General features: G+C 38.3%; 5 protein-coding genes across 6 annotated transcripts; 3 read left to right on the forward strand and 2 right to left on the reverse strand.

Moving 5' to 3' along the window:
* Positions 1-11,850: 11,850 nt before the first annotated feature.
* On the forward strand, positions 11,851-26,365 carry LOC141647738 (putative transmembrane GTPase FZO-like, chloroplastic). Of its 2 annotated transcripts, none has more exons than XM_074456047.1 (11): positions 11,851-12,500; positions 13,580-14,133; positions 14,235-14,303; positions 16,274-16,471; positions 19,840-19,971; positions 21,952-22,038; positions 22,499-22,936; positions 23,498-23,665; positions 23,916-24,146; positions 24,481-24,596; positions 25,901-26,365. In XM_074456047.1, the coding sequence occupies exons 1-11, from the start codon at positions 12,023-12,025 to the stop codon at positions 26,181-26,183; spliced, it is 2,754 nt and encodes a 917-aa protein (XP_074312148.1). In that variant the 5' UTR covers positions 11,851-12,022; the 3' UTR covers positions 26,184-26,365. The 2 variants fall into 2 exon arrangements, with proteins under 2 accessions (XP_074312148.1, XP_074312147.1); XM_074456046.1 differs by having other exon boundaries at positions 11,854-12,500; positions 22,466-22,936.
* Positions 26,366-30,090: 3,725 nt separating this feature from the next.
* Positions 30,091-30,763, reverse strand: LOC141649243 (uncharacterized). Its single transcript, XM_074457938.1, has 2 exons — positions 30,666-30,763; positions 30,091-30,523 (listed from the first exon to the last, which is right to left on the reverse strand). The coding sequence occupies exons 1-2, from the start codon at positions 30,761-30,763 to the stop codon at positions 30,091-30,093; spliced, it is 531 nt and encodes a 176-aa protein (XP_074314039.1).
* Positions 30,764-34,950: 4,187 nt separating this feature from the next.
* Positions 34,951-35,787, forward strand: LOC141649244 (protein FAR1-RELATED SEQUENCE 5-like). Its single transcript, XM_074457939.1, has one exon. The coding sequence runs from the start codon at positions 34,951-34,953 to the stop codon at positions 35,785-35,787; it is 837 nt and encodes a 278-aa protein (XP_074314040.1).
* A 3,147-nt stretch (positions 35,788-38,934) lies between these two features.
* LOC141649245 (uncharacterized) lies at positions 38,935-39,570 on the forward strand. Its single transcript, XM_074457940.1, has one exon. It carries the CDS (start codon positions 38,935-38,937, stop codon positions 39,568-39,570), a length of 636 nt encoding a protein of 211 aa, XP_074314041.1.
* Positions 39,571-53,539: 13,969 nt separating this feature from the next.
* On the reverse strand, positions 53,540-54,400 carry LOC141649246 (protein FANTASTIC FOUR 4). Its single transcript, XM_074457941.1, has one exon. It carries the CDS (start codon positions 54,398-54,400, stop codon positions 53,540-53,542), a length of 861 nt encoding a protein of 286 aa, XP_074314042.1.
* Between the last annotated feature and the right edge of the window lie 17,689 nt (positions 54,401-72,089).

Consider the following 72,089-nt stretch of genomic DNA (forward strand, 5'->3'; position numbering starts at 1 on the left):
GATGCCCTGCACCGACAAGTACACCGAGGAATTTACCCGCCGGACACCGAAGTTGCATTTCATTGGGTTGAGCTTCATCTTGTATTTCCTTAGTGAACAAAATGTTTCGTGTAAATCGGCCGGTGCTCATTTGTCGGACTTGCTTTTCACAATAGCATCGTCGACGTAAGCCTCAATGTTTCGCCCTTTTTGATTTTGGAACACTTTGTCCACCAGTCTTGATACGTTGCGCGGCGTTTTTCAAACCAAACGGCATCATTTTGTACATGTATGTGCCGTTAGCGGTGATGAATGCGCATTTAGGCATGTCCTCCTCAGCCATGAATACCTGGTGATACCCCGAGAAGGCGTCTAGCAGGCTCAGCATGGTGTAGCCTGCCGTGGCGTCGATTAAGCTATCTATTCGAGGCAAAGGATAACAATCTTTGGGGCATGCTTTATTAAGATTGGTAAAATCTACACACATTCTCCATGCTCCCGATGATTTCTTTACCATCACAACATTGGCTAGCCACTCAGGATAAGTGCAAGGCATAATAAAACCCGCCGTAAGTAGTTTATCTACCTCGGCCTTGATGGCCTCATCTTTCTCGACTGAGGAGTTCCTCATCCTCTGCTTGACAGGGCGAGCGGTGGGGAGTACGTTTAGTTTGTGAATAATCACTTCCCGGCTCACGCCTGGCATCTCGGCCGCCGAATAGGCGAAGACGTCCTTATTTTTCCTTAGCAGGTCCAGGAGTTCGGCCCTGAATTTTGGTTCCAGGTTGACACCGACGGTTACGGTGCGGCCTGGATCAATCTCTACCTCCTCTGTCTCTGCTCCTTCAACCATGCTGATGGTTCGGTCGTTCTCGGACCTGGGAGTGTGCTGTATCTGGAAGGATTTTAATTTTGAAGCGCCGGCTCTCACCCTCTCTAGATACCTTGTCGTCCTATAGTCTCGAGCCTTGTACTCTCCTTTGATCTGGTTGGTCAATAAGAGCGAATCTGTTTTTACCACGACATGCTCCGCCCCCGGCGGTTCGCTAGCCCGACTCGGTTATCACCGCCTCGTACTTGGATTCGTTGTTTGAGGTCAAGGAGGTAAGCTTCAAGGCGTGCTCAAACACGTCTCCGTTCGGGCTAAAAATAACGATGCTGGCTTTCGAGCTATCCGTCGTGGAAGGGCCGTTAGTGTGTATTTCCCATACGCCGGGATCCTTCTCGTTCTTCGAGACGAGTTTATGTGCTTCCCCCCGGTCCGAGACGTATATCAATGTCAGGGCCCGGATGGATATCACAGCGTCGATTTTGCTCAAAGTGACCCGACCTATGAGAACGTTGTAGCGGACGTGCGTCGATGACTACGAATTCGGACATAACATTCTTGGTCGCACCTCCCCGCCGAACCTCACCGGCAACTGACCGACCCAGGGGGTACGGGCCAAGCCCCGGAAAAAGCCGTACAACGGGTTGGTGCGGGGGCTCAAATCTTCAACCCTCGGACCGAGGCCGAGAAAGCATTCTCTCGTACATAATGTTCGTGTAGGCGCCGTGTCAATCGGCACCTCTTCACCAAGTGGTTGGCTATGTCCGGTGGGATGTAAGTGGGTCGTTGTGAAGAGCGATGACTCCCTCGTAGTCCTCCCGCCCGATGGTCATATCGGGGATGTTGGGAGCGGGGGTGGCGGTGTTGGGCACAAAGTTGATGGCCTGATATGGTTCATTCGGGTGCCGTTTGTGCCCATGAGCGGACCCATCGTTCCCGTTACCCCTGATGACAACATGGATTACTCCTATCCGTTCAAAGACGGACTTGCTATTTGACCCGCCGGCATCCGGTTTTGGCCTCCCGCAACATATTTGCCGAGGCTCCCCTTCGGATCGTTCTTCAATGGCATTCTTGGATGTCAGCGGTCGTTGGTTAAGTGTCCGGTGTGGCCGTGGTACTCACGAAGATCGGCTCGTGTCACCGTCACTCCTCGGCCTAGGGGTCTTTCCCACTTCTGGCCCTCGTTCTTGCTCAAAGCGAAGACCTCGGCGGCCGATACGACTAGGGGGGTGTGATCATCGTACCGTTTTTTGTAGTACGTTCCCGAGCTCCCCCCGGCATCCGCCGAGTTCTGTTTCCTGGCAGACTTGTCCGACCGTGACCTATTATTCTCACGGCGTCTTTCGTCGGACCGTGATCCATTGTTGTCGCGGCGTCTTTCATCCGGGTTGTCCTCCCGGCAGCTCTTCTTTTCTGAGTGCTCGGCCTCGCTGGGGCCTACCCAGGTCTTGTGATAGTCCTCTACCTTGATGGCCTGGTCGGCCATCTTCCTGGCGGCATCCAAGCCCAGGCCTCCGCACTTGATGAGCTCATTTTTTAAGTCTCCCCTTGGGAGGCCCTTCATCGCCAAGGCCGCGGTTCGGGATTAATTTCTCGAATCTGCTGGACCTTTCCGTCGAACCTCTTCACATAGCTTCGTAGAGACTCGCCCCCCTCCTGCTTGATAGTTAGGAGGTCCGATGTCTACACGGCCCTCCTCTTATTGCAAGAGTACTGGGCTAGAAAGGCGTCCCTTAGGTCGGCGTAATAGTATACCGAGCCGTCGGGAAGCCCCTTGTACCAACTTTGAGCCATCCCATTTAGAGTTGTTGGGAAAACTCGGCACCAGACCTCATCGGGCTGCTCCCATACCGACATGTAAGACTCGAAAGCCTCGGCGTGGTCGGCTGGATCACTATCTCCTTTGTATGATAGAGGTGGCAACTTGAGCTTAGTTGGCACCTGGACTTCTAGGACGTAGGCGCTGAGGGGCTGTCTGACCACGTGTCGAACGACACGCGGCGATCGGCTTCTCGCATTCCTAATCCGGCTCCTCCCCTCGTAGCGGGAAGGACTCCTTCTTCGACTCGGACTTCTTCTCCAACTCGCCGAGTCGGACTCCCTCGGCTCCTTTGGGGTAAGCCTCGTTCGTGCTGCGGGGACGCTGTCCTCCCATGAGTAAGGGAAGGACTTAGGTCTACCACGCCCACTTTGGGCTCCCTCGGCGACTTGACTGGGTCAGCTTCTCCTAGTGCTCCGTTCAAATTTCTCGGAGTCACATTTTGGGCCCTGGTCTCCTGGACGGTTTCCGCCGCTCTTGTCGGCGTGACGGTGAGCAGCGGGCGATTACTAATTAGGTCCAGGAGCATTTTCGGTTTGCTACGTCAACCAACATGTCCCATGATGGTGACTGGTTGGTCGGGCGGCGGCGTGTCTGGTATTATTGGCATCCCGAACTCCGGTTGGATTACTCCGCCGGTGGAGGGCTGCACGACTCCAGAATTGTTGAAGGTATCATCTTGGTAGAGTGCGGTTTCGTCGGTCACGACTGCGTCTTGTTGTTTCGACATCTTCTTAGCTTTTTGGGTGGGTTTTTGTTGTTTTTTTTTTTTTTGTTTGGGAATGAATGTGACTAGCTTCTAGTAGCGATTCCCCACAGACGGCGCCAATTGTTCCGGGTGTAATTCCAGAGCAAGTATTGTTACCACCCGTAGCTTGTAGAATAATGTCTTGAGTTGAATCCTTCTTTCCTTAATTGTTCCTCTCGGCCTCTCCTGCAACAATGAACGAACTGAGGGCTTGGCTTTGTGCCAAGCGTACTCACTCCGACGCTCAAGTCAGTAAACTTAAGGGATAAGTTGTTACTTGGCTGAATGTATATTGTAGAGAGATAAGGAAGATAATACCAGATGAATAGTGTTTCTTAGGTTAAGTTGTGGATCCCTTCCTCAATGAAGGTTGAGGAGTATTTATAGACTTTCACCTTTTGTCACGTAGTGGCCAAGTGGCCAAGTGGCTAGCAGGTGGAAAGACTGATCTACCCCTCGGCCGAGGGACCTATGACAGGCCGGCGGGCCCTGTTGACTCACCGCCGAGGGGTCTTGGATATGAGTACGCGGGTATGTGTCCCGGCTGGCAGGTTTCCATGCCGAGACCCAGGCTGACAGGCCGATGGGCTGCATCGGCTAGGCTGCCTAAGTCGTTGACTTGCTGTGGATATCTTTGACCTTGCTCAACATCTTGACTTGGTCAGCGGTGCAGAATATGCCCCATCAATTTCAAAGGACCTAAATCCTTCATATGAAAACAGTTCCCCAAATACTCCTTGAATTTTGCAACAGCGGAAGAATCGTTACCAGCAATGACCAACTCGTCCACATAAATAAGGATAAAAAGACGGACTTCGCCTTGCGAGTAAGAAAATAAGGAATAATCTGAGTAAGACTGTTTAAAACCATAAACCTTAAGGGCGGAAGTAAGCTTAGCAAACCAACACCGCGGAGCTTGCTTTAGACCATATAAAGATTTTTTGAGACGACATACCTTGCCTTCTTTACCGCGACTGAAACCCGGAGGAAGGCGCATAAAAACTTCTTCGTTAAGATCACCGTGGAGGAAAGCATTATGGACATCCATTTGGTGTAACTCCCAATTTTTAATTGCAGCAACAGCGAGAAAAGCACGTATTGTACCCATCTTTACAATCGGAGCAAAAGTTTCTCCGTAGTCAAGCCCTTCGACTTGGTGGTTCCCGAATACCACAAGACGGGCTTTGAGGCGTTCAACAGTACCATCCGACTTGAATTTTATTTTGTACACCCACCTACACCCAAGGGCTTTTTTATCAGGCGGAAGAGTGATCAATTCCCATATCTCATTGCGCTCAAGAGCATCGATCTCTTGTTGCATTGCAGTGCACCAACCAGGATCACGAATGGCATCAGTGAAAGATGGTGGTTCCGTTCCAGACATGATGGCTGCGAGAAAATCACGGTGTTTGGCAGAAAAAATATTGTAATTGACATAATTAGCAAGGGTGTAAGGTGTACCTGAGGAGGACGTTGGAGAGCTAGGTGTGCTTGAGGGAGCGGACGGACTGTGTGTAGTGTCGAGAACATAACCCGAGAGACGAGAATTAGGGAATTTCAAACGATGACCCTTACCCATTGCCGTATTGGACCCATTGACAGAAGGAGCCGAGGTCGCTGGTACGGCCTGATCAGCGACAGAGGAAGCATCAGGCTCTGTCTGGACAGTAGCGGCTGGTTGGGCCTGAGTCGTGGCAGAGGCAGAAGGGGAATCAGGCCCTGTATGGGCTGTAGCAGTGGGTATTGCGAGCTCATCACCGGAGCCATTAAATGGCTCATCAACAATTAGTGTTTCAGGCACAAGAGACGAAGGAGACGAAGGAGCTGTAGGATGCGGGGTAGCAAATGGAAAAATTGTTTCATGAAAAATAACATCACAGGAGACGAAAAAGGTCTCTGTTTCAAGATCGTAAAGTTTCCATCCTTTTTTGTTATGAGGATATCCAACAAAAACACTACGCCGACTTCGCTTTTCAAATTTGTCCCCATTAGTATGTTGATTATGAGCATAAGAAAGACAACCAAACACCCGTAAATTTTCATAAGACGGTGAAACCCCATAGAGGCATTCATATGGAGTCGAATTGTGAAGTAAAGGTTACGGTGTTCGGTTAATTAAATATACAGCTGCCAAGACACATTCACCCCAAAAAGTTATCGGTAAATCAGCTTGAAATCGAAGTGCTCGGGCTACATTAAGAATGTGACGGTGTTTACGCTCAACCCGCCCATTTTGTTGCGGAGTACCCACACAAGGTGTCTCAAATTTAATACCATTTTTGAAAAAATAGCCAGCCATAGCATGAAACTCGGTTCCATTATCGCTTCTCACATTTTTTATGGTTTTAGTAAATTGTGTTTGAACCATATGAATAAAGCTCATGAACATATCCGTAACCTCAGTTTTTTCAAGCAATAAATAGACCCATGTTGCACGGGAATAATCATCCACAATAGTTAAAAAATATTTTGCGCCACAAGAGGAAGCAACACGATAAGGTCCCCAAAGGTCGCAATGAATTAATTCAAATAAATCTAAAGCACGCTTATTGTTTGAAGTAAAACTATCACGATGTTGTTTGGCCATATGACAAGCATCACAAACAATGTCTTTATTGCAAATTAAATTACTAAAAGAGGGAATAGTCTTGACCACTTTATCTGACGGATGCCCAAGACGCCTATGCCAAAGGTCAAATTTCCCTTGTCCAGTCACCGTATGCACCGTCAATGGCCTCTCCCCCGCAAGAATCCAAAACAGTCCGTCCTTTAGTTCACCTGCTCCAATCGTCTTCCTCGAAGAAGGGTCCTGAATAAGACAAGTATGTTTAGTAAATTCAAAGGAGAAAATATTGGTAATTGTAAGTTGTGAAACTGATATCAAGTTGCACGTTAAAGCTGGAACATAAAGGACGTTGCGGAGTGTTAGAAAATCATTAATATAAACGGAACCCATTACGGAAGCCACAACTTGTTGACCATTCGGTAAACCAACTGTGCGACCCAGTATTTGGGTCTGGTTCTCCAAACACGACAAAGATCCAGTAACGTGATTAGAGGCACCTGTATCAATAATCCATTCAAACATACCACTTAATCTATCCGTATCCAGTAGCGAGTTGGCAGAGATGCTCGTGACTACTGCATTGGCACGAACAGAGGGGTCCGAGGCAGATTTAGAAGTGCTGCCCGAACTAGTCCCACCCGATGATCCACCAGAAGACGCAGCAGGTCCACGAGTTGCAGCAGAACGCGCCCTGTAAACACGGTACTCAGCAATAGTGTGAGGTCTATCACCCCACCATTCAGGAAAGCGACCTGTTTTAAAGAAGCATCTGGAGGCCTCATGACCTCGGGTTTCACAATAAGAGCAGAGAAATTTAAGTTTATCAGTCCGTTCTTTGTCACGGAGCGCTCTCCAATCAGTATTACCAGACGAAGTAGCAAAAATAGCAACATCAGTGGGATTGGGTTGAGTTTCAGCGCGCAAGCGTTCCTCTTGGAGAACGAGATTGTAAGCGCGGGTAAGGGAAGGCAAAGGGTCCAATTGAAATTGAGAGGATCGGATATTACCTTAAAGAGTGGGATCAAGTCCCATAAAAAATTGATGCAACCTTTCATTATCTTGTCGCTGGATTGCTTTTTCCTCGATTCCGCACTAGCATTTGCCACATCGACAAGCAAAGGGCGGTTCGTGTTTAACAATCGAATCCCACAGAGTCTTCAGTTTCCCAAAATAGGATGTTACATCCATGCCTTTCGCCTGTTTACAATTGTTCAATTGTGTTTTTAGCCCATGAATCATAGTGCCATCAATTACTGCATATTGTGCTTTGATATCGGACCACAAAACGGAAGCATCATCCGGGTAATCAATATTATCAAGCAAAGTTGGATCAATCATATTACGTATCCACTGAATAATCGTGCAATTAACGACTACCCAGTTTTCAAGATCGAACGCCGTCGTGGGTTTCTTAATTGTCCCATCGACGAATCCAAATTTTCGACGAGATTGAGAGAAAAAGTCATGGATCGTTGCCACGCGTCGTAATTATCACGGCGTAAAACAACGTTGGAGATTTTTGCCCCCGGAACATCATGTGAACCGAGATAATAGGGGCTAAGAGGATCGATTTTTGGAGAGTCATCGGAGCCAATTCCTCCGGTCATTGAACCGGAATTGATGATTTTCGTGGTGAAGATTGGAGGTTTAGGTTTTTTTTGTGAAACAGGAAATCTCGGATACCATATTAGGAGATATGAGGGGAATGAATGATTTATTAGGTTAGCCAAAATATGGCTTAAATAGTTTACAAAGCTAATAACAGGATACGTAAAACAAGGCTAGAATATTGCTAATTAGGAAATACAATTGCATAATAATAGGCTATAATATATAACTTCCTAATAAACTTTGAAAACTGAAATCAACGAGAGAAGCAAGGGTATGGAGCACTGTCATTTTGGCACAATTGTTGGCTGAATTGACTCTCTAATTCCCAACTTGTTCTATTTCCTTTTATTTGATTCCGACTTGACTTTGTTTTCCTACAAAATGTAATATAACAAAACAAGTACCTATTCTCGAATAATAACCACTTATTTGCAATTAGACTAATAAAACTAATTATTATAAATTAGTTAATAAAATGAGCTTTTTAATCAATTAAGCACGCAAAATCGAGTCGGAACAAGGTATAAATGCGGGGTAAAAAGCGACCAAAATACTACTCATCAAAAAGTCGTGTTCTATATTACAACTATTTCTAAAATAACGTTATAGGATAATAGTGCTTAATATTGTTTCTTATTCGTTCAATTATGTGAACACCAAAGAGCAATTAAGTACTTTCTTATTAGCGTAAGATAGTCGAGTATTTCACGATACTCAAGTGAGTTACAACTAGAGTTAGTTGTACGAGTGGGTTGATTATTTTGTAATCCGTAGAAAGGTACTAAAATAATTAATCGAGAACAGTGGACGTAGGTTTCGACTTGTGAAACAGAACCACTTCAAAACCTTTGTGTCTTTTGCGTTCTTTCTTTTCGTTTCAGTTCTTTAAATTACACGTGAAATCGAGTTAGTTGAATTTAATTAATAAATTCACGCTAACGATTGCATACAAACACGCTAGATACGGACAATCGAAAAAGTGGGCATATTTATTTATACTCAATTCACCCTCCCTCTTGAATATTTCGGATCGATAGACTCTTCACTTTTAATAAATGAAATCCTCTATTATTACCCTTTAATAACCCAAATCCCTAATTATAATTACCCAATTAACAACACCCACAAAACCCCCAAATACTAGGGTTTGAATAAGAATCAAATAGAAAAGGTGAAATCTTTACTTACAAAACAAGTTCAGCAAAGAGAGGTGAGGGAGGGTGCAAGGTCTTCAAATCTAGGTTCAATCTCCATGGAAAGAGGCTAAGGAAGGTTTAGAAAGATGCAGGTTTTAGAGAGAGAAGAAGAAAATGAAAGTGTTTGCTGAATTCTAAACCCGACTCTAAATTATAACGCCCGTTGAATCAGTTCACTCGGTCGAGTGGTCCGTACACCCGACCGAGTGCCCCCTACTCAGTTCACTAAAGCTCACACTCGGTCCACTAAGCTCACACTCGGTCTAGTACTCACCTCCCTACTCCCGATTAAGCCTCTCACTAAGCCTAAGGGTTCACTCACCATTCCCAAGGGTCCTTTAGAAGTCTTAGTATACCGGGTATTACAGGTAGCATCCTCTATCTTGATATGACCAATTAGCTCCTACAATTTCATATCTTTCTTCTTATGCCTCAAATGTTTCTTATACTCATCCCAACTAGGAGAAGACAACTTCTCAATAAAGGAATTAGCGTGCATATACTCGCACAACACCATCCCTTCACCAAGAATTTCAGAAATCAGATTCTCATATTCATGTATTTGATCCATAATCGATTTACCATCAACAATCTCAAATTTTAACCATCTAGCAACAGCATACTTCCCAGTATTAAAATCATCAGACCCATACTTAGTCTTTAAGGCATCTCAAATTTCCTTAGCGATCTTAGTTTTGCCATAAATATCAAATAGTATCCACCATATAGTGTAACATGACACCTCTAATAGACATATTGTCTTTTGCAGATTTATTATCAGATTTGATAGTTTCAGACGAACTAGACACCTCATTGGATTGCGGTTCTTGAAATATCACATAATCAATTTCATATTGCTAGAAGTAAAACATGATTTTTTCAGACCATCTCCTATAATTTTTCACATCTACAAGTTCCAACTTACTAAGGTCAGGAACAGCTGGCATAGTGAAGTGGGTAACGGGGTTGTTAGGACTTAGGAGTGGTGGTAGCAATTTGATGACTGGCATTAGAATTATCAGAATTTCCAGTTGGAGTTGTCATAGTTCAAAATCAAACGAAAAAAAAGAAATAATAACAAGATAAAAAAAATAAACTCGGATAACTGACTTAAATTGTAGGAAATATGAACTTATTTGACCAATTAAATTGAAACATCGTGTAAGAACACTGTCGTAAGTCAGTTAGACACTACATAGATGCTCATTGGTCACCGACTCTAGGGTTAACGCCTCCTTCCGCACTTTGCTGCACAACAAAAGACGAAAGTGAGAAATGGTCCAAATATAGAATAGAAGATAAGAGATGTACTTTGTAATTTTTGTGTGTTTTTGTGATAAAATAATGATGATGGACTAATTTATAGGAGCAAAGTAGTGTAACGGTAAAAAAAAGGAGACCAAAAAAGCAGCCGGTTTAATTGTCATAAACACGGCAATGAATTGTAATAAAATCGGAAATAAAGAGGAGATAATTATTGTGTAATATTCACAACGGCTAGTATCTGAGGCAAAATATTTGGACCAGCAGCAAAATCGGCCCGACGACGCACGCGTGGAGACTATAGTCTAGTTAACACTAGATAAAGCATTACCATATATAAGGTGATAACTCTCCCACTATTCTTCTAATGTGGGACAATATTACCAATATGGGTGGCAAAATCTGGTCCGGACCGGAATAAAAATCCTTGTTCGGTCTCCGGTGCAACATTTCTTAAGATTTCGGTTTCCGCTCCGGTCCTGGACCGGTTTGGACCGGAAAGACCTAAATTATTGTTTATTTTTTTTTCTTAAAAATATATTATAATCCGGTCCAACAGATCAGAATTTGAAAAAGTGGGCATATTATGGCTGAACCGAATTTTTTGTAATCCAATCTGTCCCGGTCTGAAATTTTTGTCAATTCAGGTTTCGATCGAAACCAATTCCAGTCTGATTAAGTTCCATTTGAACCGATACACAGCCCTAATTACCACACTTTTTTTGGAGAAACATCGAACTTTAATAACGGTCACCTTGCTGAATGCCGCAGGTAGGATGGATAACATACGAAGTAGAGCTGAGCATCGGCGGGCTTGGGCCGGACACGGGCCGGGCCTAACCTAAAAGATTTGCCCAGCGGGCCTATTTAGTGCTGCCCGTGTCCGTTATAGCGGGCCTGCTACTACCGCCCGTACCCGCCCAACAAATGTAGCGGGCCGGCTCGTGGGCCTGGTAACAAAAAAAAAGCTAAATCACACAACAAAATTTTCTACTGTATGTAGGAGTAAGGGATCAAGGGAATATGATCTTCAAAGTTTAATTCATTACAAATATAAGCGATTGTCCTAGTACAGCAATCATCCAAAAGACAGACTGAGATACATCAGGAGTTCGATAACATGTTTGACAAAGTTTTTGACACAAAAGAATAGCATGCTGCAAATTTCTTTAAGCTGGACTTGGCTACATAATGACATGTTTGTCCAAAATTGACATGTAGCTACATAAAGCTGGACTTGGCTAGTGGCTACATAATGAGATTAATAATAACAAACACTAACTAATTGACATGTAGCTAGATAAAGCTGGACTTGGCTACATAATGAGATAAATAGATGACGATGTTCCAAATTTTGCTATATCATTTGATTTTATAAATTTTTTTAGTGTGTATTAGGGTTTGGGAGAAGGGGACAAAGAGGATTTGGAGTTGTGGAGATGAAATGGTGAAACGGCTGATGAACTTAGGTTTAGGACTTTAGGTTTATGATTTTTGTGTTTCAACTTTTCTTTTGGGCTTTTTAGTTTTTATATTTGGGCTACATGTTAATTAGTTAGTGTTTGTTATTATTAATATTTTTTTTTTATAAAGTGGTATTATTAAAGGTAAAAAATATAAAATGTAAAATATTTTTTTTAGCGGGTCTAGCGGGCCGGCCCATGGGCTTTTTCGTTAGTCCATACCCGCCCATTAAATATAGCGGGCCTATTTTTTTGTTGTCAATTCTACCCGTTTTAAAACCTAAGGTTTTATATGCCACTGCTCGCTTAAATAGCGGGACCCATGGCCGCACATGCTCAGCTCTAATACGAAGCCTTTCCATTTATCAAAAACATTGTCGAAATGCACTCCCAAATAAATATTGTGCGATCCACTAGTGAAAATTAAAACCAGTAGTAGATAAGGGTGTCCTCAGTCCTCCCACTCTGTTGGCTTCCCACCCATTCACCTACTACCATCCATACCAACCTCATCCATCAGCCTTCTCCATTCCCTCTCTACCTCAATGGTACCACTCCACTCCCTCACCATTTCCCCTCCATCCACCCTCTCCTTCTCACCCCCACACCTTCCCATCCTCCCTTTCCCTCACCTTCACCCTCAATTCCACAAACCGTCACCCCGTCGTTTCACCCCCACCTCCCTCCAAAACGACGCGTTCGACTCCACCACCTCACAACCCCCCAGAACCCTGTTCCCAGGAGGTTACAAGCGCCCGGAGATCAGAGTCCCCAATATTGTACTACAACTCACCCCTGACGATGTCCTCCTCAATTCTGGCCCAGCCTTGGACTTTATCGACGCTGCCCTCGTCAAGTCGGTTGGAATTGTCGTCATTGGCGACGGCGGCGGGGGTGCCAAATTGTATGAGGCTGCTTGTTTGCTCAAGTCTCTAATTCGAGACCGGGCTTACTTGCTTGTTCTTGACCGTGTTGATATTGCTGCTGCTGTTAATGCTACTGGTGTCCTTTTATCTGATCAAGGTATTTCTTTCTTTCTCAATTGCGTATCATCAACTATGTTACTCCGTATTCCGTAACATTTGTTTATCATCACCTCCTTAATATTTCTGCCGCCAGTGAATCGACTAGAGGTACTGGTTTAGGTGACTACTACAGTACTAGTGCCTGCCAAGTGTACATGAGTTAATAGTTATGCTTCTTCAATTGTGAATTGTGATGTACCGATGCCAAACTCAACATTGTTGCTTTCATTACGAGAGCCAGAGAGGTTTGGTTTGTAACTACTATTAATTAATTGGACTCAGCTTAGCTGTGTTAGTCAGCCTGATATGAGATTAGTTGGGGCATACTCTAGGATGTGACAAGCGTGCTTTAACAAGCATCATGGGTGTGTGCATGATGATTGTTATTAACTCTCTCAGGCAGACCGTGTTGATATTACTGGAAGTTTCTACTGAGAGCAGCTTGTATGACTATCCTTTGCATAATGTGTTGAATAATTCCGGTAAAGAGTTTTTGTTGTATTGTCACTGCTCCCTACTTGGACGAAATTCAACATCAGCGCACATTCTAGTAATAAGGCAAAACACCTGAGCCTTCTCACCAAATGAAAATATTCGTTGTTTATGAAGTGAAAATTTCGGAGTATTATGCGGTGTGTTTGGATGGAGGGATTTGGAGGGAAAGGAAAGGGAGGGTATTTGGATAGCAAATAAGGGTGCAGGGAAATGGAGGGGGAGGGATTGGGAGGGATCCATTTTCCCTCCTTCAAGGCAAATTAAAATCTCTCCGCAATTGGAAAAATTTGGAGGGAAATTGTATCCAAATGTCCACTCCCCATTTCCCCTCCCTTTCCCTTCCCTCCTTCCCCCTCCCCTCCGTTTCCCTCCTATTTTGGTATCCAAACACACCCTTGTAGTTTTATTATCTTATGCAATATGTGGAAGTTCAAGTACTCTTTGCCAACTGTAGAATTTATCCTGCCATTGGAGACAACCAAAAAGTAATCTGCCTTTGCATGATTAATACGCTTTATCTAACATTTGTATTTCACCTTTTTATTTTCCACTATAAGGCTGATACTGCTTCTATACATATAGGTCTTCCTCCAATTGTGGCAAGGAATACCTTGATGGGTTCAAAATCTGAGTCAGTATACCTTCCCGTGATAGGGAAAATGGTGCAAACAGTTAATGCCGCAATCTTTGCTTGTGATTCTGAAGGTGCTGATTTCCTTATTTTTAGTTCTCCTGTGGAAGAACATACTGATATCTTGAGGGAGTCTATCAATCAAAAGATTGAGATCCCAGTCTTTTATCAAAGCTCATTTATTAAGAATGACGGATTCTTCAATGAAGTTCCGATGAAAATTATGCCTGGTGCAAGTGGTGTTGTCACTACATTGGAGGAACTTATGTCTAATGGTGATCTTCTTGGTAAGTTGGTATACAATATACCAGCAGTTAACAACAGAAGCCCCAAAGAAATCACAAACTTCAGTAAGATGAACCTGTTGAATACCACAAATGGTTTAGGTGGCAATTTAGGATTTGACAGTTCTGTCAAATTAGAGGATAGTGAAGCCCAATTCATAAAGAAGGAGAGACGTGTGTTAGTTGCAGCAGCTAATATTATAGAGAAGGCGGCACCACTGGTGATCATTTCTTGCTAACATTGTTTAAGTTGACTTAATACTTGCTCGAATTGCTTTTAGCTTTGGCCGCTACACCTGACCAATGACCATTTTTGATGTAGATGGAGGAAATTTCACTTCTCAATGATGCTATTTCTCAACTCGATGAGCCATTTCTGCTGGTCATAGTGGTAATTGTGTGCTGAACTTCAACAAAATTCTGATTCCAACGATAAGATTGGTATTAGCTCTGATTTTCAATGAAATTTTTTACTACCTGTTGGCACATTAATAAGATGATGTAGTTTTGGCACCTCTCCTCTCAATCAAATGTAGCCATAATGCACCTAGATATGTGGTGTTAAACTTTGGAATCTCAGGGTTTTCGGTTGAACATGTTTAATAAAACTGAGTATCTGGATTCTGGATTGTTATATAAACATTGCAGCAGTAGATGCGTCAAGCTAGATGTTCTATCTTGCTCACTTAGAATGGTAAAGCTATACCCATTTACGCTGGACAGAGACATGGGTATTCTAATATGCTCATCTTAGATGGCAAAGTTGGATAAAGATAGACTCATACGATCAATCAAGGGGTTTGAACTGAAAAATTGGAGGAGGATTTTTTGATGCTATTTCGTATTTTGCTATTTGTGTGTAACATTGGTAGATGGAGAACTCATCGCCATAAACTGAACCTGGAGAATATTCATGTGCTACTTTGCATGTTGGGCCTCTTGGAATATAAACCCACTTGTGAGTGTCCCACATTGTTGGAGAAAGAGAGATTCTACTACTTTATAACCAAGGGTCTACTCCTCCTATAGCCAATTGGTTTTAGGATGGAGATGGAACCTCCCTTGTGTTTGACATGTGGTCCGTCCCTCCTCCGTTTGGGTGGCCCGACCCGTTTGCATGTTCTAACAGGCCCTACGGAAGGATTGATTTAAGAACGAGATAATTAAGTAAAAGGTAGTAATTGATCCTATTGAAAGATAGTAGACAACTTGCCAGATAAGGCGTGTGTGATAGACATTGAGTGAAAGACATGTTATAAGGAGCCTTAAAAGAGTGGTAAGATGAAGGGAGGAGGGCACAGAATGGCCCAAGTAGATGTGGGTAAATTGTGATTCAAACCGGATGTGTGTGGCCTTACCTATGTAATGTCATCGCAGAGGGGTTTGTGATGAATAACATGATGAATATGAAACTTGCTAAAATATGGAGCAATAATGTTGATATGACATTTTAACAAGTGAACTAGATTTGCTGTCTCTTTGGCTTTGAAAGTTGAATCAGGCCTGTACTGATTTTTTTTAAATTGGGAAACTGGTCAGTTGCCTCAAAATTTTCTGTCTAACCACAACGGCTTCCTATAATTGAAATGATTAAGCCACATGCATTAGCGCAACATGCAAGGGTTTGTTTTCTTAAGTTTGTTGCATTGTTTACCATTTAGCCATCATGCTCTCGGCTTCCTAAGACATAGCTAGGATTGTAGATATCGATGTAGCTGAGATGAAGCAATTCATATTTCCGTTGTGCAGTAAAGTGCCAGTGTTTCAACTGGAGCTATTGAGTTGCTTTTGTGGATTAGCTAGTGCCACTTTATGGCAGGCTTACATGCAATGAACATAGTAATTGACTGACATAAGGGCTGGTCTTAATTGTAAGGTGAAGTTGGCCAGCTGGGTTGGGTACTTGGGTCGAAGACCACTAAATGAGAGAGAGAGAGAGAGTACTACTCCGTATAAAACTGAGTTTCTGGCAATAGTAGGAATTGATTGTAATAGGTTACCTGACTTACCTCTAAATATTTCACTTTTTCAGGAAAATACCATTGAAACTATCATAATAACCGATGACAGTATGACACCAATTTCTTAAATATGTTTTAGTACCTGATTTATACCCCTACATTCATCTTTCAAAAAAAGTCTCAGTAGAGGAATATATATCTGTGTTTTACTTTCTAACCTCCTCTGTTTATCTTCATTCAATTATTACCTCTGTTGGAAGAGTTCAATAGGATTGTACGTTGATGTTGATGAAGATAGTTTAATTAATGAGACTTGTCTAATGAATGTGCCTCGTAGCATACACCAGAATTTGAATTTGTTGGCCAGCTACTCAATTTCATGTATTTATGTTATTTTCAGGGTGAATTTAACTCGGGAAAATCAACATTCATTAACGCACTTCTCGGTGGAAAATTCCTTAAAGATGGTGTGGTCCCCACTACCAATGAGATTACATTCTTGAGGTATACCGAAGTTGGTACTCAGCAGCAGCAATCTTTTGAACGGGATCCTGACGGTCGATATATTTGCTATCTACCTTCCAAAATTCTGAAGAAGGTAAGTCTACTCGTTATATTGGTGATAGCCATGTACATAAATAATTGCATTAGTGTTTATTTTGTTAGGGTGATTATCATGAAATTAACTGAATACTATTTTTAGTAGGATAATAGGATTGGGAAGTGTATATTTGGTAAGATGGCCTTTAGGTAGGATAGGGTGAGTGTTAATTCTCTGGGGTTGAGTTTTCAAGTTGGAATCTCAAACTCTGCGCATAACCTTAAACTCTCAGTCTCTCACAAAAGAATCTTAAATCCATGCACGGTCCTATTATAGGTCCATCTGAACTCATCTCCAATGTTGTTCCAAGATTAAGCTAATTTGTTTCTTCAAAGGGAGAGTAACTTGAGTTGTCATTTAGTGAGTTTTCTAGGTCTGTAGCAGAAATATATGGTCAGTATGAATCCATTCTTGTGTATCCGTCACGGGGGGGGGGGGGGGGGGTGTGACTATATTTGGGACTATCTTTCTTCAAGGTGAGTGTGTGACTATATTTGGGATTATGAAGAAACCTCAAACTTAGGTCTAGCACTCTGGCTTGGTGAGTGTGTGACTATCTTTCTTCAAGGTTGCGAAGAGATAAAGAAGGATTTATCTTGCCTTAGAATAGTACTCCACATTTTTTTACCGACAAAGGGTGTGTGTGATGTAAAACTACTCGGTTTTAAGGAATAATATACGCAGCGGAATTAAAGTGTTTATTTTTGGTTTTTGTATGACATTTGAACGAAAATTCAAAGGATATGACGTGAATAAACTCTCCTCCCTCGCAAGGAACTCGGACTCAAACACGACTGGGTTGTATGACTCTCACCTCGCAAGGATTGACTCACACTCAAATCTCTCCCTCGCAAGAAAGAAATAAGAAACTTATAACTCGCAAGCAATAAGCACACAACAAGAAACTCTTGTATTAAATCTGAAACTTGGATGCCTAAAACTGATTACAATGACCTCTATTTATACTAAATAGACCGACACATAACTCCTTAAACTTCCCTAAACAACACGCCTAAACCGACTAGGAAATTCGACCTTTATGATGGCAAAATTGCCTTATTACAACCTTGATAAGATTAGGAAAGAAACAATAAGGAAATAACAACACTACCTTAAATTTATTAACTAGAATAAGGAAAACAGAAATTAGGAAACCGACCGACCTTGACAGCCCTCGGTTTGCGTGTTGGATAAACCGACTCCAACCCGTCTCCATTGCTTCTCCATATTATCATATTCACGACACTTGAGCCCATTTTGAAACCTTCATAAATGTGAGTTACATTTCGACTAATCAAGACTTCATTTTCATTTTCTTCAAGTGCTCCCGCATCAGTGTGAGTGTGTGACTATCTTTCTTCAAGGTGTGTGTGTGTGTGTGTGTGTGTGTGTGTGACTATTTGGGATTATGAAGAAACCTCAAACTTAGGTCTGGCTCTGTGAGTGTGTGAATATCTTTCTTCAAAGTTGCGAAGAGATAAAGAAGGATTTATCTTGCCTTAGAATAGTACCCCACATTTTTTTTAACAAGAGGAATTTCGATTTTCGAACAAATGTAAAGAACTAGTGAGCGTAGTCACTATAGTCTTCCCTGTCCCTATAGGTGATGTACCATTCCTGTCTTTTCCAAGTTCTTTGTGAATGTAAAAGGCTTGTCGTGCTTCTCGTTATGTATACAAATACTTTTGTCCTTGGTGACAAATACAAAAAGTTCAATCTACCTCTGGAAGCTTACCAAGCAATAGAATATTTGTGATTATTTAGTTTAGAAAAGGATTTGGAGAATTGGAGATTGATGTTTTACGCTGGTATCGATGCTACAACTAAGTTATATTCAAGTTTGATTCAAGCAACTATGTTTGATAGGTTTGTACCTTTGAGAAATCCTTGTTCCACATTGTAACTTTAGCGGCTTCTCTTTCCCGGATTGTAAATCTTGCTATTGTTGTCCCAAAACTTGAGAGTGTGTCGATGACAAAAGATTGACTAAGTTCATCATTACATTCATCTCATATTTTGTGGTCTCAATGGGTGTTACAACTGAGTTTCCAGTCTCGCGTAAAGCTACCTTGTAATTAATCTTTAGTTTGCGTGGTGAACTTTGGTTGTGCCTTGTATCCATGGTTTAAAATCTCGGCCGAGAAGTATCGTATCGCTCGAGATGTATCGGTATCAGAGACAGCTGATACAAGATATCTCGAGATGTATCGGGTAAATTAAAAATAGGAAAATATCGGCCGAGACGACCGATTTATGACGTGTATCGGCCAACTCGGCTTGATACGGTGCGGGATGAACCCGAGATGAACGAGTTATAACTTGTACCGATCAAATTTCGTAATGAAAAGCCTTAAAACTTGTATATCATTGCTCAAATTTATTATTCTAAATAAAATTACTCTTAATATTACACAAGACAGCCAATAGATGATATTATATCTACAAAAGCTTCTAAAATAAATATCGCCGCAATAATCGCGACTCGGAGTGCGACGACCGAGTCGAGGACGATTCCGCGACACTGTTTCCGCCACCGGGATTGCGATGGATACCGCGATTTAAAACCATGCTTGTCACGCGTTGTTAGTGTTAGAATGATCTGTTGGATGGTTTGAGCTCCATAAGAAACAGCTCAAGCAGGGGTGTTTAAGGGTTAGTCACAGAATAAAGTAAACTTATTTCTTCTTTGCCTTTCACGAGTCTTTATTTTGGCCCAGCAGTCCGGGTCTATAGTAAATGTACAATACCAAGTTGTTAAGAATGTACGAGAAAACCTAATGTGATGTGAATTATATCTTGTTATACCCAGGAGACCTCCCATTTTCACATGTTTTTCATATTTTTTACTTTGTTCATTATCCTGATCCTCTAAATTTATACATTCACCTTTTTTGTGAGTTGATTATGTTATTAGGCTAGCCTTACCATTATTAAGACCCTCTCTGTTTTCCAGTATCTCCACTTTTTATTCGTTTCTTCAGTTAGCTTATGAAATTAGTCCAACCTTGTACTCTATTGACCTTTTTCATGTTCGGGTATTTCTTAAAAGAAGCTTAGTTTTCTATGGCATTTACCCTTACATTAGGCATGCGCTATTTGTTGTTCAAATTCAAATTCATGTTAGATTTCTTGTAGAAAACTGGATTCAATATGATAAAAATGTCCATAAAGATGACAAACCTTTCTTCTCCCAAAGACTGAACCTGAGCTTCTTCTGTGGTCTTTTATTAGGTCTACGAGCTTTGATTGTGCTCAAGTGATATGTGATGTCAATGCATTTTTTCAATGCTAACGCTAGTTAAAAATCTTCACGTGAGCTTACTCTTAACTATATTTTTTTTCAATTGTTTGACATTGTCAAACAGATGATTGTTGTTGATACTCCTGGAACTAATGTCATTTTGCAAAGGCAACAGCGTCTCACGGAGGAATTTGTACCTCGAGCAGATTTGCTTCTTTTTGTCCTTTCTGCTGATCGCCCCTTAACTGAGAGTGAGGTGTGGCTTGATTCTTATCCTACTTGCTCACTATCTTATTGTTCTCTCATGACATGGGCTATTTTGAAGCTGAGTCTTTCATTCAGCAATGTTCGAACATTTGGTTTGAGCTTAATACATCTTTTGTTTGAAAAGGCTATTTATAGCTTTGAAAGTGCAATGTTGATATATATGTTCCCCATTTTTCCCCTGATCTCCTTTAATGTGAAATTGTGAATGCATGCTTTGCTAGTCTACTACACAAATATTCATTTCATAAAACCCCGATTAATGTTTCACCTAGGAGCATGCTCGATAGGTGTGACAAGAACACGGTGAATGACAAAAGTACTAGTTTTCACACTTGGTTGGCACACCAACAAATTTGAAAATTGAAATAACCGAAGATGTTTCACAAAGATTTGGATGTCTGTCTAAATCCGAGCCATGTTATGGACAAATTTTCAAATTATGAAAGGGGTGGATGCTAATGTTACTATTGTTTCTTCTAAGGTAAAGGTTACACATGAACCCGCTAAAGTGGATGGGATACTGTCTATTGTGAACTCTTAGTGTCAAAGGAGCAAAATGAGTAGGTGATCTAACAGGGAAGGTATTTAGACTGGCTGCTACACAGACTTACTCCTGGTACAAAAAATAGGACTAGGGAATTACATAATTCGAAATTGGGGATTAGCTATGATGAAGGGGTTTTAAAGTAAGGTTAAATATGTGTATTAGTGGTCCTGTAATGTGTAACCCCTTCTGCGTTGAGGATATCTTGTCCTTCTTTCTGTCCTCATCTTTCTCTCGCTTTCTTGATATAATTTTTTACTTAAATCGACAAAAATTTACTGATTCCTATTTTTTAAGCTTTCTTATAACTAATCCTATGCATAACTAGCATATGTCTGACACCATGGATTTCATATTATACAATCTATCAGAAAGACTTGGCTTGTGTTGTATTTGATGACTTAAGGGTGGTGATAAGGGAGGCAAAGGTACAGGTGGTTACCCACATGAAAACAGAAAAATGTTACCTTAATGCCACACAGTGGTGGAGCTAGGGGGGCTAGCAGGGGCGCTCGCCCTCGCCCTCGCCGGCAGATGAAAATTTCAAAGTTTTTAGTTAAAAATTTTCAATTTTTTTCGAGTTTCCCTCAAACCGTTACCCGTTCCCCCCCGCTGAGATTTTTCACCTCCTTGGGTTCAATTCCCACTGATGCCACAAGATCCGTTTGAAATAAAAAGATGGTTCCAAACTTCCAATTCATTCTTATGATGTGCATTTTGAAAATTTGGGAAGCTGTTAGAGTAAGGCATTGGATGGAGCAGTGGGGTTATCAATGTTGGGTTTTTCTGGTTTCTCTTTCTATTTTATGACTAGTAAACAGATCTGGCTATTTTGTTATATGGTGAATGAAATTTGATGCATATGATTTCAGCAATAAACATCTACATTATAAATATAATGGGGGATGTAGTAGACAGATAAAATTTCTGTGTCGTACACACCTGGGAAACTTTAAAGAAACACAGAATTGAGTTTGGTCATAGTTAAAACTTTACATAACCTCTGGCCATCAGCTAACGAGTTTCTCTTTTAGAATAGTCAACATTCAATAGACATCAAAATATCACGGGTGTGTACGACGGTAGTAGATATGTGCTGCTTCATTCATGATTTAGTCGATGTTTGTTACGTTTCCGGTTATGGGTCAATTATGAACAGCCTCTTTGTTATTGGAAATGATTGCATATTTTTGACGCCCCTTACCCTCTTTGAGCAGGGGCCTCTGTTTGGGCTCTATATTTATAATGATGATGAATGATAATGACATTGGTAGTATTTGATATGTGCTGCTGGTTTAGTTAGGTAATATCCAACGCTGCCAATGGGTTCTCTACTTCTCTCTACTATAGTCGCTTTTCTAATGATCTAGTGCTGTCAAGAATTATTTGAAGCTAGCCTTATTCAGTCTAATAAATGTATTTCAGGTTGCATTTCTTCGTTACACGCAACAATGGAAGAAAAAAGTCGTGTTCTTGTTGAACAAGGCTGACATGTACAGGAACTCCAGTGAGGTACAGTTTCAACTTTTATATTCTATGTTTTTTCAAACCTTAAAGCTATAGCCACTGAGAAATTATATTAGAGGAGAATCGGAGATGACACTATACTAGGAGCAACTTGATGACCTGCCTGCAGTTAATGATCCCTGAAAAGGAACAACAAACATAGTTAGAAAATGCCAAGTTGGGATCTCCAAGTCTCTGGCATATCAAATTTACACTTTCTCTGTTTTAAATGTTCTACCCATTCACTTTAAGTGGTGTCTATAAGATGACACTTTGACAATATAGTTTTGGGATTGTGAAAGGTTTTTTGATGACAAATGTTATATTGTTAATATTTAATACGTAGGATTATATTTTTTAGTTCAGGACTCCCATTCACACTCGGCTGCTGCATTGAACACTCTTGCTCTTGCTTTCTCATATTTCTTTTCAGTGTTATCATATCCCTAATTGGTGGTTGATGCAGCTCGATGAAGCCATTACCTTTGTCAGAGAAAATGTACAGAAGTTGCTCAATGTGGAAGATGTAAAACTTTTCCCCATCTCTGCACGGTCTGCTCTTGATGCAAAACTTGCGGCAACTGTTGCTGGTACAGATTACCGGGATTTGTTGGTGTCCCAAGCTTATTCAACCACTCAGGGTTTTATTGAATTTGAGAATTTCTTAAATGGGTTCTTAGATCGTTCAACAACTGCTGGCCTGGAAAGAATGAAAATCAAGCTAGAAACACCAATAGGAATTGCAGAGCGTTTACTTTTCTCCTGCCAAACACTAGTGACTCAGGATTGTCGGTATGCGAAGAAGGATCTGATGTCTGTGAAGGAGTTAATGGGCACCGTTCAGGATTATGCACTTAGGATGGATAGTGAGTGCTTCTCTTGGAAGCGACAAATTTCCTCACTGGTACGAGTTCCTGAAAGACTTCTGTTACACACTATGATTAACGTTTTTAGATTAATTTCCAACGAAGCCAAAGATTCAATATGCGTTGGTTCTAGATTATGATGGAATCAAGGCAAATGGCTGCACTTCTTTTTTTATTGTGAAATAGTAACTGGCAGCATTTCAAGTAGTTCTCTAATGCAGTTTTTATTGATCATCTGGAAACACCTGCTCTTGTGCAGTGGAATTCATTCTGTGACAGCTATTTAGAGTTTTTCTTAACAGTGAGTTCATAGCTTTACTGGATCGAACTAATGGGGTAATTCATGCTAATGCATACTGCTCATAGTATTAAATCTCGGGTTTGGTCGCGATATAGGTTAACGCGGCCTAATCTCGGTAAATGCGGTCAATGTCACCTCAAAACGTGGTTAAATGTGGTCGCAACAAACTCCAAAACCTTGATAACTTGGTCGGGTTTTGGTGTCCCGTCAGATATTTAAGACTATGATACTTCTAACCAGGTCAGTTCATATATCCTCCATAATTCTATTGGGTGTTTATATCTTTTTGTGACTGCAGGTTGAGAATACAAAACTGCGTGTCGTCAAGCTTGTGGAGTCTACTCTACAACTTTCCAATCTGGATCTTGCCTTTTCATTGATTTCTAAAGGAGATAAATCTGCTCTTGTTCCTGCCACCCAGAGTGTTCATGATGACATAGTTAGTCCCGCTTTGTCTGATGCTCATGTAAGAAGATTCTTATTTACTGATATGCATTACATTATATTAATTTTGGCTATGAAAAATCTACTGTTTTGAATTTTTTTGCCCAGCTGTGCCATGTCTTTGACGTCATTGGCTTGTGCCATATTTACTGTCTTTATATTTGTAGAGTTTGTCCTTTTATTCGTTCTCTACTGTTGCCAGCCTTGCATCATTTCTTATTATTTCAATACTAAGTCTTGGATATTCTTGTTGAATCTGATTTCGTTAACAGAGGCTCCTTGTGGATTATACTGCCTGGTTAAAAGAGAAATATTCTGAGGAAGTTGCACGTTACAAGGAAACACTTGAGAGAAGATGGCCTTCGGTTGTTGACTCACTGAAGCAGACGGAGTATACCATCAAGTATCCACTCAAAGAAGATGATTGGCAGAGCATAAAGTCAATAGAGAAGTTTAGTGGAACTACTGCCTCGAGATTGTTTGACCAAGAAATTCGTCAAGTGGTGAGTTTACTGTCTTCGTGTCTTGTGTTATTATCCACTAGCTTTTCTATGTGGGATTAGACCTGCTTTCTCCATACTATGTGAATCTCCCTTATCACAACAACCCGCACCACTTTCTCCTAATGCCTGTAAAGTTTCTGCTTATGGCTGAGTACGATGGGGGTTTGGGTCGGGTGGGGGGTGTTGGGGCATTTGATGAATGTTATTGACTGACTTGTATGCTGCAATTTGAGTTGAGTGGATACATTAGTGAGCCACTTTGCTTCATTTCGAATCAAAATAAGAAGTTTATTCTGTGTTACTCTGGATCTATTTGATATTTTTATTTCTGCAGTTTCTTGGAGCTTTTGGAGGTCTAGGGGCTGCTGGATTATCTGCATCACTTCTCACATCAGTACTACCCAGTACATTAGAAGACCTTCTTGCACTTGGGCTTTGTTCTGCTGGAGGGTGATACATCTTTTCAGACTTTTTTTTTTGCTTTGTACAAATTGTTTATTTATTTATTTTCTTGTGTTTTAAAAGTAGGGCAGAAACAACAAAACAATGAGCAAAACATAAGAACCAGTCTAAAAAACCATTCAAGTCTCCGAGGTCATCTTTCAGCCTGAGAGCAAGGGAGGAGTGGTGGTGGATGGTTGTGGTTTAAATGGTCATTTGTACATATAGCCATGTTTGCTAGCTGATTATATTCGTATGGTGATGAAATTAGGTTTTCTCTGTACATGTGTTTGAAATATTTGATGGAAAGCCACAAACCAACTCTAGTTGGAGTTCAAGAATCAAGCCGGCTTGTCCCAGCTATCCATGTGCATGCTGTCAGCTGCGACCACACTTCATAGTAATAGCATAGTCTATCCACCCAGCACATTTGTCTAACACAATTCCTTTTGAAATTTCTTTGGTGTTTACTGTTGAGCATCGAGATTTTTAATACCAGTTTTTTTGTATTTTTCTTTTGATTTGTTGTGGCAGTACCTGTCTTCTATATAAGCCAATTGTGCTATTGCCTATTTGCCTATTTAAAGCTGCAATGCAATCAGTACTGATTTATGTTTGAGTTAAAACAGGACCTGTTTTCAGTTCCATAAAGATAAGTGCTAAATAGTTAACCAACTTTATGAAGAAAGCATTAATATGACTCCTTGTGTCAGGAATCATTTGTTTACCTCCGATTAAAATATCCCTCACAAAGAATAAAAAAGATAAAACAAATGATTTGGACCAAGGGACTATATTTCCAACTGTCTGGAGATTATGGATGTATTTGGTGACTGGCGGCCCATTTTGAAGCACTATATTACCATCCTATTGTCTTTGAAGTTAGTGCCACTTATTGTGGTAAAGATGTTGGGCTTACTTTGTTTCCCCGAAAGCTTTTGTACGGTGGTTTTGCACTAAACTATTGTAAAACTGCTTGTTATTTACTGAACTATCCCTAAAAATAACCTTTTAAGACATCTACTTTCTATAGGGTGTTTCTAAAAATAACGTAAGAGGTCTTAACTTAATGGTTAAGACAGAGGTCCTGGATAATGGATCTCAGGTGTGAATCCCTGTCTTGTCCTGTATTGTACATTTGTACTTGCCTGGAGACTCGTTTGACAAACAAAGGTGTCTTAAGAAAGGAACTCTTGATTTTGCAATAAATTTTATGTAAACCATTCGACATTGGTGTTTGTGCTCTTCTAAAAGCTTGGAATATACCCCGCTCGTTTGTGCAGCTGTGACTAATCCTCCTCATTGTTCTGCAGTTTGTTGGCGATTTCAAGCTTCCCAGCTCGTAAACAAATGGTGGTTAACAAGGTAAAGAGCATTGCAAATGAGGCAGGACAAGAAATTGAAGAAGCTATGCAAAAGGATCTCCTCTCCACAATTAAGAGTTTAGAATACTCGGTTTCAGAGATTGGCAAACCCTTCGAGGAGGCGGCGCAACAAAGATTAGACCGGTTATTGGATACTCAAGAACAACTTACAGATATTGAGAAGAAACTGAAAACTTTACAGGTTGAACTTCAAAATTTGCATTTATCCTAAAACAGACGACTGTAGTTGAAACCTCAGTTTCTTGTAAGTGATTCGTGAACTCCAAACTCTTACGTTTTTTTTTTTCTTTTTTTGTGAATAATATAGTGAATGTCATATATTATCTCTGACACAATTATATGTCCTGATTGAAACGTAATAGTAGTAGGGCTGAGCCCTGTGATTTTCGAGCATACCAAAGTTATGTCCCGCTTTTCGGAATCTTTACTTCCACACGCATGTCATTTTTGAGTGCTTTGCACCAATGCATCAGAATCTTGTATGCAGTTTTTGATACTAAAAAATAGACTGGAATAATGGCAGTGAAGTTTATTTTATCTTTCTCAGATTCTTTGTTACGGTGTATCTTATACTTGTTGCTAATCGCTCTTATCTATCTATTAAACAAATTTGACTTGTTTGTGGTGATTGTTGTCAACACTATATGTGGTATCTCTGTAACACCTTTTTCCCTCTTTTAATAAATAGAGCAGGCGAAGGTGGTCTATCGGTTGCGTTTGGGTTGGATCTATTTTAGGTTAGTATAAATCATGTTACTTGTTTCACATGTCTGGGTCCAGGTCTAGCCAGTATTTTGCGTGTCTAAATCGTATATTATGTACTGTAGTCACTACACCTAGTTTGATTATGGCTGTTTCATTTTTGGGTGTAAAACCGTGTATGAGTTTTGGGGATTTTTGATTGGTTATAAATTCGCTTCTGTTTTGCCAGGTCTTCTAATAAATTGTCCGTATAATTAGAAAATTTCGGTTGATAAGAAGATAAGCTTAAAAGTGACGAGTGAGTATGCTCCGTAGTTGAGATTCGGCCACTATGTTGTGCTTAACTCAATGTGCACTCATGTACCTGTAGCCTGTAGGGTATGAAACCAAAATCCTTATAGGGCGGACGGAGTATATGTCTCGTCCTGGATTTGTATATATAACCAATCACCACTTTACTGACATCTCTCCTTGTATCTGTATGATGATTGTTGGCTTGCTCTCTGATATGTTTTGTTTAATGTTTTATGTGCAAACTATTAGTATCTTAAAAGATGAGTGCTCGAAAAGGCGTACTTTTGTGCGGTCAAAAGGCTAAAGAGGATGGAGGCAAAGAAGAAACACACCTACTTTTAAAATGGGTTTTGTAAGTCATGTATTTGATTCCCTTCTCTTTTTCCTTGTCCTTGTTCATCTAAAGGAAGCTATATGATATGATATCTCATATCTATATGCTTAGTGTTTTTGGATCGTAGAAGGGAAAGCCGATGTGACGAGACGAAAAATGGAAAGTTTAGATTTCTTATTTTACATGACACCTTTTTGATTGGTTAGATGTGGAAACAATTACGGAGTATTGGATTGAGAGATTTGGAGAGAAAAGAAAGGGAGGGAAAGTAGGGGATTTAAAATCCCTTGTTTGGATAACAAATAATGGTGGAGGGGGAGAGATTTGGGGGATCCATTTTCCCTCCTTCAAGCCTAATCAAAATCTCTCCACAATAGGCAAGATTTGGAGGGAAATTGTATCCAAACACCCACACTCTATTCCCCCTCCCCTTCCCTTCTCTCCCTTTCTCTTCCCTCTTTCACCCTCCCCTCCCTTTCCCTCCACATTTGCTATCCAAACACAAGGTAAAGTAAGGTAAAGAAGGGAAGGGGAGGAGGAATGGAGTGTGGTTGTTTGGATAACATTTCCCTCCAAATTTTGCCTATTGTGGAGAGATTTTGATTAGGCTAGGAGGAAGGAAATTGGATCCCTCCAAATCTCTCCCCGTCCATTTCCCTCCACCCCCATTTGCTCTCCAAACTAGGGATTTTAAATCCCCTACTCTCCCTCCCTTTCTTTTCCCTTCAAATCCCTCAATCCAAACACACCCAAATTGTGTGCTGGGCTGGTACTTGGTAGGCGTACATATTATTATCAGCATTCTTGCTCAAGCAGGTTGTAGGTTCCAACTTATTCCTTCAAGCACGTTGTACGGGTTATAATATTGATTCGTCTCTAATTGTATCTTCGTAATTGAGAAGTTATGTTTACTTTCTTAACATTAGTTTTCTCGTGAGAATGTGAGTATATACAAATACATTGAAATATTTTTTTTTAGAATATGAGTATATACAAATAAATTAACATTTTTTTTATGATTTGTGTATATAAAAGTTATAATTGTCATGCACGAGTAACTAAATAATGTTCTGTTTGTAAGTGAGCTTGTACAAATGTAGTTTTTTTTGCATCTGGAAAATGTAAGTTTTTCTTCGTAGAATAAATAATTAATGAGTTAAATAAAGGCCTTGACTAATTCAATATTAATACTTATACTCCCTCCTATTCACTATATTCTTCCCCTTTCCTTTTTGCACAAGAAATAAGAAAGTGAATTTGGATCACACAAAACACACTATCTCACATACAGTTTAATTTGGACCACACAAATCAACCCAAAAAAGGAAATAGGGAAGAAAACCCGAATAATCCGAATAAGGAAATAGGGAAGAATATAATGAATAGGAGGGAGTATATTATACAGAGTATGTTATATCTTATATTTGAAGAATAATTAGAAATTATTATTATTTTAAATATTTTAAATTACAAAAGTAATTGAAAAATCAAGTTTATATATTTTATTAAATTAATATAATTTTTATAAATTCTTCACTATAAGTATGGTAAGTAATATTAATTATAATATTATTATTATTGAATATGATTGCTTTTGACAAATAAAATATACCATACCAATCTATATTTTGACATGTATTCTGATTCTACCTCGACCCGTGACCCGTATTAGCCTACCCATATTTAGTCTGACCCGTATTCGAGTTTAACATGTATGAACCGCCTCACCAGCCGACCTATCCAACCCGTTTGAGTGGTCTAGCAAACCTTGCATCAAAGTCATGTGGTAATTATCTAAATTTTGTAGTCTGACCCGTATTCGAGTTTAATATGTATGAGTCTTTGACAGATATTTTCAAATAATTGGGAATGGAACGCGCCCATGATTAGCAAGCTTTATAATTTGCTTAACTTTATTAACTCATCTAGATTTAATATATTAGCAAAATAATGTTTTATTTGTGCAATTTGCTCAAAGCTGGATTTTCTAATAGCAAGGCATTGACATACGTTATGCGCAAAGCATACCGCACAATCAAAATAAGTGAATTAAGATTGAGAGAGTAAAATCGGCTTTGATAAAGAGTAATATAGTCAAAGGCTTAAATTATCAATGTACTATTTACCTTTGTATATGATCTTGTTTGAAGAATCATATGAATGACGAGCATTATAAATATATGATCACTCTGAATTGTTAGTACTCATCCCTAAAAAGAAAAGCAGAGCAATACCATTAGTTCTATATATGAAATAATACAATAATTTAAGTTCATAACTAAACTGTAGATAAAAATGAGCAATAAAAGACAATACAAAATAATGTTAACTATACTGTGCACATACATACAAAACGAAAAAAAAAAACACAGCTAATGTTATACGGAGTATCTTGGGTACCAATTAGGAGATATTTATACATGCAATTTGCCAACGGTGGGAGCAAGTCTCCCATATATAAACAAATTGGTATTGAATACCTATACTACCCCTTATAATCATAATCAAACTTTTATTTTATTCTTATATATTATTTTATGTTTGATAATTTATTTATTTATTTTTTTTTTGGTAAAATGTAAGTATATTGAATTAAAGAAAAAGAAGGCATTACAAACTATCAGGTTACACAAGCAACCCACAAAACTCACTCGGCCTACACAAAACGGCCCAAACCAAATAAGAACCAACAACAAAAGAAAATGGAAAATCTTATCCAACAAAACCCGATCATCCCCTTACTCCATCTTCTTCCCCCGTATACTGTTCTTCCCCTTTTTAGTAAACCCTAAATCGCAATCTGTATTCCACTTAACCATCTCCGATCACAATCATCAATGGCATTCCTAGCAACACCCTTTACTCGCAACCGCAGTTCCGTCAAAATGCTATGTGCCAGTTTCTCCGGTCTTAACAGCTTAGATTCAAATTTGCTGAGGTTTCTCTGACGCCATATGTGGTATATTGCAGCATTCAGGATTGCATTCATCACCCCTTTCTTCAATCTCGAGCCTGGTAATCTTCCTCTCCAATCCATAAGATTCTCAACTGGAAGAGGATAACATAACCAGATCTCAATTTGTTGGAGGACCCTTTTGCTATACTCACAATTAAGGAAAAGATGATCCAAATTCTCTACTGCATTTTCACAGATGAGACAGGTATCATCCTCCACAACCCCCCAATCTTTTAAGTTTAGCATTTGTGTTGAGGCTTCCGTGCTGATACATCCACACTAGAAAAGCATGCTTAGGTACCGTCCATTTATGCCAAATGAATTTGTCCCATTGTACTGGTATTCCTTTGTTTCTGAGCCACTCATAACCCTTGGCTATGGTATAACCACGGCCATGTTGGACTGACCACTCATTTTGCTGGTAAGCATCTTTCAAGAGATCTCTGACTTGGCAAACCTTTCTCCAGTACCAGCTAGAGTCTGCTGGTGGAAGGTAGTTTTGCATTTATTTTTTAGTTAATATTATTAATTGAAATATATGCCTAGGCGTAAAACTATATCAGTGCAAAATTGAAAACTTATCTTTTCCACTAATACAATTACAAACTTTATCACTTAAATTTTTTTAATAATGATTATAGTTATTTGGCATTAATTATTTTATTGAGGTATGTTGGAGATTCGAATGTAATTTATCTTACGTAGGATTCAAAAATAAAACTCAATCTTTTTTGTAGTTTACTATATCTCTTATTTTATTAGCTCAAAAATAATTATTTTCAGCTGAGTTTATTATTAAAAATAAAAATCGTGCTTTCAAAAAGTTGGAGTCTCTAGAATTGTCCGAAAAAAGCCTCTTTTTATATATATATATATATATATATATATATATATATATATATATATATATATATATATATATATATATATATATTGATTTTTCTTTGAATTCAAATCAGTCGATTGGGGTTATCTGAAATTAGGCCATCTATTAATCGAGTTCAATTACTGGGCGAACTCAATTTCCGTAATGGATTTCCTGGTGGTATCTTTGGGTCACAAATTGGGTTTATCAAGTCGCGTTACTTTGGTTGGAACAATAAGTTATGTGAAAGATCAAACTACCCTTTAAAAATATATTCACAATATAGAAAGGTAAACAACTGACCGGGACGGAGGGAGTACATCAACTATTATAGAGGATAAATAAACTACTTTTTATGGAAAAATGGAAAAAAAAAGAGAGGATTTTACATTCTATGGCTCACTCTTCCATACTTACAAACTAAAACAAAAAAAATATAAAATAACAAAATATGGAAATGAAATATTCTAGTCGAGAACAAGAAAAGATGAGATATCTTCGTTGGGTATTAACATATTGGTAGAGTACGGTAAAATGTGCACGGAAGGTCATCGTCCACAACATTAACAAGGCGCCAAGGCTAGCGACTCCAAGAGACCAATGAAATATTTGGGCTGTCAAGTGACGAGAACAAAATACACCTATGCCACAAAGGCGTAAAAATGATAGGTAAAATGCAAACAAGTCAAGTCTCTCCATGGAAAAAACATCTCCTATATCTTGATGATTTAACAAGACATTTAGAAGACTACTAACCTACAGTTACTTTTTGTACATAAAAATTGTTATTTCATGAGTTTCATATCTCAAAAATCAATCCAATCAAATTGATTTGGCCAATTGATAGTGTGATACATTTGAGTCTGGTAGTTTTCATTTGAGTTAATTTGAATATTTCGTTATAATTTTTTTTATGTAAAATGAGGGCCTAGCTAGATAGATTAAATGATTTATCTGGTTTGGTCTGATCTACTAGCGAAAATTTCAAGTCTAGCAAAAGGTCTCGTTGAACAGACTCAACATTCTTTCAAAGGTTCTTGGGAGGAAATTGTTTTGATTCTTAACCTTGTAGAGTATCAAATTTGCACATGTGCCTATGTCGCACCAATCAAGGAGGAGAGAGTGTCCACTTCAAAGTATTTAGATGTTTATTCCAAAACCAATTGGCTATGAGTACATTAATTCTTTGGTTTAAAAACAGATTATTCTCTTCTCCTTTTATAGTGTGGAACACTTACATGTGCACAATTTTGAGTTAGAGTTATTTCTCCACATCCTCGATGGTTCGTGTTTCGATCATTCTTAAATGTGTAGTGTATATATATATATATATATATATATATATATATATATATATATATATATATATATATATATATATATATATATATATATATATAGAGGCAAGATCAAGTGAGTTTGACACTTTTCGTGAGTTTCCCCGCCGCATATATAAGCAAATGAGTTGACAAAACCCAATTATCAAAAATTGAGCCGTCATAATCTTCCCAGCTCTTTCTCTCTCTTTCTCCCCCTTCTCTCTCTACTCGATCAAACACTGTTTCATCTCAAAACCACGCGAAATTTTTTCATCAGTTCTTCAAATTTTGATCAACAAATTTGATCAACAAATTCATCAGTTCTTCAAAATTTGATCAACAATTCATTCATTATTTTGATTTTTTCAATTAAAACTATCAATTTGTTTATCAATTTTTCGAAATTTGATCAACAATTATCCGAAAACCCTAATTCTTCAAATTCGACTGAAGGTATTGATATTTCTTCCGATTTCTGATTTAATAATCGAATAACTTCAGTAATTGAATCAAATAACAAATTCTGACTTGATTTACGTGTTTTTTCCATAAATTTCAAACTTCAACGATCTTTGAATTAGACGATCAAACGCTTACTCGCTTGATGATATTGCTTGATAATCAAACAACGATGAATTCGGTGTAAATTTGTGACATAATCTTTGATATAATAATGTTGTTATTAGGTTGATAAGTTTTTTGTAAAAATTACTGATTGCATGAAGATTGTTTTCATATTGTTTTCATAACAGTAATTGCATGTAGGTTTTCATTCATGATATCATTCAATATCTAGTATTTGAATAACTGGATTACAATAATACAATAACTGCCTTACAATATTAAAATAGCTTTGATATTACATTAAAATAACTGTGTGTGCATTGTGGTGGACTAGGCTACCAATTTCACTAAAACCCTCCCCCCCTCTGATAGAATAATTGCATTTGTATAAAACAATAACTTCATTATAACGTTAAAATAACTGCTGTAGCAGAGATTGTTTTTTTTCATAATAAATACTATTTTATAGGATCTGACAAAAAAATCCTTACAATAACTACTCTTTAATAATGAAATAACTTTAATACTACATTAAAATAACTGTGTGTGCGTTGTGGTGGACTAGGCTACCAATTCCACTAAAACCCTCCCTCTCTCGATAGAATAATTGCATTTGTATAATACAATAATCGCATTATAACGTTAAAATAATTCTGTAATAAGAGATTGTTTTTTTCATAATAAATACTACTTTATAGGATCTGACAAAAAAATCCTTACAATAACTACTCTTTAATAATGAAATAACTTTAATATTACATTAAAATAAGTGTGTGTGCATTGTGGTGGACTAGGCTACCAATCTCACTAAAACCCTCCCCTCTCTGATAGAATAATTGCATTTGTATAATACAATAATCGCATTATAACATTAAAATAAGCTTGTAGCAGAGATTGTTTTTTTCATAATAAATACTAGTTTATAGGATCTGACAAAAAAATCCTTACAATAACTACTCTTTAATAATGAAATAACTTTAATACTACATTAAAATAACTGTGTGTGTATTGTGGTGGACTAGGCTACCAATTTCACTAAAACACTCCCTCTCCGATAGAATAATTGCATTTGTATAATACAATAACTGCATTATAACGTTAAAATAACTGCTGCTGCAGAGGTTGTATTGTTTTGTTTTGTATAGAATCTAAGATATTGAAATTAATAATACCATAACAGTTCTCCTGTTTTAATGTTTCCAGGCATTGAAATTAATACTACCAATGCAACAACTTTTTCTACACCTCTTTCATTGCGTCGAAACAGGGAGAAAATACTATCCATAATCTGGGATTGAGATATACTCAGGTGGCAGTGAGGAGTGGAATAGGATGGTAGAAAATGGTTTCAAACCTGCTCTGGGGTTAATGTTTGTAAAGCTGGAGGAGGCAATAGAGTTTTACAATTTATATCTTTGTGGCTTGTGGTTTCATACCAAGAAAGTACACACAAACAAGATTCCGTGATGGTTTGATAGACAAAAAATCAATGGTGCAATGACATGGATTCAAAGAGGATCGCAAAAAACTCAAACCGTTGTTGAATTTGAAAACACGAGAAGAGAAAAAGAAGAGGAAAAGGTCTCAGAGAGCCAAAGAAAACAAAAATAACAAGATTTGGTTGCAAGGCAAAAATACGGTTTTGTGTTGTATTCAATGACCTTAAGGAGCTAATAGGGTATGCTATTGATACGTTTTATGAAGGTCATAATCACGGAGACTCGCTCACTCAAAGAACGGGAATTCGGAAAAACGTAAGAACACTTAACCTTTACATGAAGCGGACAATTGTTAACAATTGTAAACTCAACATCGGGGCTACCAAGACTTTTAGAATTCTCGCGAGAACAATCAAATGGGTATGCAAACATTGGTGCATCTCTCACAGAATTCAAGAACTTCAAAAGAAATATTAAATGTTATATAGGTGAGAAGGATCTTGACATGATTCTCGATTATTTAAAGGCACTTTTCGAATCACAAGATGGCTTTTACTATGCTTACCAAGTTGATGAGGATAATTGTTTGGCTAAAATCTTTTGGGCAGATGCACAAGCAAGAATGAATTATTCCTTGTTTGGGGACACCATCACCTTTGATCCTACTTACGGTACTAACAAGTACCACATGGCCTTCACCCCATTCACTGGTGTTGACAACCACAAAAAATCAGTGACTTTTCCTGCTGCACTTGTCGATCATGAGAACGATGGGTCATTCATTTGGGTGTTTAAGAAGTTCCTTGATTGTATGGGCAACAAGGAACCTCAGTGCATTCTTACTGATCAAGATCCGGCAATTAAACTCGGGGTGCGTTCTGTATTCAAGCAAGCAAGACATCGTTACTGCATGTGGCATATAATGAAAAAACTTACCGATAAAGTTGAGTCACGGATTTGTAAGGAGACTGACTTTGTTGAGCGGATATGCGGAGTTGTTTGGGATACTGACTTGGAACCCATTGAGTTTGAAGAAAAATGGACTCAAGTGATTAATGACTTTGAGTTGAATGATAAAACTTGGTTGACATACATGTATGGCAAAAGGCACAAATGGATACCTGCTTACTTTAGGGATTTGCCTTTAGGCTGCCTTTTGAAGCCTACACAAAGATCAGAGAGTCAAAACAGTTATTTCAAAAGATTTGAGAGCATAGATGACACACTTGTAGAATTTTGGTTGCGTTTTCAGAGTGCAATGGAACAACAACGCTATAATCACAGATTTCTTGATGCTGCAAGTGACAAAGACATTGCCACGAGGTTTCTTCTAAGACAATGATTGAAAAACATGCCTCTAAAATCTACACACATACTGTTTTCTATGAGTTCCAAAAGCAAGTGCAAATGGCTCCCTGTTCGTGTGCCGTTAGGGGGTTTTCTGAGCAAGGAAACATGCACATTATAAATGTTGAAGATGCCTACAAGAAGCATAGAATATTTCAGGTTATTCAATTTTATAAACATAATTGTCTTTTTACTTTAACATACAATAACTGTGATAAAAGAATACAATAACCGTGTTTTACCATTAAAAAAATCATGTGAAAACTATACAATAATCACAATTATGCTTTACAATAATTGATGTTGAGTTTATTTGCAATTGTTCTGATTTTTTTCCATAAATATATTAATTTGATAATGCTTTACAGTAATTGATAATGCTTTACACTTGCCAATTTGTTACAATAATCAAGGATATGCTTTAAAATAATTTGGGAAGAGCTTTACAATAATCAGATACATGAGAGCTTTAAAATAATCAGAGGTATGCTTTACAATAATTGGGCAAACGCTTTACAATAATCAGCTACATGAAAGCTTTAAAATAATTGCATTTGATCATTTGAATAACTTAATAATCATGTGAAAACTACTTTGTAACATTATATTAAGCATTAAAAAACTGAAGGACTTCTACCTTGGTGTTAATTGCTAGTCTGCATAAAATAATTCATGTTGAACTATATAATAACTATGTTTGCCTTTTAAAATAACTACACTGTAATGTAGGTTGCTCACAATAACGAATCAAAGGAAACAACATGTACGTGCAAGATGTTTGAGAGGAAAGGAATCCTTTGTAAACACATTATATGGATTATATCGGAAAAGGATCGCAAAGCATACCGGAGCAAAGACATCAAAACTAGATGGACGAAGAAATCATATAGAAAGCCTTTGTATGGACTGGATGGAAAGTTATTGCAAGACTACGATCCCACTGATTTGAGAAAGTTGGAATTATCAAGGGTATGGTCAGAGTTTTATGCAACAATAAGTGTTCTTAACTCGATGCCTGAAAATCAAATCAAGGAGCTAAGTTTGATGCTTTTACAATTCCGAGAGAAAATAAATCCAACCAAAGAGAGCTTGACAAAGGATCAAGAACTGGAAATGCTCTTAGGTTGTTCAGCAAAATCAAATATTACTGTTCTTCCACCAAAGATTGCAAAAAACAAAGGAAGCGGCATGAGAATGAAATCAAACAAGGATAAGGCAATTGAGAAGGCGAGCAAACCGAAGAGGATATGTAATAACTGCAAACAAATGGGACACCATGACAAGAGAAACTGTCCAAATCCGTTTGTTGAGCATGCTTTGGAGGAAGAAGATGAAGAGGAAAATGAAATGGAGGATGAAGATGAAGAAGAAGAATGAAAAATGCATTACGCTTTAAAATAATCAAGATTACGTTTTAAAATAATCCATATTATGCTTTACAATAACCGCAAGATTGCAAAATAATTGTGTTAGACTTTTTTACAAATAATCAGGGGTATACTTTACAATAAGTGTGTTAGACATAGAAAAACCTTAGAGACATAGAAAAAAAAACCCTAGAGATAGAAAGAGAAAGAGGATGCCGTCTGATTAGGGCTTCTTCCTTGATCTGATCTATTGCTATGGCTATTGAATCATCTAAGAAATCCTCTTTACAAAAGAATCCGTCACAAACTGCTACTTCCAGAGTTTTACGATCTGAAAAAGCAAAGAAAATACAGGGACCTGATGTAGAGGAGGGACAGAAAACTAAAAGTATAAATGAGATTACAGGGGTTCCCATACTACAGGACTGTGAATTACAAATTGAGAATGCTGTGGAGGCAGTGGTGGAGACGGATGAGGATGAAGAGGAAGAAGGCCAGGATGATGGAGAATGGTTCCAGAGACATGGAAAAAAGATCTTGCAGCTGGTTGATGATGAGTCGTCTGAGTTACTTCATTTAACTGATGAGGACGTACAAGATGAATTGGAGTACTGACAAAATGCTATTTATGGCTTCATCTTGGGGGCCAATCCTCCTTGGCAAGCCTTGGAAGGATTCCTGAAAAAATTATGGAGTAAGCACACAATTACTAAAATATCTTTTATGCCAAATGGAGTATTCCTAGTTAGATTTCAAACTGAGGAAATGAAACAAGCAGTTCTAACCAGTGGACACTTCTTATTTCATAATAAGCCTATGATACTTAGACCATGGACACCAGAGGTTGAATTAACAAAGGAGGAAGTTAAGAGTGTACCTGCCTGGGTCAGAATTCACAAGCTGCCCTTGAAATTTTGGGGTAAAAGCTTAAGTAAAATTGCTAATCTAGTAGGTCAATATGTGAAAAGTGATGAGGCCACTGAGCAAAAAACTAGATTAGGATTTGCAAGGGTTATGGTTGAGTTGCAATTAGGGCAGAAATTTCCAAAAACTATTCAATTCTTGGATGAGAAACACAAGTTAATGACTTTGGATATTGAATATGAATGGAAGCCAAGTGTGTGTACTAAATGTAAACTACTTGGGCATGAGAAAGAGAATTGCAGGAAAGGCAAACCTGTGCAATCAAGGCAGGTTCCTCATAAAGTGTGGAGACCTGTCCAAAAGCAGAAAGTTGCAAATCCTTCAGCCAGTATGGCTACTGCATCTGTTCAGGCTACTGTACAGGTTCAAGAGCAAGGTTCAGACCTACAAGATAATGTTCAAACACCTGCTGTAAGGATACAAAACCTGGAAGGGGGCTCAAGGTCTCCAGTCAGGCCAGTGAGAGTAACAAGACAAGCTGGGGACAACTCTGAACATCATATTTCTCCTACCTATAAGGAGGTATTGAGAGGCACAAGTCCTCCTAGAGCAGGAGTTGTTATAAGTTCTCCCAGAGCAGGAGTTGATATTAATGGTAGTGAACCTATCCATCTTACCCCATGATTAATTTTGGATTTTGGAATGTGAGGGGGATGAATAGGGAGGGGAAGCAGTAATTTGTTAATAGATTTATTCAGTCTAATAATGTTGGTTTTTTTGGTTTTCTTGAAACAAAAATAAAACCACAAAATCTTAATAAAACTGTTAATAATATTTTTAAGGATTGGTGTGTGACCACCAATTCAGCTTACCATAAGGGAGGAAGAATCTGGCTATTGTGGAATCCCACTATGGTGGATATCTTGGTTTTAGAGTACAATGCCCAATTTATGCACTTTTTGGTCACTGATAAATCCACACAACAACAATTTCATCACTCTCTAGTTTATGCTTTCAATGGAGATAAAGAGAGAGAGGAACTTTGGAGCAGTCTTAGAAGGGTAGCTATGCAGGTCAGTGGTCCCTGGTCAACTGGGGGAGATTTTAATTGTGTGTCTCAGACACATGAGAGGTTGGGAGGACATGTTACTAAATCTGAAGCAGAGCCTTTCCAACATTGCATTGAGGACTGCAACTTGAGTGATATGCCTTCTACAGGAGCTTTCTATACTTGGAATAACAAACAAGCCCCTGAAACAAGGGTTTATAGTAGACTGGATAGAATATTTCTGAATCATGAATGGTCAGTCCAGTTACCTGAGTATTTTGCAAATTTTCTACCTGAAGGTCTTTTTGATCACACTCCTTGCCTAGTCACTGCTGCTGATACTCAGTCTCACAAACGAGCTTTCAAATACTATAATATGTGGAGCAAGACTCCTGATTTTAAAGAGTGTGTCACAGCTTGTTGGAATCAAATTATCAGAGGGACACACATGTATGGGGTGGTCAGGAAGCTTAAGTTGTTGAAGCCTAAGCTTAAGTAGCTCAATAGAATGCATTTTAGTGATGTGGAGAATCAGTCTGATTTAGCCCAGGTTAAGTTGACTCATATACAGCAGCTACTAACTCAAACTCCAGGGGATGCTGATCTCATTCAGAAAGAGTATGAAGCTCATAAACAGTTCCTATTCTTGCATGAAGCCAAACTGAAGTTCTTACAGCAAAAAGCAAAAGCTCACTGGATGAATGAGGGTGACACTAATTCTTCCTATTTTCATGGACTCATCAAGGCTAGAAGGAATAAAAATGCTATCTATCAGATTAAAGATCACAATGGTAGGATGCATACTACTGAAGATGGAATACAAATGGCTTTTCTGGAATACTATAACATGCTCCTAGGCTCCAAAAACCAAACTCTCCAAGTTAAAAAATCTGTGGTCCAGAAAGGCAACATGTGTACTGAAGCACACTGTCAGAAGCTCTTAAGTCCTATTACACATCAGGAGATAAAAGAGGCTATGTTCTGTATACCTAATGATAAGGCACCAGGACCTGATGGGTATTCTAGTCAATTTTTTAAAGATTCCTGGGAAATTGTGGGAGGTGAAATCTGTAATGCTATCTCTGATTTTTTCCAATCAGGTTTGCTTCTTAAACAACTGAACACAACACTTCTCACTCTCATTCCTAAAGTGACAAACCCCTCTTCTGTCCTAGAGTACAGACCTATTGCCTGTTGCAATGTGCTATACAAATGCATTTCTAAATTACTTTGTAATAAGCTATCCCTTATTTTACCTGACATCATCTCACAAAATCAAGGAGGATTTATTCATGGGAGAAGCATTATGGAAAATATCTTAATTTGTCAGGATCTTGTTAGAATGTATGAGAAGAGGGTAGTGGCTCCTAGATGTCTGATAAAGATGGACCTCCAAAAAGCCTATGACACTATTGAATGTGATTTTCTAGACCAAATGATGGAGGCTCTTAAATTTCCAGGTGCTTTCAGAGGGTGGATTATGCAATGTGTCACCTCTGCCACTTACTCTCTTAACTTAAATGGGAACATGTTTGGCTTTTTCAAAGGTCAAAGAGGACTGAGACAGGGGGATCCTCTATCTCCCCTGTTGTTTACCATATGTATGGAGTATCTTTCTAGGTTATTGGTGATCTCTACTGCTACAATGGGATTCAAGTTTCATCCACTCTGCTCACCTATGAGGCTCTCTCATCTTATGTTTGCAAATGATCTATTGCTCTTTAGTAAGGGAGATGCTAACTCAATGATGACTATTATCAGGACATTCTCAACTTTTTCAGCATCTTCAGGACTCAAGATGAGTAAAGGGAAGTCTAATGTGTATTTTAATGGGGTGAAAGAATCTTTGAAGGCTGACTTCCTAAGAGTTTCTGGGCTAATTGAAGGTAAACTTCCTTTCAGGTATCTAGGAGTGCCTATTAAGACTACCAGACTTAATGCTCATGATTGCAAGCCTCTCATTGATAAGATTGTGGCTCGAATAAGAACTCTGGGAGCCAGGAAGTTATCTTATGCAGGAAGGTTGGTTTTGGTCAAGGCTGTGCTTAAGACATTGCATAACTATTGGGCCCAAATGTTCATTCTACCAACTGGCATCATTACTAGCATTGAACAAATTTGCAGGAACTTCTTATGGGATGGGGGAGTTGACTACCTGAGATCACCCTTGGTTGCTTGGGATAAAGTGTGTAGGTCAAAAAAGGAAGGAGGTCTAGGCCTTAAGCAGGACATTATGTGGAACAAAGCAGCAGTAGGCAAACTGGTTTGGTGGATTTACACTAAACCAGATCTTCTATGGGTCAAATGGGTTAATAACATCTACCTTAGGGGCTCAATTTGGCAGGATTATTCACCAAGTACTAATTCATCATGGTATTGGAGAAAGATCTGCCAAGTAAAAGAGGATCTACAGCTAGCATATCAACAACAGTCCTGGGATACTAATGGTTGTAAATATACGGTCTCTAAAGGTTATGAATTCCTACGATCTAAATCACTGGAAGTTCTATGGTCGGGTTTAATATGGAATACTTGGACGATTCCAAAGCATGGCTTCATAGCCTGGATATTTCACCATGGAAATATGAATACTAGAAGTAAATTACACAAGTTAGGAATCAGTGAGGATAATACCTGTTACATATGCGGACGATTGGAGGAAACTTTGGAGCATCTATTCTTTGATTGCCCGTATAGCAAGAGATTGGTAATTCACATTGGAGAATGGCTAGGAATTAACATACCCGCCATTAATTGGCTCTCTTGGCGACTGGGGAAAAATGGCACACAGGTTCAACTGGGGATCCTTGATGCTGCTGTTAATGCCTGTATCTACTATGTTTGGCATCAAAGAAATAGAAGCAGGTATGATTTGTTGCTTATCCGACCACATAAGCTTGCGAGAATGATTAAAGAAGAGCTGCAATTGAGAATCCGAGGACTGGATCGCAGGAGACTTACTAGAAGAGAGGAAAATTGGATTCAGGAGCTGTTGAGTAATAGGGAGTGATTTGTTGTTGTCAGAAGGACGATAAAAGGGGATTTGGGTAGGAAGAAGATTTAGGGTTCATCCTTACCATATCTGATTTTGTAAAACAGGTTTATCTTGTTTTGTTGTCTTTTGTTGGGCTAGTATTTGGCCAAAGATGTAATATGGGCCGGCACATTTCGTCTACTTGATGAATGTCCCGATACCATTGTATGGTGACTTTCTCTTTTTGATATATACTTACATTTTATCAAAAAAAAAAGTGTGTTAGACTTTTACAATAATTAAAGTTATGCTTTACATTAATTGATGTTGAATTTTTTTGCAATTGTTCTGATTTTGTTCATTTAATAATATCTTGCGCTATTACAATAATCATGTGAAAACTATAGCATAATCACAATTATGCTTTACAATAATTGATGTTGAGTTTATTTGCAATTGTTCTGATTTTTTCCATAAATATATTAATTTGATAATGCTTTACAGTAAATGATAATGCTTTACACTTGCCAATTTGTTACAATAATCAAGGATATGTTTTAAAATAATTTGGGAAGAGCTTTACAATAATCAGATACATGAGAGCTTTTAAATAACCAGAGGTATGCTTTACAATAATTGGGCAAACGCTTTACAATAATCAGCTACATGAAAGCTTTAAAATAATTGCATTTGATCATTTGAATAACTGAATAATCATGTGAAAACTATACAATAATCACAATTATGCTTTATAATAATTGATGCTGAGTTTATTTGCAATCGTTCTGATTTTTTTCCATAAATATATTAATTTGATAATGCTTTACTGTAATTGATAATGCTTTGCACTTGCCAATTTGTTACAATAATCAAAGATATGCTTTAAAATAATTGGGGAGGAGCTTTACAATAATCAGATACATGAGAGCTTTAAAATAATCAGAGGTATGCTTTAAAATAATTGGGCAAACGCTTTACAATAATCACCTACATGAAAGCTTTAAAATAATTGCATTTGATCATTTGAATAACTGTCTAGAGATATTACAATAAATGACTTCAAGCCATTACAAAAACACTAACTTGTTCTAATCAATCAATAATGACTACATCAAATTTGTTCATCAATCAATAATGACTATCTAAAACATTAGATTATCCAACAAATCCATCTAGAATTGTTTGCTAAATCCATCTATAATCAATCAATTGTTCTTTTATGTGTTTGCACGAGAAGGACCCGAAGAACTCTTTGTTTTAACCCTTTTCCTCCCCGATCTTCTCTGTCTTTTAAAAGTTCTTTCTCTACTTCCAATATACTCCGCCTCAAAATTTCCACTTGTCCCAAAAGAGACGCTCTTGACTCGTTGACATCTGACATCAACAAAATAGCCACCATCTCAAGCCATATAGGAATCCTCTCAACTTTCTTCTTAACCGCATACAATCCTTGCTCGTGCTTCCCTTCATATGTGAGCATGTGAAACATGATGAAAAATCCCGATTCCTTATCAGCCTTGACATTCGCTTTCCATTCAAAATCAACATCCACGAATGTAAATGTGTTAATGAGAACTCCTTCTTTTGCTGTTTTCCTTGTATCCAAAAAGTCAGAAAAACAATCACCCTACAGCATGTACAAACAAAAAAAAGAATTAGAAAGCACGACTATACAATAACAAGTTTAAAATAATACAATAACTTTGTTCTGAATACAATAATTGACTGAAAATAGCATTTGTATATGATCAGGAGTTAGAAAAACGTACTGCAATCTTTGCAAGTCTGTAAAAATCGGATTTTTGCCAATCTTTATGCGACGTATGGTCCAACACATCAACCGTCTTGTTCATAAAGTTCACACAAACACAAAAGTAGTACTTCTCTAAAGACAACGGGATGAAGACAAGGTCCACATCGATCTCAGGGTTTACAATATTTTCACCTAAATAATTGGACCAAAATCGCACAACCTTGTCTTTTCCGGGTCGTCGTTACATCATCACTATCCTCCTCCTTGCTCTAGCATGTCTTCAAAGATTCCCTATAAATACCATAAAACTGTGAAGAAAATTGAAGATAAATGATTAAACATTCTACAGTAACTGCACAATGAAAAACAGATCATACCATATGTTGTGTCCCAAGGAACATCATCACTGGCGCTTCTTTCTCCTTAACCTCCATGAAATTCAAGACAACTGACCAGGCAGCTATTATGCGCAACTCAGTGTAATTTTCGGGCTTCGTAGAAAGAATATCAGACCTATCCAAGATAGCATTGCCCATGAAAAACAAAAGTTCACCGCAAAGGAGTAAAAAAGCTTAGTAATATTTTAAAAACAATATTTAAAAAATAATTACCAGCTACAATAATCGAGTTTTTCATAATACAATAACTATGTTAATGTAATACAATAATCGATTATTGTACTACATTAACATAGTTATTGTATTATGAAAACTCGATTATTATTGTAATTTGTAAAAAAGATAGAATAATTGAACTTGTAGAATACAATAACTGCAATACATTATTAGAATAATCACACAAACTTGTTTCTCATTGAGTTTGGAGAAAAATGAACATACTCATTTGCAAGATTGTAATCATCCAAGAAACAATAATCAACAACTTGTTTCTTCTTGCTTGGCATAGCGCGTGTATATCTGCCGTTAGCCCTCATAACTTTTGAAACAACAACAAGATTTGTATCTGCCTTGCCACAGTTTATTGAGCAGCCAAGACCATCAGAGTTCGGTCTACTACCTCGGCCTGATCTAATCATCCCAGCGCTCATAGGTGTATCAGGCATACTCTTTTTCCCAGGCCCCGGAGTACCTACACCATCATCCGGTTCCTCTGCCATAACCCTAACAGCTTCCAAAGTATCTGCTTCAGCCCTTGCCGCTTCCAACTCAGCTAGCTTACGCTTCTCAAGCAAAACAGGCAGCAAAGGTGCCTTTGTCTTTGTAAAATCATCAACCAAATCCAACAATTGTTTCCTAATTTTGTTGATATTGGCTAAAACCAAGATGGCAACTATCTAAGCTCTATATATGATCCTTTTCAATGCGTCATGCAACTCAGATTTGAACAACTTCCCAGCATAAAACATCATATGAATCATGACAAAAACACCACAATCCAAATTCTGGGACCCTTCCGATTTCCACCCAAAAGCCACATTTACAAATTTGAAATTGCGGACCTCACTGCCTCTTTCAAAACCTTTCTCGACAAGATAACTACCAAATATTTCAACCTGGTTACATTTTTAAATCAAAATTCATCACTCAAGAACAAAAAAAATAACTAAAAGAAGTAGATGAAAACAAAAACTTATAATAAGGTACATACAATAGAGTTGGTAGCCAACATCCAGATACTATCTTCAAAATCATCATATACACGATTGTCAAGATAGTCCACAGTCTTCCCCACAAAATTAACAACACAGAAAAAATGATCTCCAAAATGAACAGGGATAAAAACCTGGCATGATAAAACAGGCGTACATAAACCTTTGCTGTTCTCAACGATAAAATAATCAACAGAAGAAAGAAAGAAGAGAAAGGATTGGAAAAATTACCAAATCGGCACCAATGTCAGGAGAACCTTCATTGTTCTCAATGACAAGTGTCCCAAACATTACAAATTTCCTTTCGTATAAATCTTTCTCATCATCAGCACTTTGATAAGCTTAAACAAAGAAGCCTATGAAAAATATTACCACACTATAAGAGAAAATGAAGTATCACAATTGAAAAAACTTGGTTAACTGAATACAATAACTACTATTCTGCTTTACAATAACTATCACAACAATAACAGCTTTCATAATACAATAACTGAGTTTTCATAATACAATAACTATGTTATTGTAATACAATAACATTGTTATTGTAATACAATAACATTGTTATTGTAATACAATAATCGATTATTGTATTACGATAACATAGTTATTGTATTATAAAAACTCGATTATTGTAACTTGTAAAAAAGATAGAATAATTGAACTTGTATAATACAATAATCGAAATACGAGTATTAGAATAATCACGAAACAATAAACAAAATTGAAGAATAGGAAAATTGAAGAATAGGAAAACTGTTTTTATTTGAATAAAATAACAGCTAATATACTTTACAATAATCAAGTAACTACAATAGAATAAATGTCATAACCATTGTAAATTTATCGATCTAAATATATAAAAAAAATTTCACATACCAAATGACTTGTACAAAAAAAACTTCTTGTGGGGGATAACCCTTTCCCAACCTTGACCAGCATGTCATTAAGTAAGAATGACCAGCAATCAATCACGTTCGATGTGATCATAGTCTTAGTAGACAGTGAAATAATGTCATCTCGAGTTAACATGTGATGAAATGAAAACACAACCAAATCCTCCCTGCCACATGGAAACAAATTATATAGTAAAGACAAAAACCCAAAACAACAATAAAAGCTTTTAAAAAGTAGATATATTAGCAAAAAAAGAAAAAAAAAGAGAGGGAACAAAAAACATATAATGCTTACCCAATTTGTAGGTCATGATCGTGCAGAAAACAGTAATCAAGTACAGTCTTCCTCCGCATTAAAATAGGAGCAAAAAGCTCCTTGTACTTGCACAAAAAAAAACAGAAACTACAATCGCATCGGGATTGGGTGATTCACAATTTAAATCACACCCTATACCACAATTCCCAAAAACGTATGCTCGTGCATAACGTCCGAATGCAAACAGGTAAGCACTTATAATGAATTATCTTGAATTCTATCCCCAACAATGACCTCGTTGACAACTTTGTTAACAACGTCATCCACACTACTCAAGTCCACAGCTTCATTCTCAACATCAATATTATCAATGCCGTCATTAGTTGGCACCTCCTCATTGGGTTTCTCAACCGCTACATCAGGGACCTTATTTTTACCTTTCTCCCGAGAATAAACCACCTTATATTTTTCTGGATCAAACGCTAAACCCCCATTCCTTTCATCTTTTCCCTTTTCATGCTCCCCCTTTTCATGCTTCCCCTTTTCATGCTCCTTGCAAAAACTTTCATACAACGGAAGCATTTACTTCCCTCTGTTTCATTTCCTCGGCTTTTTCACAAATAAAATTGAAATATTTAGTGAACAAAGAATCATCGTCACTAATGAAAGCAGGAGTCGAAGAAACTGAAGTGGCTGTCGAAGAATCTTCAACTGTTGAAGAACCACACTCCTTTCCCATCGCTTCCTTCCGTTGCGTGTACAAATGGAGAAATATCTCAACATCCCTCTTCATCATCAAAAGATGTGCTTGGGAAACCTAAGAAAAAGAAAAAAAAAGAAAAAAAGAATAATTATACTAAGTCTTTACAATAATTATACTAAGTCTTTACAATAATTATACTAAGTATTTACAATAATTATCCTAAGTCTTTACAATAATTTACAATAATTGAAAAAATAACTGCTACAAAGCTTTAAAATAACTACACTACACCTTTACAGTAACTACACAAAAATGATTGAAAGAATGATTGGAACTTACATCAGCGGCCTTTGCTCGAATAACATCATCAGTATCAAAACAGTCAGGCAGTTCCAGATACTTTTTCCCAGGTTCAGGTTTATCAACGACTGCACACACCTCAGCAGCTTTTGCTTCTCTTAAGCGTTTGCAGACAGGATACACACCATTGACATATTCCCCATTCCCTAGTGAACCAGAATTGAGCTCTGAAATACCCCTACTAACAAAAGACTTCTCATCCCAGTGCTTGATAAGAGGAGTCTCAGAAGACATTGTCTCTTTCTTAAAACGCATACGATGGATGTATGCCACCATAACAACAAGTATGCAACCACGCAAAGTAGAGGACCCAGTTCTACACCGGTCAACACCTTCAACTAATTTATCAAACACATACCCACACCAATCCAAATGGTGGATACGTGAAACATCTTGCACCGCTTTAAGAATTGTAAAGTCAATTCCATAATTTGAAGGGGGAGCAAGGACAATGGACATAGCATAAAGCACAAACAGCCTCCGAAATTCATCTCCCCCATCATCCCCCAAATCAGTAATTGCATTATAAACAGCAGGGATAGTAACATAATTTGTCCCTTCTACTTTAAACTTCTTCCGGAACTCAGCTTTCAACGTTTCTTGTGAAGACAATACACTATGTCCAGTGTAAACAACCTCAACCTTATCACCACCATTTGGCAATCCAAAAACATCATACACATCATCTTTTGACAGAAAAAATTTGACATCTCTTGCTTTAAAAATATGAGCAGTAGCATTAAAGTGTTTTACAAACAATGGTATAACACCCAATGGTATACTGTTCACTTTAAAATCAAGCAAACCACCAAATCCGATCTCAATGACCTTTCATTTGATTTGGACCAAGTTGTTTTACCAGATTAACCAAACCATTAGGACGACAGCTCACTTTAATGTTTGCAGCACTGAAAATGGAAAATCAAGCAAAAAATAAAAAGAGTAACACATTAAATAAAGAGAAACTCATAACAAGGGGGCAGCACACATATACTCACATGTTCAATCTTGAAGTTCCAGGAACCTTACTGAGCTTCTTTTTTGGAAAATTTACTTTTGAGCGTTTCAAATCATCTTTATTACCATCTTCGGGCTCCCTCCTGCTACGTTTAGGACCCATTTGTTTGTATCACCGAGCAACAGAATACAAAATTATCAGAATAAACACAAAAATTATGACAACAACTAATACAATAACTGAGTTTTTATAATACAATAATCAGCATACAAAGAATACAATAACTGGACTTGACTAAAATGATAACTAAATAATACTACGTATAGAATAACTAAATTACTAAATTACAATAACTATCACAATACATTACAATAACAACATCAATATATTACAATAACAAACTTTTCATATTAAAATAACTGGACTTGACTAAAAGCTGACTTTTAAACACTAACCAAAGATCAATATCTAAAATAATACTCATTACAATAACAGATTTTCTAAATTACAATAACTAGCACAAATACATTACAATAACAACATCAATATATTACAATAACACAAATAATTCCAAACAAACACACATTATGTTCATTAGAATGTACAGGAATTCAAGACAAAAAAGAAAAACCTCAAGAAAAGATACAAAAATGAAAAAATGAATTACGAAACCCTAAATTATGCGGAAAAATTGAAAAAATTTAATTTAACAAAAAAAAAAAAACAAATTAAACTATATACTAAACAAAATGAAGAATAAACACAGCAAACAAAAGAAAATCAAGTAGAAAACAAGAAGAGGACAAAATACAAAATCAGCGGAAAAATTTAGAAGGACGAACAAAATTGAGTTCATTGATTACCTGTTGAGAGAAACCGAAAATGGAGTAGAAGGACGAACAAATTGAGCACAATAACTGAAGTTCAATTGACGAGAAGCACGAACGAAAATAGAGAACACCAGAAACTGACGAGAAATGGAGAAACTGACGAACGAAAAATATGAGAGAGAGAGAGAGAGAGAGAAAGAGAGAGAGATAGAGAAACTGACTGAAAAAAGTGGGAAAAAAAGAAGTTCAAGTGTCAAAATTTGCTTTATATATGAGATGTAAGATTAAATCTCAGCCACATATCTTATGTTAGATGAATGGTCCAGATTTAGAGGGGTAACTCACCAAAAGTACCCTAACTCATTTGATCATATTTCTATATATATATATATATATATATATATATATATATATAGAGGCGGGATCTCGTGAGTTTGGTTCTTACGGTGAGTTGTGAGTTTGTGTGCTCACAAATCTCAGCCATTGAATAAAGTAGAAATACACGGCTGAGATGAAAATAAAACACGCGTCTTCCTGAGTCTCTCTTCACTCCTTTTATGTTTACTTCTCTCTTCTCCATAAACCTAACTCCCTGTAAAAAAAAATCCCCAAAAAACTTTCAGATTTCAACAATGGCGATCTAATTTAATAAACCTAACTTCTTGTCGGCATCGGCAATATTAAACTGAGAAAACCGAATATTGATTCTTCCCTTTCTTCTTCACCTTCTGAACAACCACCAATTCACCATTACAATAATCCAAATCATTATCACCACTACAATCAGAAACAAACGTGGAAGCGAACTCAAACTCTCCTTTACTGGTGTCGACTGCATCCGCCTAAAGTGACTCGCCTTGACGCCATGGAGAAGAGGAGACGGAGTTAATGACAGCATACTTCCCAAGCGGCTTCTGTCCCTCGTCGACCTCCGATCGCTCTCACGCCAGAGATTTCGCCGGAAAATCGAGTATTGATGAAGAATAATCGAGATTTGGAGTTTGATTGATGAAGAATAATCGAGATCTCGCCGGCAGTGGGAACTGAAATTTCGAATAAAGGAGGTAAGGAATTAATGTAACAGTTGGGTGCAACTTAGGAAGAGTAACAGCGACAGAAAACCAAACTAGTCATTTGTGGATCTACAATTACGGTCGGTCTCGCCAATGGGTATAATATATATAGTTGATTCCGGCATTAAGCTCTAAAATACATCTTGAATGGGTGACTCACAAAATCGGAATTGGATGAGTTAGCATATAAGATGAGAGCTTGAAAGTTTGACTTTTTTTAAACAGACAAAAATAGAAACAAAAAAGGGATAAAAGGTAGATAGTGGGAAAATGTTACCTAGATTTGGTGTTAAATGAGTGGGTTTAGCAGGAGGAAGCTCGTGAAAATGAAGATTAGGCAATATATCTGCAATATACTCATAATTGTTGTCATTAGAAACACAGCTTGTATTGCTGCTGGTGTCACTGCTGGTGGGACTTAGTGGTTTATTAATATTCTTGATGCTTGTTGTTGTTGTTGTAGTTGTTGTTGTTGTTGTTGTTGTTGTTGTTGTAGTATTCGTGATGCATTTTAGGTTACTCCACATATACAACCTGCATTCTGAAAGAGAACATTAGTCATTATACATTGTTTATAAAAATGAATCAATATGTTCAACAAATAGAGAGCTGGACACACAAACTAGTTAAGTTGATAAAGTCGACAAGGGTTATACATACTTGAGATAATTTGTCTGTAAGGGAATGAAGCATCATTAAAATTGTCGCCTTTATCTAACAGTATAGTGTGTTGGGTAATCGTTCTGCTTTTGTTGATACCAAAGGTAACTAAAATGATTGGGTAGTCAGTGAGTAGGGCCGAAATGAATAAATGAAAGGAGTATAAGCCCATTATAGACAATAAAAGCAATGAACCCATAAGAAGATGGTTAGCATTCAACGTAATAAACTCTCTATCTAGTTTAGTAGCTTCAGCGTTACCTTATACTTTTAGATGGTCAACTACTCACTTCACAATAAACATGCTACTTTCTCAGCACGTAATTGTATTTCTTGGTGGTAACAGTAGAATAACAGCATAATAACACGTGGTAAAAAAAAGAAAAAAAATCAAGGTCGTAAAAAAAAAATCAAAGTGGCACCGGAATAACATCACAATAACACCAGAATAACAGCACAATAACATGCGGTAAAAAAGAGTAAAAAAATTCAAAGTAGTAAAAAAAATCAAAGTAGTAAAAAAATCAAAGTGACACCGGAATAACATCACAATAACAGCAGAATAATAGTAGAATAACAGCACAATAACACGTGGAAAAAAAAATCAAAGTCGTAAAAAAAATCAAAGTGACACTGGAATAACATCACAATAACAGCAGAATAATAGTAGAATAACAGCACAATAACACGTGGTAAAAGAAAAAGAAAAAAAAATCAAGGTCGTAAAAAAAATCAAAGTTGCACCGAAATAACATCACAATAACACCAGAATAACAGCACAATAATATGCGGTAAAAAAGAGAGTAAAAAATCAAAGTAGTAAAAAAAATCAAAGTAGTAAAAAAATCGAAGTGACACCGGAATAACATCACAATAACAGAAGAATAATAGTAGAATAACAGCACAATAACACGGGGTAAAAAAAAAAGAAAAAAAATCAAAGTCGTAAAAAAAATCAAAGTGACACCGGAATAACATCACAATAACAGCAGAATAACAGCACAATAACACGTGGTAAAACAAAAAGAAAAAAAAATCAAGGTCGTAAAAAAAATCAAAGTGACACCGGAATAACATCACAATAACACCAGAATAACAGCACAATAACATGCGGTAAAAAAAGAGTAAAAAATCAAAGTAGTAAAAAATCAAAGTAGTAAAAAATCAAAGTGACACTGGAATAACATCACAATAACAGCAGAATAACAGCACAATAACACGTGGTAAAAAAAAAAAAAAATCAAAGTCGTAAAAAAAATCAAAGTAACAGCAGAATAACATCACAATAACAAATGGAATAACAATAATAAACAAAATAACAAAGACAATAACATGTGGTAAAAAAAAAGAGAAAAAAAAATCAAAGTCGTAAAAAAAATCAAAGCAAAAAAAAGCACAATAACAACATAATAACACAAGGTAAAAAAATAAGAGTAAAAAATAATTCAAGTAAAAAAAAAACTGGTACAAAAAGAAAAAGAAAAAAATGTAACATAATGAGAAAATTAGAGAAAAACATAAGAGGACAAAAAAAATCAAAGTTGTAAAAAAAAAGCATAATAACAGGAGGTAAAAAAAAGGAGATAAAAAAAAATTAAAGTAAAAAAAAAAGTAGCACTAGAAAAAAGAGAAAATAAGTAAATGACAATGATTTTATATGACAGGTAAGATTAGATCTTGGTCACTCATCTCTAATATAATCTAGTGACTGAGATTTCAAAGCCCAAAACTCACAACTCACCATAAGAAACAAACCTCACAAGATCCTATATATATATATATATATATATATATATATATATATATATATATATATATATATATATATATATATATATATATATATATATATATATATATATATATATATATATTTTTTTTTTTTACTACTGACTACTCCCTCCATTCAACTCCACTTTACATGTTTGCTTTATCACGTTTGCCAACGCGACTTTTACGCGGTAAATATCTTTAGCTACGTATTTGTAAAAATTATAAAAGTTAGATATTTTTAAAGTACTCTTAAAGACGAATCAAATAAGATCTCACATGAATATATTTTAACTTATGTATCGAGAGAAAACTGAAGTTGAATGTCCGCTTGTGAATAGTGTGCAAAAGAGAAACCTGCAAAGTGGAGTTGAATGGAGGATCCAGTATGTATTGTTCGAAACACGCATAATTGTATGAAATCAATAATCACATTAATATTTTCAAGTGCAAAAAAAATAGAATGTTCAAATTCACTCAAAATGTTCAACACACTAAACTACAACTAGAATACACATCAAATCCATACACAGAACTTGATGGCTTTATTAGTGATGCCCTGTCACTATGAGCCGGATAATGCCGTCTTAAATAAATCAAGAGGCAGAAACCAAAATGCCTTCCATCCTTTAACCACCACCACCACCACTTTCCTTGCATTTACTTGTCCTCCTTACTCCGTCCAACTCTTCCATTTCATTTCTAACGTTATTCCCACTCTTGTTTTCAATTTCATCTTCGTATTCACGGTACATTATATCATCCTCATCATCATTGTCATCATCATCATCATCATCATCGTTTTCATCATGAACAAAGCGAAGCTTAAGCGTTCCATCCCTTCGTTCAGCCATGAAACAAGATTGAGAGGTAGCAGTAACATTAACAGCCTTAATAACTAACCTTCCATCTTCCCTAACACTTTCAACTTGAACCCCACTAGAACAACCACCACTCCTCATTGTACTCAAAGGTGGCGGAAATTCTGCTACCCGACTCATCCGCTTTCTTCTATAGCAACGCATTGATCTCGTCGATTTCTCTCTATCACAGATGGAAATAGACGATAGTACATCATCCGCATTTTCAGCAATAGTGCTCCCTGTTTCACTTCCTAGGCTTTCAGTACACATTTCCAAACTTTTTTCACTCAGGCCTGATTTTGACCTTTTTGCAAGAGGGTGTTGATACACTTTTTCAGTGTCAGTGTCAGTGTCAATTTGGAGAGTTTGAGTTGGATTTGAGAGTGATTGTAAGAAGCTCCATCCACCCAAATATCCACTTTTACAAGTATTCTTCATGCTACATTCAATATTAATGTTAGACAACTTCACCGTGACCGAATTGTGTTCAAAGGCAGAGCTTTCGGGTTTGCTCGAGACAGGTCTGGGAGAGCACCTGGATGGAAAAAGCAGCTGAATTTGCCACGGCTCAACGAGTTTGGGATCGAAAGAATGTTGTACCCTTTGACAAAGAGTAGTTGTTGACATTATATGGTGAAGGATACTAGTAATTGATAGATAGGGGAAAACAGGGTTATTAGTTTGAGCAGACAATTTTGTATAGATGAACAATGCTTATGGTGTGGACTTTGCAAGGTCAGTTTATTTATAGTAATCTCATAGTACTGTAGTCTGTGGACTGTAGATTTTGCATGTCCTTCATCACTTTTTTTTTTCCAATTTTTTTTATATTATTATACTTAATTGGATATTTATTAATTGCGCACCACACGTAATAACCTTTTGGCTTTTGACTAGATTGATCCTCGGTAAGACCAACCTATCTCATCCTTTCGAATGATAGAGGTAAGTTGAACCCACCGGCTTTCAAACCACCTCGAAAGAGTTGGACATGGATGTCCAATAGAAGCCATAAAGTCGGCAACTTTGTTGGCTTCACGAAAGCAATGTTTAATTATCACTTCATCAAAGAACTGGAGATCTAATTTTACATCCTTGATAATACTAGAAATTTCCCAAGGAATTTGCCAAGTACTACGGATTGAGTTGATAACACATAAATTATCACCTTCTACAATTAACTTTGAGATTCCTAAGTATTTAGCTCCTAAAATGCCTTCTTTTAAAGCGAGAGCTTCAGCAACAAGAATACTATTAGATCCGCACTTTTATGCTCCTAGCAAAACGACTTTACCATTATGATCTCTTATATAATATCCTAAAACAGCTTTATTACCATCTATTTTTGATCCGTCAAAATTTAGCTTTAGAAACCCATTTGTAGGTTTCTCCCACCAAATTTCTTCCTTAGTAGTACTATTTCTAACTGACACGTCTTTATCAGGATTGTTAATTTTGACTTTTTGAGTTGTCTATGATTATCTAAAAGTTTGTTAATGTTTCTCATATATATACAAAATGATTACATAAAGGGTCCCAAATGGGTTATGTTCGGTTTAATAAATGTCAAATTACTGGATTATGAAATATATTTCAAAATCAATTTGATATTTTGAAGAAATTAGGTTAATTAGAGAATTCTTTTGATTTATCTTAGGGTTTAAACCCATGTCCCACATCGGTGTTTTAAAGATGAAAGATCATCTTTATAAGTATCCACAAAATATAATAATACGAGTCCTTTTGGGAAAGAGGCCAAGAGTAAATCCGTGAGAGCTTGACCCAAAGCGGACGATATCATAATATTATGGACGTTGACACCGACGCAGCAAAACCCAAACAAAAAGGGTATTAACGCTTCCGCTTAATAAGTGGTATTAGAGCCCAAGGTCAACTTGCGGCACAAGAAGACTCATCAGGTCCAAGACACTTCCAAATGGCGTACACTATAAAGTGTAAATGGCGTACACTATAAAGTGTGGAACACCTAAAAGACAAATGTTTAGCTTGAAAGCTTGAGTAATATTATTAACAAGATGAATATTTATACAAGAGACGAAAGATATAGCTAACCCTAGATATCTTTGCTAAGATTACAAAAGATATAACAGCTAACAAGATTACAAAGAATATAAATTATAAGGAAATAAATAAGGTGTACAAGAAAGTTATAATATGCACAAGATGACACAATCTTAACATCCTCCGTAAGACGGACGACGGTTGTGAAAGTCCGATCTTGGAGAGTAGCATTTGCAGACGAGCACGAGACAAAGGCTTTTTGAGAGCGTCTGCTAATTGATCATCATTCTTAACCGTGGTAACCCACAATGAGCCAAACTACACCTTCTCTCGATTGAAATGAAAGTCAAGTGCTAGGTGCTTCATTCTAGAGTGAAAGATGGGATTAACACTTAAGTGAGTAGCCCCCACATTGTCACAGAAAATCGTTGGAGATAAGGGCAAGACAATGTGGAGCTCACGAAACAAATTTTGGAGCCATGACAGCTCAGCAGTGGTGTTGGCAATCGACCTATACTCGGCTTCCGTAGAAGGGCGAGCAATAGTGCGTTGCTTCTTGGAGCTCCACGAAATCGGGTTGCGACCGAGATACACAATGTAAGCACCCGTGGAGAGGAAATTATCTTCATCACCCACCCAATCCGCATCTGAGTAAGCATGAAGTAAAGCAGAGAGGATTTGTGAAGCCATAGTCCCATAGTGGCGGTACTAGAGAGGTAGCGAAGAAGTCGCTGCAAGGCAGCGGGAGCATGCATAAACAGAGATAAATGACTAACGACATAGGCTAAGTCCGAGAGAGAGAGAGAGAGAGAGAGAGAGAGAGAGAGAGAGAGAGAGAGAGAGAGAGAGAGAGAGAGAGAGAGAGAGACCACCCACTAGTGTTCGGTAAGACATGCAATCAGCAAGCGGTTCCCCTTCATGAAGTGACAATTTCGCACAGGGATCCAGAGGTGTGGAGACTGATTTCGAATTTGTCATGGAAGTGCATTCAAGCATGTCAGCAATGTATTTGTGCTGACTAAGGAATAACCCGGTTGGATGAGAATGAACCTCAACACCAAGAAAGTAGGAAAGAGCACTGAGATATTTGAGGGTGAAGCGGGAGGCAAGTTTACCAATGAAGGCAGCGACATTAGAAGCATCCAAACCTGTGACAATGATATCATCTACATAAACCAAAACATAGTGTAACACCCCCAAGAGTCGGGATCCTTTTGTTGGAGTTTTTGTCCTCCACAATAGTGCATGATAATATTATTAAATCTCATTAAGGAATATGCATGGGATATTCATTGGCAATACTAGTCAGCTGATCAACGTATATCGGTAACGGTTGGCCAACTAGGGTTTGACGTTACTGTCGTGAGACGACGGTGTGTTCAGCTGATCCCTTTCTGTCACACCTAAAGGAACGAACCCCAACAAAAAAGCTAATTAATTGTATCAGATACAGTTTAATTAGTCCCTTGATAAAATGACTAAGAGTTAGTTGATTAATTAATTTAGAGAGATATTGAGTTGTGAACTCGAGGCACGAAAATTATTATTTAATTATGCGATAATTAAATAATAAATTATTTGCGACGAGAATTAATGATTAAGCAGTTAATTGTTAAATTAGTACTAATTGACTAATGTGATTAGTATTGGTACGTAAATAATATGTGTAGCGGTACACGTAAATTTACGGAGTAATTTGGACAAAATTTATTGGGAAGTATTTAAACATAAATCGATGTTTAAAGTAAAATTTACACGTATTTGTGCGACAAATATAAGAACCAAAATGGATCCGTAAATGGGACATTGGACCGTGTAAATGGAGTGTAGTGGATGATTATAAACATAATCATTTCACTTTGCTTGTTTTTCTTCCATAAGTCATCTTATGATCATTTGTATCTGATATAAGATTGGACAAAAATATAACAAGTCCACTCACTCACTCCACCTACTCCCTCCAACCGTGCTCCCACATACATACAACACTTTGGTGTTGTTCATTTTGACACACTTCATTTTTGCATGTGTGTAGTTCCTTCTCATCTCTCTAAAATTAATATGAACATTTTACTAAGCTTGTTAGTAATTAAACAAAAATTATTACTAAGATTGTTAGTAATATTCACATATTATCAAGGGTAATCTTACTAATATCTAGTTAATATTAGTGAGGTTGTTGGGTAAGTTCTTGGGTGCATTTGAGAGGAGGCTTTCTCTTTGGAAGCTTGGGTTATGGAGGATCTTGCCATTGATAAATAGCTCAAGAACAACCAAGATGGTGATCTTGGTTGTACCCAAATACTACCAATTTTCAATGTAAGGAATATTATTTTCCTCATCTTTTATATTAATATGCTTTTATATTGCATGCATGTTACATAGATCACATATACACAAATTATGAGATAATTTGATTTTTAATTAGAGAGTCTAATTAGGATCTCTGATCTTTCAAGTGGTATCAGAGCTTAGGCTTATAATTTGCATGTTGATTTTAAGCATATTAAACAAATTATGAGATAATTTGGAAAAATAAAAAATGGTGTTAAAGATGTTTTAGAACAAAAATTTTTGGACATGAATACCTACTGATCTCAAAAAGTTTGTGGTAAAATTTGGTGATTTTTGAAGTTATTTTGCTATATTTAATGATTTTTGGTAGAAAACTGAGTCAAAAATGCCGTTTTTTGGTTAAGAGTTAACTAAAAATAGTTAAAAGTCATGAAATTTTTATGGTGTTTCATGCATATTTTCTACAGATTGTATGTAAAATTTCGAAGGTTGGTTTGAAGTTTTGCATGTTTATTGATTTTATGAGATAAAAGTCGATAAAAGTGAAATAAATTAATCATATACTCGCAACATTTGTTCTTGGCCTTGATAAATTTATGTACATTTAAAAATATTATTTAAAAGCTAAAAGTGAAATTTAAAATATATTTTCACCTTGTTTTGATGTTTATTGGTTTTAGTGGTTAAAAACCGATAAATATCGATCTTTTTCTTCATAATATTTATCCGAAATTTTTGGGGCAATTTTATAACATTTTAGTGTTCTTGGGAGTGTTCCAGAATACTCAAAATTTCTGTTTCAATTTTTGGTAATATTTTCAATTATTTTGGATTTATTACTTAAAAGTTATGATTTTACCGATTAAATTAGCAAAATATCACCAAATCAAACTAATTATTCATCATCAAATTAGTGAGGACTAATTTTGAGGTCCAAAACAGTGTGGACAATTAGTTTGGACTTAAATGAGATTTAAGAGTTGATTATTGATTTTTACAAGTTAAAAATCGATTAAATCCACAAAACCGAGATGGATACCAACGATTGTTAGATAAGGCGATTTTGGCATTATTTTACAGCATTTTACAGCATATTTATTTAAGATGAATGAATGATTGTCATTTATTTAAAGTATTTATTTTGTTGTACCTAGTATGGCCTAGTTTATTTTAATCATTATTACCCGAAATGAATGAGAATAGCGATTTGTTTATAATTTAAATACGATCTCGTATCGTCGGTTTGTAATTAATTAATAGTTTTATTTATTTTATTAAATAGGAATAGCTATGTAATTTAATTGTAATAGTTATTCTTACCGGCGTTTCCAAAAGACGGATTTACATCGAGACGGAGTCTATTTTTGGAAGGTGTTCCAAATCCCACAAGAAGAAGCCACTTTTGGAATGAAGAGGCAAAGGACCAAGGAGTTGGTTTCCGATTTGTAATAGTCTAGTTTTTATTAACTAGGTGGCCATACTAGGATTATTCATATACTTGTTTGCTTTTATTTGTCCGCGCATGCCAAAATCGCCATTCACATGCATTTTATTTTCGCGTTTGTCAATTCACGTCATTTATATTCACCGACTTAGTTCACTTATAGGGAATTTATGACTAAATTGACAAGATCTCTCACATAACTAAAATTGAGAATAGCCTTACCAATTAGTAACACCTATGAATCCCTTGTTCATTGAGCCACGCTCGCCCAAGCGGGGTGTTCTCTTTTTACCTCGGGTAAGTAGGGTGGTAAACGGTTATCACGCGCCAAAGTTTGTTGGACTCAACGGGGTATAAGACGGTCTTGTATTCTGGGGCTAGTAGATGGGTTTGTTGAAATCCGTCGACCAAGAGTTCTCATGGTAGAATTAGTCAAGCGTTGATTTACCGAATTTAGATAATTATGGGATGTTTCGCCCAAGCGATGCCTATTTTTGTCTAAAGACGGATCTTGGAATCATTATATAATTTAGTGAGAAGTCATTATATAAATGGACTTGTTAAAAATTGTTTATCAAGTTTTTAAACATTGAATGTTAACTTTTTCCTATTTCTCGTTCATTTTCATTATTGTATTTACTATGACATCGTTCTTTCATAGAAAGCGGTTTCTTTGAAGGAATTCGGTAGCAATGATTGGTAACTGTAGATACCTCATTTCTGCACCTCCCGCAAGCCACCCGGTGATGATTGGGCCGCATGTTTGATACGCGGAACGATTTATGATAGTTCATAAGTTTATCGTCAAGTGATAGCTCAAACACTTGTGTCTACCTCATAGTTGTCATCTACGCGCCGATACGGTCGTTTTGGCAGTAATTAGAGTACATTTGGAGTCCGGGTCAAAAACCGTCTTCATTTTCTAATAACCGTTTTAAAATTCCGAGTCGGAATATTTTGGAATGTTCCGGATACTTCTATTCCATATTTTCAATCTTTTAATCTCTTTGGCAAATTATATCCCGAAATATTATATAAAATATTAAGGAAATTGAGATCAAAGCACAATTCCATAATAGAAACGCGGAAATCTTTCTTCCGCAGGAGGAAACCACTTGGGAAAGGACGCAGCAGGTGCTGCGCCTCTTCCAAGAGACGCAGTAGCTGCTGCGCCTGTTCCCCAGTTCCTTTCTGCGTGTTTTCAAATCTTTTCAAAATTCACTTCCAAAGTTTTTCCGAAACCCTAATGCCTCCGTGTGATTAGTATAAATAGGGACCTTCGTTCCTCATATTTCTCACGCGAGTATCCGCCCTTCTCTTCTCCCTTTGCATTTTAAGACCACGCTCTTGCTTTTTGGTGTCTACGTGCTTGAACTTTCGACCACGTAAGCTCGGATCTTTCTGAGTACCAGCCTCGTTTTGCATGACCGACCAATTTGACCAACTCCACATCAATCAACCTTAATCAATCTTGTTCGTTTTCCTCTTAGAGGGCACTTTCGTCGTACATTCGAGTCGAGCATCACTAAACGTTAACTTAGTCAATCTCGTTTCGTTAAACATGTAAGTCTGAGGGTGTAAATCGTTAACTTAGTCAATCCCGATTTATAAAACCTTATTTCAAAACCTTTTTACGGATTAACAGGAGACAAACGTCGAGAAAGGACGCAGCAATTGCTGCGCCTCTTCGAAGGGACGCAGCACCTGCTGCGCCTCTTCCTGAGGCTGCCGCAGTTCCTGCTTCCTTTCTTCTTCCTTCGTCTTTTGTTTGTCTGTTCGTTTTCGTCTTTGTTTTCAATTGTTCATTGTTCTTTAACACGGTATTTTTAGCATAATAATTTAACATGTAAATCATTAATCTTTAGTAATTAATTCATTTTTCAAAATCCCGACTTAAATCCCTTATAATTCATATTTGCCGGTTTTCGTCATAAAATCAATTCGGGTTTTTAGAGGTTCGATTTATCCATATTGAGTCTCTGGAATTCATCATTGATATATTTTCATCTTTTGTTTATCGTCACTATCATTAGTTCGTCATTAATAACCTGTTTAATAATTAATTCGGTTAGTTAGTTTAATTTGTGTTATTAATTCTCATAATTAATCTTTTAATCTTGTAAATAATTCGTCCTAGTTAGTTCTGTCCATGTTTTATTGTTTTTATGACCTAATCATATGTAAATAATATGTTAAATCACTTCTATCCGAGTCAAACATCAATAATCGATCATTAAAATCACCCACGAAGATTAACAACACGCAATTCCGGCTTCACAGCCAGAACTGAACTCAGGAACAGACGCAGCAACTGCTGCGCCTCTTCCAAAGGACGCAACTCTGCTGCGCCTGTTCCGGGGTGAGTTCTGTCTCTGAACTCCCGTTTCTGCTTTGACCTTATTCGTTAGTTTACGTATTAATTAACTATTAATCGTATTATCACCACTAATCTGTTTATTTTCTAACCTAATTTATTTTCCCTTTCTTTTCAAAAATCATCCGTTTTAAATGTATTTTCGACGTAGATCAATCAAACCATTGTAATTATTGTAATTTTCTTTATTGTATTTCTATTCTATTCTTTATTATTTATTGTTTGTATGCTCTCACATGCAATTAACCTAAATTTCTACCTCGACATTAATGCATGTTAAATTACGTGTTTACCGACTTAGTTAATTCTCACATGTTAGGATTAATCTAATGGATGTTGCATTGCATGCATATAACCTTCAACATATCGAGTATAGACGATTTTCCCTAATCATTAGTAGAGGCCGCTATCGAGGCGGGCGAGATTAGGTGTTCGATCAAAAGAACTTCCTAATACGTACCCTCAGCCCTTACTCTAGATCTCTGTTAACATCCGTGTTCATTGGCATCCACGAGAGTCATTCTAGACATAGAATGCTAAGGGTAACGAGTTCTTGGTGTTCATGTCACTACTTTGTGTCTTGACATGGCACGAGGTATTCGAACGGTTTCCAATTTTCCACAATAAATTGGTGGCGACTCCACAATTACAAAGCTTGCTCGCTTTTCCTCCCGAGCGACCCCCGTGGGCCCGCGTCCACAGTTTGGCGACTCCGCTGGGGATTAATACACGTACGTGTAGCTAGGGTGAAACTTGAACAAGGTTAGGTAATAGTTTGTACAAGACAGTTGTTGGTTTTCATAACTCGGTCTTTCTAGATCGTTTATTCGGCCTTCCTAGGCCGAACCCAACCCATTCGACCAATCTTCCCGTCTAGACGGTCCAAATTCTTATTTGGGCCTAAGGATGGATAACGATTGACGTCAACCATACCATGGTACTTACTCCTGTTTGTATCAAGGACTTTCACTACTTAGGGAAATGGACTAGGAATCGGCCTTACTCCTGTTTGGTACGAGCCTCTCCACAGACTCCAGGTTTGATTGTTCGGTATGGCAACCCACCCTTTAAACCAAAACCCTTTTAAATGCACTCAGCATCCCGTTATAATGCTTGTATAAATGCTTGTACTATATGTGATCACCATTTTCTAAACGAAACCATGACGAATTTTGCAAAATCAAAGTCTCTTTTAAAATGCAAATTTTCGAAAAAATAGGCCAATATTAGCGCAAAACTAGCCGAAACTCTGTCTAATTGTCGAATCAAAATTCGGGCCTCAAAGCCCATTTCAAAACCTCACTTCGAGTCCACTCCTACAACTACACTATAGTTGACTAGGACCAACATTTCCAAACCTTATCATTTCTTCAAACCTCACTTGACATAAGTGGCACACTCCCACTTCACAAGTCAAAACCTTTTCTTTGAGTAAGTGTGCTAGAATGGTCGATCTTGTTTTGATTCGTCGTCGATCTCTTATCCAGTTTTCAAGATGCCTGGAACTAGTCACGTAAGTATCAATGGACAACCACTGAATGGTAATGATCTAATCCCAGCCGCGCTCGCTCGTCTCCAAACTAGCTAAGACCAAGTGAATAATCGCCTCAACACGATCGAGGGCCGAATTGTTGCTGTAGAAACTAGGTTGCCTCCTGTAGAAAATGAAATACTTCATGATTTTGTGAATGACTTCGCGCATGAAAATCCACCACCTTTTGTGGGAGCACAAGAGGTCAACCCTCCTATAGATTCGACTGCAGCTGAGAAGCGACTCCAATACTTGGAGGAACAACTGATGTTTCTCAAAGGGGATGATATCTATAGGGAAAACAATCGCAAGTATGAGGCTGTGAGCTCCAAATTGCCAACTAACTTTAACATGACAGATATCCCGAAATTCAAGGGACATGAAAACCCTTTGAACCATATCCGTGCTTTCAAGGATTACATGTCTATCAAAGGCATTAAACCCGAGATGTTCCTAAGGATCTTTCCTTCATCTCTCGACACCATTCCTAAACAATGGTTTTATTCTCTAGAGCACAAGAAGATTGCCACTTCGGATGATGCCGCGATCGAGTTTGCTAAGCAATATGCGGATAATGGCGAGATCCAAGTCAATATGCGCACCTTAGAGGTTCTTACCCAAAACGATAAAGAAGGCTTCACCAACTTCCTAAGTAGGTGGAGGAAGACTAGTACTCAACTTGTCGAGCGTCCAGATGAAGCTACCCTCGTGGAGAAATTCGTGGACAATTTAAAACCCATTTATGCAAATCATTTGAGATACCAAAACATTAAGACCTTCAAGGACTTAACCGTACTAGGAACAAGGATCGAAGATGACATCCGTAAAGGGCTCTTGTCCAAAACGGTAGGTCGTGAATATCAAGGTTCAACAAGTCGTTCTTACGGCCCTACTAGCAAGACTGATGAGGTTAACCTTCTCGAACCATCAAAGAAGAGTATCCTACAAAGAAAGTTCACAAATATTGGGGATACCTACTCCAATGCTCTGAAGAGACTGATGAAACAGGGTAAGCTTCAACCCATAGGCCCTACACCTGAACCAGAAAAGAAATCCAAATCCTGGGACGAGAATTCGTACTGCGAATATCATAGAGGTAAAGGACACGATACGGAAAAATGTTGCAAGCTAAAACATGTGCTTCAAGACATGATTGAAGACGGTCGTCTACCAATACCGCCTGGAGGCAAACCTAACAATACTCATAATCCTCTTGGAGTTCTGATGATTACAAGTGAAGAATCTACCTTAGATTGTTCACACCTCATTTCTCCAGTCGAAGATGAGATCTATTCAATAGAAGAAGAAGGGAACTACTCTACCATTTCCCCTATCATCACCGACTTTATAGCATGGGCAAAGAGTGTGAATAGGCAAGTCTCAGAATTAGAAAGCGTAGTGGCAACCTTACGTGATCCAAGTGCAACAGACGAAGAACGTGCGCCACTAAATCTCTCTCGAAATGCTACAATGCAAGAAGTAATAGCCGTGGTTGATGAACTAATCGACCAAATCATCCAATTGGAGGTCGAGATCATGAGATTGAGAGAACTTGCTACTGTCAATGGAGTATGGGCCGACGATGATGAGGATGAATACCTCACTGAACACTACCTAGTTAAAGTCAGTGAGGAAATAGTCCAAAATAGTGAGGATCAAGATGTGGACCATCTTACTCGTTCAGGGCGTCCATACCAAAATGTTTCTCAAAATGGGCCCATAGCCAATGGTCCAATCACCAATACCAACGTTGTCACGCCAAATGATAACGAAGATACCTCTACCGACCATTTGCTAAAGCAACTACAGAAGACAAAGGCTGATCTTTTAGTCTGGCAACTAGTTGCAAGCTCGTTCCCACATCGCCAAGCTTTACTGCAAGCCTTGGCCAAACTAAATGTGGCACATAACTCCACACCCGATGACGTGGTCAACTTGGTCTTCCAAGAGTCACCTAAGCTAAGTAACCCTGTTACTTTCTCAGATGAAGATTTACCACCTTTTGGCGCTAATCACAACTTGGCTCTTTACATCACTGTCATTTGCTTGAAGAAGAATGTGCCAATGACTTTGGTAGATGACGGCTCGGCAGTCAACGTCATACCATTAAAAACGGCATACAAATTAGGCATGAAAGAGTCGGATTGGACCCCTACCAACCAAGGTGTTCGCGCATATGATGGTACACGACGAAAAGTGGTAGGACTAGTTAACCTTACCATAGCCACAAGGCCGATTGAACGAAAGGTTAACTTCCAAATAGTGGACATTGAAGCATCCTTTAATATACTTCTGGTAAGACCTTGGATTCACGCTTCCAAAGCAGTAACATCCACCCTCCACCAGAAAATCAAGATCCCACTAGATGGTAAAGTGGTGACGATCACTTCGTTACCCATCAGAGCGGTAATAGAAAAGAGATCAAGTAACCAAGTACTAGCGGATCCAGTACATGAACTTGGGGGCTTTCATAGCATAAGCGTCATAGAAAGCGAGTTGACACCCTTGTACTTCAATCCTTACTCCAATTTAGTGGTCAACCACATACTCAAATCTCAGGGATACTTCCCGGGAATGCCTTTGAATCCTATCCGAAGAAACACCTTTGCACCCTACAAAGAAGGCAATTCACAAAGGATACCACTAGGACTAGGATATAAACCAACCAAGGAGGAAGCCCTAGAAATGCTCACTCAATTCCAAAACCGCAAGAACGTGGGAATCCAAATGCGACCCTACCTCCCTACCCTAAATGGATACTTCGTTAAGGAGGGAAGCCAAGAACTCTTCCATGGGTTTCCCGAGCCTTGGCACTACATAGGAAAGCAACTGGCTGGAATCGAGATCTTTCACGATTGCTACTTTATTCCCACCGAAATGGTTCCTACCGTCAAAACTCGTCAAGAACCTTGTTTAGACGAACAAGCTGTTAGCTTACTGTTTGGGGAAGATCGATTTGTTAGAGCCGCGCAGGATGAGATCATTACCATGATACTTCAAGACGATCACTTCAACCCTACCGCATTAATCACAGAAACTAGCTCGAATCAACAGAAAGGATGGAGAAAGTCGATCAAGTAGACAAACAACCAAGGAAGACTCTTCAAGCTCACTACGGGAGAAGGAGAGATGTTCAGAGGAGAACCAGAAGATGATGAATTCGAGTCAGAGTCGGAGTCAGAGTCAGAGTCTAGAGAAGTCCCTAGAGAGTCTCCTCCTGTCATCACTCCCACTCCCCTTGTTTCTCCTAGCTTAACATCAAATAGTAAAAGTAGTTCGGGAAATGTCCCAACAACTGTCCCTTTACCGCCACTGACTACCGAACATATGGCTTCTTTGTTTCAACTTTTCTCAAATTTTAATATGAATAAATCAGGTTCTGCTTACTCTTTGTGTTATTCTGAATGCAATTCTGTTTACGATGATAACGAGGATGACCCAGACCCAGACTCAATCGAAATACCTCCCTGCATAGCCAAAGAAATATTATAAGAGGGGGAAGGGGAACCAGTTATAGAAAACACTGAACCCATCAACGTAGGAACCGAACTAGAACCCCAAGAACTTAGGATAGGGATGACCTTGAGCCCCGCCGAGAGGGCCAGTTTCATAGACCTCCTACACGAGTTCAAGAACATTTTTGCTTGGTCCTACAAAGACATGCCAGGGATCGACAGGGATATCGCAGAGCATAGAATCCCAATCAGACCAGGTTTTAAGCCCGTAAAACAGAAGCTTCGTCGAATGAGGACAGAATGGGCTCTTAAGATCAAAGAAGAAGTCGATAAGCAATTCGAAGCCGGGTTCATCAAAGTTTTCGAGTATTCAGACTGGGTAGCCAACATAGTACCCGTACCCAAAAAGGATGGGAGAATCCGTGTTTGTGTTGATTTCAGAGACTTAAACAAAGCAAGTCCCAAGGATGACTTTCCTCTACCACATATTGACATATTGGTGGATAATACAGCGGATCACGCGTTGCTATCCTTCATGGACGGATATGCAGGGTATAACCAAATCAAGATGGCCATAGAAGATATGCACAAGACCGCCTTCGTAACCCAATGGGGGTACCTATTGCTACACGGTTATGCCGTTTGGGTTAATCAATGCCGGAGCTACATATCAACGCACCGCAACTACACTCTTACATGACATGATGCATAAAGAAGTTGAGGTATACGTAGATGACATGATTGTCAAGTCCAAGGACAGAGAGGGGCACATTGCGAACCTTCGCAAATTCTTCTCCAGATTACGAAAGTACAACATGAGGCTCAATTCTCAGAAATGTGCATTTGGGGTAACATCCGGCAAACTCCTGGGTTATGTTGTTAGCCAACGAGGTATAGAAATAGACCCTTCCAAGATCAAAGCTCTAATCGAAATGCCGCAACCTCAAACAGAGAAGGAAGTTAGAGGATTCTTGTGTAAGGTGCAGTACATAAGTCGATTCATATCGAAACTAACCATGATCTGTGAACCTATCTTCAAAAAGCTAAAGAAAACGGATCACACCATGTGGGATGATGACTGTCAAAAAGCATTCGACCGAATCAAGGAGATACTAGCCAAACCACCAGTGCTCATGCCACCCCAATGAGATCAACCTCTTGGCTTATATCTCACGGTAACTGAAACAGCCATGGGTGCCATGCTGGCCCAAACAGTAGGAAAAGAAGAAAGGGATATCTACTACCTCAGTAAGAAGTTCCTGGAGTACGAGTGCAAATACACACCACTCGAGAAGACATTCCTCGCTCTTGTGTGGGCAACGAAGAAGCTACGCCATTACATGCTTAGCTACTCCGTCAAAATATACTCCAAAATGGATCATGTCAAATACCTCTTCGAGAAACCCGTTCTCAACGGACGCCTAGCAAGATGGACTCTGATGCTCTCAGAGTTCGATCTCAAGTATGTGCCTCTGAAAGTTATAAAAGGGCGCGCCGTCGCCGAGTTCTTCGCAGAAAATCCCATCAATGATGCGCAAACAATAGACACCTGGTCGTTTCCGGACGAGGATATACTCCAATTAGATGTAGACTCCTGGGACCTCTATTTTGATGGAGCGTCGAACTTAAGAGGATTCGGAGTAGGTGTGTTGCTCATTTCTCCTGAAGGTGAGCATACACCACTCTCTGTCAAACTCGACTTCGAGGTGACAAACAATGCGGCAGAATATGAGGCCTGCCTCATTGGACTACAAGCATCAGTAGGTTTAGGCATCAAAAATCTTCGGGTACATGGAGATTCATCTTTGATCATCAACCAAATTACGGGATCTTGGAAAATCCGGAGTGAAAGTCTAGCACCCTATCAAGCAAGGATAGACCAAGTTGCCCAATTCTTCGATCAAGTAACCTACCTACACCTGCCTCGAGAAGAGAATCAATTTGCAGATGCTCTTGCAAAACTTGTATCTTTGATTAACATGCCGGATAATATGGTAGAAATGCCTTTATGCATCGAACGACGGTCAGAACCGGCTTATGTGCACCAAATTACAGATGAAGAAGAAAACCCAGAGGAACCTTGGCTCCAAGCAATCCTGAACTTCAAACTCAACGGCACCTATCCACCGGATGTGGACAAGAGGGGACAACGTGCTATACGCCTACTAGCTTCCCAATACGTCCTCATGCAAGGGGAATTATATAAAAGAACGCCTCTTGGCGTAATCCTGCGCTGCCTTGATCATTCACAGGCACGGAAAGTGATGGAAGAAGTCCATGATGGAGAATGTGGCCGTCACATGAGTGGACCAATGATGGCAAAGAAAATCACGCGCTTAGGGTACTATTGAACCACAATGGAATCCGATTGCATCAAGTATGTCAGACATTGTCATAACTGCCAAATTTTCGGGAATGTGCAACATGTCCCTCCTTCATTACTCTACACCATGACATCTCCTTGGCCTTTTTCTGCTTGAGGAATTGACATCATCGGAAAGATCACCCCAGCCGGAATAGGAGGTCATTGTTTCATTTTGGTAGCTATCGACTATTTCGCCAAATGGATAGAAGCGGCTTCTTATACTAGTCTCACAGCCAAGAACGTGGCAAAATTCATATAAACCAATATCATCTGTCGATACGGTTGCCCACATGAGATCATCAGTGACAATGGATCCTATTTCCAGGCCGAGACTGAGCAATTGCTAGACAAATACAAGATCAAACATCACCATTCCTCGCCATATAGACCACAAACTAATGGTGCAGTAGAGGCAGCAAACAAAAACGTTGTCACAATCCTCAAGAAAATGATTGACAACTATGGAGATTGGTCAAGCAAGATAGCATTTGCCTTATAGGGATATCGCACATTTGTTAGGACGCCCACTGGGGCCACCCCTTTCTATTTGACCTACGGCATGGAAGCCGTGCAACCAGTCGAGCACGAAATACCATCCTTGCGTATTTTACTCGAAAGTCAAATCCCAGAAGCCGATTGGAAGAGGGATAGGTATGAAGAACTCATCCTCCTGGATGAACATAGATTGCGCGCGTTGCATAATGTGCAAACGTATCAGGCACGTATCAAGCGAGCCTTCAACAAAAGGGTTAAGTTAAGGAACATCAAAGAAGGAGACTTGGTTCTCAAATCAGTTAGAGCTCTTTTACCTGACGATCTGCGAGGAAAGTTTAAATCCAACTGGGCCGGACCGTTTCTGGTCAAATCCATACTCCCGGGGGGTGCAGTTAGGATCACAGACTTAGATGGGAATGAATTTGCCAACCCAACAAACCTCGACCAACTAAAACATTACTATGCCTAGAATAGGAACAAAACGCGCCTCGCGTAACCTCACGTGTCGCTCCTGTGGCACGGAATATAAACGGCCCCTGGCCAGCTGAAATAAGCTAATGTCACCTTGCTCTTGTATTTTGACAAATCGTCATCCTCATATCATCAAATAAACTGAATTGTGCTTTAAGAGTAAGTAAAGCTCATGCTTATTTTCTAGTTCATTATAAGCTCTTGCTTAGAACAATTATTCTTTTACATTTACTTGAACTACGCGCAAGGGTTTGATTTCATTTTTCAAAAAAATGAATACGTAGGCAATCCTTCACAGGATACAACCCATTATTTTATTAATGTAAATAGAAGGACATTTGCGTATGCATTTGGAATTCGACAAGAATAATAAAAGAAAATCACAACGGTTTCATAATCAATTAACCTTTTTTATTTCATTTCTTTCCAGAATAATAATAATATTCCATATAATAAATAAATGCTAAAATAAATAGGCTAGGATTCTAAAAACCCCACCATATTGCAAATGATAATGATAATAATAATAATAAATAATATCAAAGACTTAGGCTATTCTTCCATTTTCCCTTTGCCTTTGTCATTCTTATCATATTTCTTGTCTCGACCACGAGCCGGACGCTCCTGCGCTATCTCAGACCTAATCACCAACGGTCTCTCTCGTGGTCTAGCCTTGCCATTCTTATCTACCACCTTTTCCACGGCAGGAGAAGTCTTTGGTTTCTTCGATGGATGAACAACTCGAAATCCGGCTTCTTCCTCTCCCTCGGTCAAGTGCTTCTCTTTCTTCTTCTCTACATCACGAACCTTGTAGTCAACAGGCTCGCGTTTCCTTAGTCTCTCGCGCTCCTCAGGAGTAGTAGCTTTCCTCCACTGCAAGTAGGAATCTGATACCCATAGTGCACTAACAGAAGAGTTTAGGAACCACATGTTTCTTTGAGCCCATTTGAAGGCCCACTCTCTTCGGCTCTCAGTGGTAAGCGCCATGGCAGTCTGAGGAACAGTATCAAGCTTTGGAATCGTCTGCTTCAATCCAACCTGCCTCATCAGCCTCTCTGGGAAGATGCATACCATGAATTCCAAGCCAGGAATGTGCACATATCGGGTAGGGTCCAAGGACGATACTCTAGTAACAGATTTGAGATGCCACCATGGTACGATCCATCTGATCAAGGGACCATCCTCGCTCTTCAGCTTGTTCTCCCAGTAGTTGCAGACTCGAGTAAAGTCCACCATGTAAAGCCCAGTCCTCATTGCAATTGAGCGAGCATGATAAGCAGGAACATTAACTGGGGGCTCGATCAATCGTAAGCGCTCCATAAGCCAAACCTACCAAAAGCAGGTATTATTATACGAAAAAAAAACGAAAAAAAAAGAAAAAAAAGAAAGAAAAGCTGTGTTCTTTTACCTGCAAAATGATGGGACTTCCCAAATAAGGAAGGTCGCGGTTGGCTTTCCTATTATCTAACTCCAACAGGATCTCTCCTAAACATAGGCAAGCTGGGCTCCTGCGCAGCTCCATTTGCTCAACTAGGCTCAAATAGCGAGGGTCACCTCTCATATCCTCATCAACGTGCCCTTGAAGGACATAAACATGCAATAGGCAAAACCCGAATGCCCTCCACCTCGCAACATAGGAGATAGTAGGATCTGCCCTATTTATGAATCGATCAATGAAATCCAGCATTCGGACTCCTTTTGAGGTCACAAGACGGTCAACCTCAGCTCTTGTCAATCCAAGCAAATCCCTAAATTTGTTTTTATACCCTTGAGAAGTAGAGGGTATATCAGGTAAATGTTCCGGGTCCCAACCACCAATTGCAGGAATTTCTTCAGGGAATGGGCAGATATCGCGTCCAGGAAA

This window comes from Silene latifolia, chromosome 3 (genome assembly GCF_048544455.1).
Source record: "Silene latifolia isolate original U9 population chromosome 3, ASM4854445v1, whole genome shotgun sequence".
Taxonomy (NCBI): domain Eukaryota; kingdom Viridiplantae; phylum Streptophyta; class Magnoliopsida; order Caryophyllales; family Caryophyllaceae; genus Silene; species Silene latifolia.

Bases quoted from the DNA above. Each gene is read 5' to 3' on its own strand.
- LOC141647738 (XM_074456046.1), top strand. From the start codon at position 12,023: ATGGTACCACTCCACTCCCTCACCATTTCCCCTCCATCCACCCTCTCC. The intron at 23,666-23,915 runs GTAAGAAGATTC...TTTCGTTAACAG, and splicing joins CCGCTTTGTCTGATGCTCAT to AGGCTCCTTGTGGATTATAC. The intron at 24,597-25,900 runs GTGATACATCTT...ATTGTTCTGCAG, and splicing joins GGGCTTTGTTCTGCTGGAGG to TTTGTTGGCGATTTCAAGCT.
- LOC141649243 (XM_074457938.1), bottom strand. From the start codon at position 30,763: ATGCAAAACTACCTTCCACCAGCAGACTCTAGCTGGTACTGGAGAAAG. The intron at 30,524-30,665 runs GTCAGTCCAACA...TGGATGTATCAG, and splicing joins GCTTACCAGCAAAATGAGTG to CACGGAAGCCTCAACACAAA.
- LOC141649244 (XM_074457939.1), top strand. From the start codon at position 34,951: ATGATTCTCGATTATTTAAAGGCACTTTTCGAATCACAAGATGGCTTT.
- LOC141649245 (XM_074457940.1), top strand. From the start codon at position 38,935: ATGGTGGATATCTTGGTTTTAGAGTACAATGCCCAATTTATGCACTTT.
- LOC141649246 (XM_074457941.1), bottom strand. From the start codon at position 54,400: ATGTCAACAACTACTCTTTGTCAAAGGGTACAACATTCTTTCGATCCC.